A 72,089-nucleotide genomic window follows, 5' to 3' on the forward strand; every position below is an offset into this window, starting at 1 on the left:
TATATATATATATATATATATATATATATATATATATATATATAGGGCTGTTCGATATAACGATATATATCGGATGACGATATAAAACGCTCTATCGTTTCATTTTACGCTATCGTTTGTTTTCGTGGTGTCGCAAAATAAACTGTTTACGGCAATATTTTTTCATCATTTTGATGGTCACTGTAGCGGCTATATTAATTTCCTAAAGTTCTCTCTTTCTCTTATATTTAATATAACCACACTACAGAAGGACAAGCGCTTGTTTTTATGCGCTGTCGTTAGCAACAACGACGGTAAAACCACCTCGTGTCCGCTTGTTTATTTTCCACATAAACCTTTCACAATAAAGCTCAAGATCCTGTTGAGACTTTTCAAAATAAACTGAATCACGTGAAAGATGCAGAGTATTTACCGATGAGAAGCAAAAAGAGCCGCCAGGTGCTAAAAAATAAACCTTAGACTCAAACGTTAGAACAGGCTTTTCCCCGCAGCACGCTGTGTAATAAATACTCACAAAGAAAACGGCGGCCGTTACAACTTATGTCTAAAAATGTATCGTTTCATGCATCAGTTAAAACACGACTCCAGGTACGCGACGCCCAGCTGGAAACACTTCACGCAAGTCGAGCTGCCCGACATTCACAGAATTTACAGAAAATGTTACATTTTTGTGATTTATATCGTTATCGGACGATAGATGTCTTAATATCGGGATATGAGATGTTGGTCATATCGCACAGCCCTGTATATATATATATATATATATATATATATAAACCCTCTCGTCCCTCCAAGGCGGTCTGTGCAGTATCTTAGCTGTTCCTATGACTGCGCTCTTCTGGACAGATATCTCGGATGTTGTTCCTGGGATCTGCTGGAGCCACTCGCCTAGCTTGGGGGTCACTGCACCTAGTGCTCCGATTACAACTGGGACCACTGTTACCTTCACATTCTGATATCATTGCTGTATATCCTGGTGGTGTGGATCAGTGAATCAATGTCTCATTCACTCTTGGCATACAGCTTGATGTCATCAATGTACAGGAGTTGGCTGATGATTGCTCCCTTCCATAGTCAGTATTCGTAGCCAGTCTTGTCAATGATCTCACTGAGGGGGTTCAGGCCTCTGCAGAACAGCAGTGGGGACAGGGCATCTCCTTGGTAGATCCCGCACTTGATGGTGACTTGTGCTATGGGCTTGAAGTTGGCCTCCAGTGTTGTACGCCACATCCCCATTGAGTTCCTGATGAAGGCTCTTAGGGTCCTGTTGATCTTGTATAGTTCTAGGCATTCCAGGATCCAGGTGAGGGGCATCGAGTCATAGGCCTTCTTGTAATCAATCCAGGCAGTGCACAAAACCATGTCGGGGCCTGGTGCTGTCCAGCTCTTCATACTGGAGACCCTTTCTTGGATATCTGCCACTGTGATGGTTACTGGACCCTGTTCATGGAGGTTGCTGTTGTCTGCCCTTAGATCCACTAGCCACTGAGCGTTGCATCCTTCTCCCATATGCTCTCCCAGTATTGCTCCGTCTCCAGCCGTGGTGGTGCTGTTCTCATATTGTTCCCCTGCCACTGAGAGTACACCTTGGCTGGTTCTGTGGAGAACAGCTGGTTTATTCTCCTGCCTTCGATCTCTCTGGTGTTCCTCTTCAAGTGGCTGGCCAAGGATGTGAGTCGTTGCTTGGCAGTTTCCAAGGCCTCAGGTATGGACAGCTTCCTGTACTTCTTAGGCACCTTCTTCATTGCACCTTTCTGCAGCTCCAATAGTTGGCTAACCTCCCTCCGTGCTTCCTTGGTTTTTGGCCTCCTTGTCCATGGAGGGTAGTGCTCCTTATGGCTGTTCATCTTGTAGCCAAGCATCTCACTGATCACTGTTGCCGTGGTGTAGATGAGCTGGTTAGTCTTGGTAATGGTTGCAGGAGATGTCGTCCATAGTACTGCATTCACATCTCACGAATGACATTCAATCTCATTTATCAGTCTGTAGCTGTGAGAGCAGTTCCTTCTTCCGAATGTTGGAACACTGAGCTACTAGTTGTTTCACTGTCAATCTGGATGTTGGGTATCAAACATTCCATAGGTCTTTAATCCTATTCATGTAACCACTTCCATTTCGGTTACTTGCATAGTAACATTCCAACAGTGCCCTATTTTCATCTCTTGCCCACTTGTGCCTTCTTGTTCCTGTAGCATACTTCTCATCAGTGTGTCCTGGTTCCTCAACACATGATGTGAACCTTGTTAATCTGGGCGACGTCTAAGCCGAGCCGGTATGGCTTCATTTTTATATACTTTTATATAAACAATATAGGACGTCAAACAATCTGACATCCTAAAAATGGGCTGATGATTCTCAGCTCTAGGTCCTCTTGTTCCCATTGAGTATTGCAGTAATAAGGCATTTGTTACAGAGTACAATGCATGTGGGCCTACGTTTCATCAGCTTCATTTAACAAACATCATAACGATTACTCCTGACCTGATAAAGTACAGGCTGAACAGTTAAAGTTAAAATAAGCTGCCATGGTTGATCATCTATGGGGAAAATGAACTCTTGTGTTTCTATCACTCTCTCTCCTCCTCTGGTCTTACTCGGTTGCTCGTTCTGGGTATCTATAGGAAGACAGAGAGCATATTAACTATTGATAATCTGTGAAACAGCATCACACACAGACATAAAATTGCTGTCTAAATGTATTCAGAGACTGCTCGTAAAACTGTAATTATACACATTACTTTGAATATGAAATGCTGGATGACAGTTATTGTCGGAGGCTAATAAAATCCATGCATCTTCTAAGCTGCTGAGCGCAACACGCACAGAGCACCTTTAATATGTATTATGGTCTAACACACTATAAGGTCTTTCTCCTGAGCCTGGTCTCAGCCAGCCTATTGAAGCTTGAATCATATGGTGAGAAGCTCAAAAGGGCAAAGAGGAAGGAGACTACAAAAGAAACGAAACAAAAAAACCTGACAAAGCACATGGGAAGGCACGCAGGCTAAAGACGCACCAACTGAACTCCATCTGACAAGAACAACAGACAGGAAAAGAGAGAAAGGACAAAGTAAGCCACACAAGGAAATAATCTTTAAACTCTAACAGGAAGTTACTGACAAGAAGACATGAAACACACACACACACACACACACACACACACACACACACACACACACACACACACACACACACACACACACACACACACACACACACACACACACACACACACACACACACACACACACACACACACACACACACTCCTTTTGATAAAGCGTACAGTTAAAACTGGCTCAGGCAACACTCTGCATTTATTTATGAGTTATTATGTCATGAGCTGTGTGGGGATGAAGAAACTCAAACTAGACTAAACTTAAGACCAGTAATGAACCTAAAACACAAACCAGAACACAAAATTGACACAAGAACTGAAAACACCGGGTCAAATGACCCAGAAACACCCAGAAACATGACATATTATTAATCTCTGTCTCTCTTCCACAGCATGTCTTTATCCTGTCTTCCTTCTCTCACCCCAACTGGTCGCATCAGATGGTCCCGCCCCTCCCTGAGCCTTGTTCTGCCGGAGGTTTCTTCCTGTTAAAAGGGAGTTTTTCCTTCCCACTGTCGCTAAAGTGCTTATTTAAAGGGAGTTGTCTGATTGTTGGGGTTTCTCTGTATTATTGTAGGTATTTACCTTACAATATAAAGCACCTTGTGGCAACTGTTGATGTGATTTGGTGCTGTATAAATAAAACTAAATTAAGTTGAGTTAAGTTTTACCTTCAGGTCATGTCCCCAGTTGGTCTCAGCAGATGTCTGCCATGCCCTGAGTCTAGTTCTGCCTGAAGTCTGTTCCTTTTAAGGGGACATAGTGATCACTCATGGGGGATCATGTGATTGTTGGGGTTTCCCCTCTAATGTTGTGGGCTGTTTACCTTACAATAGCATGATCTTTCAGGTACGTTTCCTTATACAGACAGTATTTTGGTTTTCCTATCCTCCCAAATCATCACTCACTTTATCTTTGTCGGATAAAATGTGTGCGTGTGTGTGTGTGGGTGTGTGTGGGTGTGTAACAGAGAGAGAGAGAGAGGGAAAGCGACATCTGTTTCTTGTGGTTGGCTAGTGGCTAAAGGAAGAGAAAGCTAGCTGATGCCTGGAGGAGAGATAACTGAAAATCAAAGGAAGACCATATTAATTTGATTAGGCAGCGCTGGATTGCTCCAGATTAAATGAGATTTTATTATGACATGTAATTAAAAAGAACCTACTGATGAAGATGACTGGGGAGGGAGAAAGGAGATGTGACATAAGGTGGTTTAGTGGAGAGGAAAGGTGGAGGACAATTTTTTTTTAATACAAGATTTGATGTTCTAAAAAACAAAAACTTAAACTGTGACATGTTAAATTTATATATGAGTAAAAGAAAAAAGGTGGAAATAAACATGATAGGTCAAGAGTAGGGATTTGCACCACTAGTCGACAACATGACTAATCGTGATTACTGTCACCAGTCAGCACTAGACATATTAGTCATTTAATCTAATTGTTAACATTTGAATTGATGCCCATTGCCAATAAACTGCTGTATCCTAAATGTTCTGCAGCCATCTGTCACCAGCCGCCACGGCGCTGCAGCCCCGAGATCATTGGACAAATCCCATAACTCTGTTAATCTAGATCCAGTCTTTTTGTTAGTTACTTTGAAGGAATGAGACTGCAGATACAAGCAGTGAAAATGAGCTTTCTCCACAGGGTGGATGGGCTCTCTCTTTAGGGATAGGTGGAGGAGTTCAGTCATCTGAGCTCAGAGTAGATCTGTCACTTCTGCTGGTAATCGAAAGAAGCTGCGTAAAGGGAGCTCTGGGTGTCTCTAATTAGGCCACTTTTTTGTTGTTTTGTTATCATTTTAGATTTTAGCCTGTATGGAGATAATAGTTATGAATTGTGGAATAATGTGTAGTGTTCATGATGCAAGCACAATACTTTTTCAGATGTTATTTTGTCACATTTTATGTGATGATCTTTTGGAGTAATATATTTCCATGTCATATTTACCATACTTTTTAAGTGTTTTTTTTTTTATGTATTTTTTTTGGCCACAACACCAGAATGAGTGTAGGTGTCCAAAAGCTGCAGTTGTGGTTCTGGAGCTACAAAAGAGGAGCAAACATAAAGGGAATAATGTGTTTTTAGTGTCATCTAAATTCAAATGCAACGTTTCTATCAGCTCAGCAAACACACAAACTGTTTGTGTGCAGTTTGTCTCACAGTGTGTTGCAGCCAAAGGTCCAGCTGCTTATTTCACAGGGAGAGAAAACAGAGAGAGCTAACTTCACTCAGAGATGGAGAAAGATAAGAAAGAAGGACAGGAGAGTTTACATGTAAGTCTTCCTTTTTTTTAAATTAGATGGGTCGGTACATGGTACTTTATATTTTTTAAGCTAATGATGCTTAGGCTCAGTCACTGAATTTTACCTTTATACCAACTTTATATTCCATCCATCTTCTTATCTGGGGCCAGGTCGTGGGGGCAGCAGCCTTAGCAAAAAAGCACAGCCCTCCAGTTCCTCTACGTTGTCCATGGGAACACCAAAGGCCAGCCAAGAGATATGATCCCTACAGTGTGACCTGCGTCTGTCCCTGGGCCTCCTCCCAGTCGCACATGCCCAGAACACCTCACCCTATCTCTAAGAGAGAAGCCAGCCACCCTTCGGCGGAAGGGTGCTGCTTAAATGGACTGATGCATAAGAGAGCAACCTGGGGTTAGTATCGTGCCCAAGGATATGCAGACTGGGAGAAACAGGGACTGAACCACCAGCCTTCCAATCAGAAGATGACCTGCTCAGCAATATAGTGTATCTGCTATCCCTCGCCCACATGTCCAGTTCATCTCAGCCTCGTCCCTCTGATGGACATTTCTAATGTTGTCCATCACTCACAGTAAAAACCTGAATATGTTCAGCTCCTGTCTTTTTGTCAGAGCCACAGTCTCCAAACCACACACCATAGCAGGTCTCACTACCATCACGTAAACCTTCTCTTTCACTCATGCTGCTGTCCTGCTGTCACAGTCGAATCACCTTAGGCAAACTCTCTACCATCTTATCCATCTTTCTTCACAATTATTCTTTCTTCTGATATCCGTCTGAGAGGAATACATACCAAAAAGGTTCAACATCACTCCTTCTGTCTCCAGCTTCAAACTCCTGATCCTTTCTGGCACTCTTCCCCTCCACAGCGCTCCTACTCCATGGTGGAACAGTTTGAATCCCATCTGATGCTCCTGGCCTTGCTTCCCTTCCACCTGCTCTCCTGCACACACAATAAACCTTCCTTCTTTCCATCGTGTCAGCCAGCTCGCTCCCCTAATCAGTCACCTCCACACTATTTATTCAGACCTGGGACTTGCACTAGGAGGACAGTGACTTGAAGTTATAGTTGTGGCACATGCAGATAAGTTAAAAACACTGTATTAATCTACCTCCCCACACCTGGCTCCAGTGACTGATTGAATCACAATCACTGCATCAATCACACAATCACTGCTGAGGAGGACGAATGGATTATGGAGAACTGCACAACAGTATGTATGATATGTTCACTAATGATGAGTGAAGCTAAATCCTTTAGCACAGTCTAAACATCCCGAATGTGAATGTTCTTTATACCTGTGACTGTGTGATAAGAGGACGCAGGACATGGGAGGAAAGGAGAAAATATTCAGAAAGATTAAAGCAGAAAAAAGCGTTTAGTGTGACAGAAGAAAGAAAAGCTAGTTCTGTGACAGAAACGTGACCAACTGCCTGGAAACAAAATGTTCACACCAAGAAGCCCCTGATGTCCTGCAGTCCTGCTTCCTCTTGAATGAACATCGTTGAGAGAATTCATTAATTAATATGGCAAAGTATTAAAGTTAACAAACAATATAAAGAACATAAAGGGAGCGTTTAAAGAATGATTGTTGCAATGAGGACAAATTAATGAAAGCGTCTCTCAAGGTTATACATGAAATATCTAATGTTCCTCTTACACCATAACATTTCCCCACAGAACGTCTTTGTTTGTCATAGTTTGACCCCTGAGTATGAGAGCGAGAGATTTATAAAAGTCCATAAAAAGATAAAGGTCCACAGAGGAAAAATGCTAAAACAGGAAGCGAGCATTGTTTCATTGTTTGGATGCCTCTGAGAGAAATTTGGGGCTAATTATTTTCATCTAAATGGTCACATGCTAATATGCCTGGAACAGCGGCTCAAAAAGAAGCCAAAGACTTTGAAGTCTCTGTTTTATTGAATGTATTGTTAGGAACGTTATACTTCAAACTGTCCTTCAGGCAACTCTGAATAGTTCTCTCTGGTGAGTGTACGACAAACTGGAGCGAGCTGAAGAATCTGTAAACTCTGTTCCATTTCTAATCAAACCTACAAGACAAAATGATGCAGTGTTTGTTTAAGGTCACAGTGCTACAGCGTTAAACAAAAACTATTTCCTCAAAGCTCTTAACTGTTTTTTAGCTGACTGTTGATTATTTATGTAGCTGGGATGCAGCACGCCACCACTGGACTCTAGAGCAGCAGAGATGCTTTCTCTGGAGTGAAAAATCTGACAGTCCGACGGACGAGTCTGGGTTTTGGCAAACTGTGGACTGCCAGACTGTTCTCGTCTGTCCAGTGTATTCTGGGAGGGGAATTATGGCGTGACATTTTGGACACTTTCATGCTCCAAACTGTGCAGGACCAGTTTAGGGAAGGCCCCTTCCTGTTCAGACATGACTGCGCACCAGTGAACAAAAAGAGCTCCATAAAGACATGAATAAGCAGGTTTTGTGTAGAAGAACGTGACTGGGCTGCTCAGAGTCCTGATCCCAACTTTAGAGAACAGCTTTGGGACGCATTAGAGCGGAGAGTGCGAACAAGGACTTGTCATGCATCAGTGTCTGACGCTTTGGGAAGAATGGTCAAAAATTCAGAGACAGAGAGAGAAATACCAAGAAGAGGCACTATTTTGCTTTTGTACAAATGTGAACGTCTGTATAGTGTTTGTTTGTGCGTGTTGTGAAGAATAGAAATATTTTCCTGCTATTATTTGCTGCTATTTTTATAATCATCATTACCATTTCATGATTGAGAGTGATGTTGCATTCAGATGCATTCAGATGTTCAAATATATGGTTATAGTCTTTATTACAGGTCCAAGAAGAACCACTTTAAACTGTGGAGTTGAATCTATAATTTTAAATGTTTTTCAATGCTCCTATATAATAATCTTAAATGTTTCTGTGTAGACTGCAGGGACAGGAAGTACATGTTTTTGAAGTTACATGCTTTGGCAGAAGTGAAACCGAAAGCAGAGTGAGTGCAAGCCAAAGAGTAGGGTGTTTATTATGCATTTATCTTTGATTTAAGCTTTAAGTAGTTGTATTAGATTGAAACAGTTGTTTTATACATTTTACATAGAAGTTAAGATCATTACACACAGGATGGCCTTAGCCTGGTTGCCTAAGTTGAGGTCAACTAAGGTTCAGAAAGCAGATGCAAACTCTGTACGCACAGACAGACGTGACATACACATACAGACACAAATAGTGAGAGGTCATGACACGTACGCAGTACACAGCACGCACGCGCCCTCGCACGTGCACACACACACAGACTCATTTAGTAGGTAAGAATTTATAACTGCAAAGTTTGGGTGCGTACGTGGTAGTCCAGGAAGTGCACCAGATGTCCCAGAAGATAAGCGACAGCAAAGACGAGCTGAGGGGAAGCACCGACCCGAAGACAATGTTCTTTAAAACTATGTTAAAGGTTGTTGACAGAACATTTGTGGTTTTGAGTGACGTATGCTTTGTTTAAATCTGCCTAGCAACAGAAAAGGGGGCTGTACTATCTTAACCCTATAAAACCGTTGTCTGAATATGGTAAAGCAGTTCAATACTGATTGGGTTGTTGAACTCACACATGTGTAATTCATTAAAATGCCGTCTAAATTGCACCCGCCCGGATCTGTGCTTATTTATGGATTCCTCTCTCAACATTTGAACCTTAACATTTGGGGGCTCGTTCCGGTGAGAGAGAGGGAATGTTGGGGTAGACGGAGAGATCCGGGGTCCGTGGTAATTGGACGGGCAGACGGTAATCAGTGGTGAAAGTGAGCAGGCATTCCCCGGGGCATTTAAAGGTAAGACACTGCCTGTTGAAATATATTTCCAAAAGGTGTCACATTGGGCATGTCAAATTAAAAGCCTGGTCACTGTAATTACTGGTGAATGTCTGTTTTTTAATTTTGGTGAAGTTTTCATGAAGTTTACCGGTTGAAGTAATGATAATGAAGTATAAGTGACAGTACTGAGTAATGAGAATAAAGGAATGAAAAGAGAAAGCAGTTGGACTGCTAAGTGAACTCTTAGAATGATAGGGAATTTGGTCATTGTGTGGGTTCAAGTCCCGTTGGTCATTTGGTCTACGTGTGATGGTCATTTTCGTGGGTTAGAGTCCCCTATGTCCACAACAGGAGATCTGCCTCAATCTTAATCCTGTGTTGGGTGTAGATTGTTGTTTCAAATTATTCTAAATTTTTCTAGGACGACAGCGGCGTCTGTTAAGAAGCGCATTTTCTCGGAGGTAACGCTCCCTCCTGGATAAAGACGTTTATCCTTGACCTAGCGGCGACTAAATGGGATAGTACGGTACGACAAACCGGGGAGGACTGGGGAATCTCCAAAATTGCTAGGAGTTAGAGTCTCCTATTTTTGCGCTTATTGGGTATGCTGGCAAATTAAGTTAGGTTTAGAAATCTGGACAGGACAGTCTGGGACCGCCCTGGTGAATTGAGCACAAAAAGTCTGGGACTGATCGGTTGGAGCCGTTATGTTATATTTATCGAAATTACATAGGAGTTGAAAAGGCCTAAAAAATCTGTGCAGTTGTAATTGAAGACGTCTGTAATATAAAATATGAGATCTATGAGTAAGATCAGTCTCTGTGTCAGCAATGCACAGCTGGATGTGCACTGATGGTGTGTGTAAATGCAAATGAGGAGCGGTGACGCGCAGAGAGGGTGGTTTCAGTTTCGAGAGTATTGAGCTTTATAACTATTGTTTGCCAATTTTGCTAAATGCCTGTATATAAGAGGTTGGTTTTGCTTATTACGAGAGTATAAATACAGTTTGAATATATTAGTGTGGATGTATAGTAATTGACTGAATTTTGATAGATGTATATATCTTGAGCCATAAATGCTGGTGTGTTTTATTTTGTCAGTTATGTGTGTGTGGTGAGAAGCTGTGAGGATGATGAGAGGTTTCTTACTTTCTTCCCTTTCTCTCTTCCCATCGTCACCTTCACCAGTTGTGCCATCCATCTCTCCCACCAGGCTAATTGTGCAGAAACTCTGTGGGATACAGAGACTCATGTGGGGGTGGATGTGTATGAAATGGGACGAGAAAGAATCAAATAAAAGAAAAAAACTGCATTTCAAAGCTGGGAAAAGGCAACTTCAGTGGGATAAAAACAAAGGAGGAGCTGTTTTTGTTGGGAATTTATTCCGTTCAATGAAAAAACAGCTTCTGTCAACCAGCAGGACAGAGGACAGGAGCACCAGTCGAGGTACTGTTTTCAGACAGCAAGCAGGAGGCATCGTGAGTTTATTCACAGGATAAAGTCTATAAGAAAGAATCAACAATATCGCAAAAAGCAGGAAACCTCGGTTAAGATTTAAGACAACCTGACTTTAGCAGAAACTATTGTAAACAAAAAAACAACAAAAAACAGATCATCTTTGGAGAAAGACAAGATAAAAATATTAAAAGCCAAACTGCTGCATCATTACCTCTCAGTTAATTATCTATAAACCTTGATCAGATGAAGCTGCTCTCTCATATAAAGTTTTATGGAAAATAATCTTTCTTACTCCTGCGTAGGGCTGAAAACAGCGGAGCTATGTGCTTTGCCTAGATCTTGGTTATGCATGTTTTCCTCTTGTATATAGCAACTCTGAGAGCGATTTATCACAAAACCACAGGGTCTTGGCCAGGAGAATGGGATTATATTTCATACAGGCACTCTGTAGGGCAAAACTATTGTTCTACCGGTGCAGGGCCCCTTAAGACAGGCAGGACTGGTACAGTTTCTTGGTTGTGTACGTGTGTGTGTTTGTGAGAGAGAAGAGTTGAACCACCATAGTTGAAGAAGGACTGAGAACCAAATACAGACAAACTCAAAGAATGAACTAAAATGGAGCTTCGATGACTGATGGAGAAAAGACAAAAAATGGAAACAAATCCAAGATTTAAAATAAAACTAACAAAAAGTGAAAAAGGAAATAAACACCGACAGAGTACATGCTCGTAAACAGGATCAGAGATAAAGGAACAGAGACATAAACTTCGGGGCGCCTCCTATTCATACTTATAAATATTAACCAAACACGAGAGCAAATATTTACCATAGAATATAAAGTAACACAAGGACGGAGAGGCTCAGTACAAGAACAAAGAATTGTGTTTTACTACAATATTACAGAAAAAAGAACATGAATCCAAAAATTCAATAAACAAAAAAATCACTAGAACAATAAAACACTAAAAACCACAAACTAAGCATCTCTCTCTCCAAAAGTTGAATCTGTTCATCTGGACGTAGCGTTTTGTGGGAGAAACGTTTTGTCACTCATCCAAGTGACTTCTTCAGTCTCAGCTGACTGCAGGTTTCCCCAAACCTTATAAACAGTACATTTGCATAATGACTGAAACCAGCCCACTGAAGGAACAATGGGCTGTGAGGTCAGTTCCTTAATCATAATTATGCAAATTCCCATGACCATTGATCAACAATCACCGACCAAAACCCACTGATCAAAGAACACTGATCAATGGCCATGAGTACCATTCACAGAGAGTTGGGGAATGGCTGCAATCACAGCATTGTAAGATGGCGAAAGATGTACCCTTAGGCCCCTCCTCGATTCAGAGATGGTCTTTCCTTTTCACGTAAATGGCTCCTCCTTGACTCGCGCTCAAACCAGCGTTTTCCCTGTCCAGGATGTGTACATCCTCATCATTGAAAGAGTGTCCACTGGCCTGTAGGTGTAAATAAACTGCAGAGTCCTGGCCTGATGAGGTTGCTCTTCTGTGTTGTGCCATCCGCTTCGCTAGAGGTTGTTTGGTTTCCCCGATGTATAAATCCTGGCAATCCTCCTGGCACTTAACAGCGTACACTATGTTACTCTGTTTGTGTTGGGGGACCCGATCCTTAGGGTGGACCAGTTTTTGGCGCAGCATATTTTTGTCATGGAGAATTGAGTTAAAGGACTCAGGTGCAAGACTCCTTGCAGCGTGGCAGTGAATTTTATTCACAGTGAAAAATAAGGCAACAGTTCGAGTCTGTAATCCAAAAGGGCAGTGCAGTGATACGGTGACCTCTCCCCGTGGTGACAGTGCAGTGATAATCCAAAACAACTCCTTTTGTGCCCGCTCCTCCTCCGATCCCTGGATTCTGGTTTAGCTCAACGTTCCAGCGTTGGTTGTGACCCGACCGCACCATTAAATAGGTTTGCTTCAGATTAGTAGCAGCCGGCGAAATGATAAAGCACAGGTGCGGTGATTCCAGCTCAGGATTCTCCCCCCGGGTCAACTGCCGTTCCGTGCCACGGCTTCCGGAAGTCCGTGTTCTAGCATACAAACACACAGCACAGGATGGAGAGGAGAACACCACAAAGTACACACAAACACAACAAAAATTGGCAAGGCGACCGGTGAGGACCGTCTAGCCGTGACAATTTTGGGGTTTAAAGCATCTCTCTGTCTTTGTAATGACTGAGTGTGGCACATGGTACCGTTGACCTTCTTCCCCCGTTCCTTACTTTGCACTCAGCTGTTTTCCAAATCAGCAGGCTTTGCATACATAAAAATCCACCACCACACTATTTTATCTTCTTCTTCTCCAAGGCTGTGGGAAGTACCGTAGGGGTGCTGATGGTGCTGGACCCCCGGAAATCGTAAAGGATCTTCCTGTCTACCTACAACTAACTGAAAAGTCATTCATTTATTCAACTTAATTTATTTATTTAAATGAGATCGTAGGTTGATCTGGCTGAAACTGAAAGCACTCTGAATGCTCAGCTGGTGCTGTATAATTACCAGTAAATTTATTATTTACCAACAAGACATTTAACAGTAATAATAATTTTTGCACATCAGGTCATCTCACATATCAAAGCAGCATATTAAGCTCATAGCTCGTTTGCACATAAATCTATTTAACACTTCAATTTTTGTCTCCACTTATTTATTCCTGCTATTTGTATTTGATCCATTTGTACATAATAACCTGCATCTGCGTGTGGACAGCAAAGAAAGAATTTCATTGTACACAGAAATGCTTTTTCTTTGAACACATGACAACAAACGCTTTGAATCTTGAATCTTCAATATAAGCTTTACTTCTTGGTCCCAACTCTGGATAGTAACAATTTTGTATTAAATTTGGTCAGATTTCTAGAAACGAGAGCTCCTGAGGGACAAATAACCGGGACTAAGCTACTTTGGCCTGCCCGGGTTTGGCTAGTTACAGGATTATTTTCAGCAGTGCGAAGTTGGTCTGGGTCTCCAGTTCCTGAACCTGCTCTCCAAAGATACTAGCATGCTATATGTATTACAAATATAATTAGGAAGAGACATTCTTTGTAAATTCCTAACATAATCCAGATGTCAGTTAGACAAAGTGTGTCTCCCTTCTTTGTTGTGACTGGTCATGCCAACCAACATGAAGCCACACAATACAAAAGTACATCACAACAAAATGACAGAGTCTGAATATGTCATTTCGTTGATCTTCCAGATACACCAGGCTATCATCAGGACAGTTTAGCTTTATGCACGAGGCTGTAAATGCAGTCCATACAACATGGAAACAACTGCTATCTCAATGGCTTAATAGTAAGATAAACCAACAATCAAGTTACAGTTAAGACTAATGCTGTTTCAACTGCAGAAGTAACATAAAGTATTTATACTTTACAATGCCCACGATAGTGCATCTGCAAGGTTCACATTCATTGTTTTTCTCACACAAAAAGATCACTTCCTGGATCATAAAGCCTGAGTACAATGTGTTTCTCTTCTATTCTCCACAAATCTACCCCCACCATCCTTGTGTCTCCTCCATAATGAGGTAAAAATTTACAAGCCCCAAAAAAGGCTATTGATTTCACCAGGTGTTTTCTGTCTCCCCCTCCTTCTTAAACAGTGTGCAGTATCTTGAACTGGCTTTCTATTGCTATTCCACATCTTAATAGCACCACTATTAAGAGTCTGCTGATTGTATTAGCTCATAGAGTAGGGCTATTGACAGAGCATGAGCATCTTGCAATAGGTGCTGTGGGGATAACAAACCAGGTCCATGGACAACAGCAGCTGAGATAAGTGTCCTCCTCTGAGACTGTGCTGGCAATCAAGATGCTGATGTGGAGAGCAAGAGAGAGTGAAGAAGAGGAGGACAGACAGGTGGCAGAAGTCATGGAGAAAGGCTAGCATAAAGGCTAGTGTCAATAAATAGACGTCAATGACCATAGCTGAAACCTATGAGGACTCTAACTGTGGTTAGGATCAGACTTAAAACAACCATGCACTGTGCATCAGTGATTCAGGGATGTGTGGGTAGTGTCATGGTGTGTGCAGTATTTTATTGGCATTGTTTGGACCCTTATACCAAGTGAGCACCATGTCACACAGCTCACATCAAACAACTGAGACAGTTTGATGGCAAAACTGGATTCAGCAAGCAAGCTGGACCTAATATGGATTTATTGGGACCACGTAGCCAGTACTGGGTCGGAGCTACAGTTTCATGACAAAGCATAGAGTACCCATCATTAGGGATGGGTACCGGTGTCCGGTGCCATGATGGCACCGGTTCTGACATAAACGGTAGTAACCAGACCGAAAAGCAGCGCACATTTCGGTGCTTTATTTCGGTGCTTTTTTTTTTTCCTTAGCCAATTCTAGCCAATCATTTTACGTTTCCGAGGAAAGTAGGCGGGCTCAGGTACGTACGTTCTTTTAGAGCAGAGCTACACATTAAGAATGCCCAAGGCGAAGCGGTCAAAAGTCTGGCTGTACTTCACAGCAAAGCATGCAAACTCAGCTGCCTGCAACAAGTGCTTTAAGCTGATACTGTGATACTGTCAAAGGAGGTAACACCTCAAATCCGATGAAACACCTGGCGACGCATAGCGGTTTTTTTAAAGCCGAGAAATGCGCCGTGTTTAGCTTGATGCGAGACCTCACACCGTGCACATCTACTGCGGGTGCGGTGCCTGTTATCGGACCCGGAGTTAGCAACATCCCCCCTAAAACCCGAAGAGGAGAGTCCTGGCCCCTAGCCCTGCCAGTGTAGCAGAAATGATGACGGATGATGATGGCAGCAGCAGCCGTTCTTCTCTGCGTGAGTAGCTTAATGTTGTTCATGTGTAATTCACATTGAGTAGGCTAACCACATTATTACATTAATGCATGTAAGGTGAACTAGCAAACACTGTCGTAGTTACATGCAGCTGTCTTCTTGTTTGATGGCAGATACTCCCTTCACCCTGGCCAAAATAGCTAAAATGACCAAAGAAAAAGTGGAAAACATTTAAACATGAGAGGTTTTTGGACCAATTTTGTGTTTTTTCCATTGTTTAAGCACTGCTTCCAGCCAAGAGTGATACCATATATGCCCTACAGCTGCAGAAAAGGCTTACATTGTTATCTTTTTACAAAAAACAGCTAAACATATGAGGTTTTTGGACCAATTTTGTGTTCTCCATTCTTTAAGCACCGGTTTGAGCACCGTTTAAGCACCGGCACCGTTTCAAAAGTACCGGTTTGGCACCGGTATCGGATAAAACCTAAACGATACCCATCCCTACCCATCATGGGTACCCTGATGTGATTAAATGAGGGGCATGATTAGCAACAGTGCTTAGGTAGGATGTGCCATTTACTGTAAACAATGGCACTTTCTGTCAAGGATCACGGAGTGTACAGGTAACTGGACCCCAATAAGCAGACTCAATACACCACAACTCAGAACTATGTACAAATTTATTATTAAACTCACGAGTCGTTAACGAAGCCAGGGGAACGGAAAACTAAGGCTCACGCCGTGGGGGAAAACGAGGAGTGCGGAGCCCAGGAGCGCCATAATCGGGACCGTGGGGAAACTGCAACACAAAGGGGGGACACAATTAATAGCACCGTGGAGCTTTGAGGGGAGAGGTGTCCGTGGAGGGAATCCAAGGGAGGGAGGCAATCAGGCAGGAGGACAGCAGGCAACAGGCTTCCACGCCGAACGCTGATCACTAGTTGCACAAACACAAGATTAGACAGAATCCAAAACTTCACATGGAAAAGGCTAAGATTTAATGCAGGGCCTAGTTACCACTGAGGGGAGACTAACGGACTGACGAGGAGTAGCCGTCAGTGCTGGTTGAAGTAGTCCTCTGGTGATTGCCTCAAATGTGACGCAGGTGTGTTGAAGGCGGCCCAGCCGGGGGTGTGACCACCGCACTATCCCGTGGCTCCCCGGATGCAGAGCCACAGACCGTGACACTTTCATATGTGCCGGCTGGGAGGACAGCACCAGGACCAGGATCTGCTCCTTTGTACAGAAGGAACAAGAGGAGCACTGCTAAAGCCCTAAAAATGACCTTCAGCAGGATCCTGTTCATATTTCTGACTAAACACTCAAAAACAGACATGAGGGTCTGACATCCTTTAGTGCTTAGACCTCAGCACCTTGTAAAGTGATTGGCATTCGACTGAGAACAGCAGAGCTTGCAGGTCTTTGACTGCAGGTTTAAGTACATGTGACAGGCATGACAAAGCCTGGAGATAGTATGGTGAACAATGGTTCACCACAAAACAATGGTTTGTGTCTGCTGCCTGCGGCACCGTTTCTTTTTAGAGTGTTGTCTAGTTGCATCTGCAGTGCACCACTTGTTTCATTCATTTGGCCCAAAGCAGGTGAAACAGATTTACAGTAGTTTATGTGTCAGCGACTGATATCACACAGTTTGATGTCTTGTGTTATACTTTGGTCATCAAGTGCTCCCTTAGGTTAGTTGAGTAGAACACACATATTTTCAGTTACTGACACCTACACATTAAGACCTCCACACTTAAACCAAAACATTGTTGTAAGACTGATGTTTTCCAGGATTCCTGCTTTTCCTTCAATCTGGGATTTGCTTTTATCCCCCATGTTGGATTTCTCTATGCTTGTTCTGTAACTTGCATTATCTTAATCTGGCAGAGGATTGCACAAACAAATGCAGATAAAGTTAGTCTGAAAGCAAAAAACTGGAGAAACAAACAGAGCGCTGATCGTTGTATCTTTAGATACTCAGCATTTAAAAGGCGCAGACTTATTTTCTTCCAGCAGCTTTCCACTTAGTTCAGTTGGTTTCTTGAAGGCAAAGGGAAATTTGTAGTCCCAAAACAATTATGTTCAGCTCTCAAAACACAAATTACCTTAAAGCTGTAATTTCATAGTCACTACATGCATTATTCATAGTTCATATTTTTTTTCAATCAGCTAGAGCTCCAGATGGAAACTCTGCTTTCTGCACCTAAAAAAGATTTGATTTAGTTAATCTTTTCAGTGTTTTCTTGTTTTTTTCACTTTGCCGGTGTATTATAATTATTATGTGTCAGTGTATTTCCACTGTGAGCACGCTTAAGAAGACATGCAGTCAAATGCGAGCACGCTCCTAGGAACAATAACTACACACAGCTAAGTGCACTGAAAACAAACACATTTAAATATTGTGAGCATGCAACAGAGACTGCTGATGTGATCTCTGTCACTGGAAACACGATCGTAGAGCAACGAGGTAATGCTGGACAGTCCAACAGTCTCTGTCTCTGCTGCATTTCTGAGGGAACAAACTGTGTTCTTTTTTTCATCGTGCTGACGTGACCATGCGTGTGTGTGTGTGTGTGTGTGTGTGTGTGTGTGTGTGTGTGTGTGTGTGTGTGTGTGTGTGTGTGTGTGTGTGGTACATGCACAGATCTGTAAACCTCAATATGAAATAGAGGCTTGTGGCACAATTTCAAGACCTTCATTCATTTCAGATTCATTTTACTCTTAAACTGAAGTCAGAATCTCAAAATTCCAAATTGGACCAAATAAAATAATTTCAGAATAAATGATGTAAGATTTTAAGATAAGCGGATATAAGATAAGATATACTATATTTAAATACTAATGCATACATATAAAATAAGCTAATCATACATAAACAAACATATAACAAATAGAACTAGAAAGCGAAAATTTCAGAAGAAATTTTAAGTGTGCCTATACTGCCGCTAATCAGTGTAGTTTGCCAGGCATACGGCTACAGAGAGCAAAACTCAGCAGAGCAGCCATTCTCCACCATGAACTATGGTAAAACCAAACACCGCTCACACCTCACAGATGACAGCTTACAGTTTTGTGTAAAGATGAAGTTACTTCGTACAGCCCCGATTTGCAGACGCTGTGCACAGAGGTTCATGAGCAGATGTCCCATTTACCACGGCAGACCCAACAATGTTTGCATGAACACGCTGTTACGACCCGGCTCGTAATGACCGTAACGATGCGCAGGATGTCAAACAGACACAGCCACAGCGTTTGATTCTTAACAATAATTTATTTACACTAATGGCACAATGGGGGAGTATATACTTCGGAGTGAGCCAAGGCCAAAACAATAAACAAAACTCAACCTATGCTTCGGTTCCCCTCTAACCTATCCACGGAAAAGAAAACAAAGAAATAACACAGACTGACCTCTCTGGTCTAAAAACCACAGGAGAAAAGAAGGCATCTCAAAATAATCGGCAGCTCACCCCTACTTACTCCGCACCTCACACACATGCCCGACTTTATGCTAAAAGACTGTAGCTGCAGCCGCGCCGTCTGGACCAGAGGCAGGTGCATGGGAAGTCTGCCACACATCCCAACCAGCGCAGCTCTTCAGTCGCCCTTTTGTAGCTCACGGCCACCGCAGGAACCAGTCACATCAGGCCGGTCATTAGGTCCACCAATCACAGCCGAGCCCCTGCACAGGTGAATTTACATACGTCACACAACAGAGAAACCAACAGCACCCGTAACATTGAAGCATTACGTTATGGTACTGTGTGGATGCCATAACGCTGAAGCTGTCTGCTGAAAATAGCTGAAAAAGATGAAAAGTTGCAAAAAATTGTATGGCGGTGAAGAAACTGAAAATTCTGCTGAAAACAGGCAGAAATTTTTGCTGAAAAGTGGTGAAAAGCCAAAAATTCTACTGAAAGGGGTAAAGACGGAGAAATTTTTGCTGAAAAGTGGTGAAAAAAAATGTTGCCAGAAGTAGGATTTGAACCTGACCCTCCTGGTCTCAAGGCAGCTACTCATCTCACTGAGCCAAACTCATTCTTTCAAAGAATAGGTGGAGAGACTGGCAATTCTGCTGAAATGAGCAGAAGCTGCTGAGAATTGTGCTGATAAGATGTGAAAAGGCTGAACAGTTTGCAGAAGAGGTGAATAAGCAGAATTTGGGCTGAAAAGATGGAAAGAAGCAGAACGTTGCGCTGAAAAGAGGTGAATGAGCAGAATTTCTGCTGAAAAGAGTTGTTTTCTGAAAACAGCAGAAAAAACTGAAAATTTTGCTGAAAAGGGGTGAAAAAGCTGAAATTTGTGTTGAAAAGAGTTAAAAAAGTTTAACTGTTAACTGAAAGAAATGTTGCCATAAGCGGGATTTGAAGCCTCCCAGTCTGAGAACGGCTGCTCATCTCACTGAGCTAAAACACAGCTCAACCCGGCAAGGAAAATCAGTGACCCCACTGATAATGTGGAAGAAATGGGCAAAACATATTGCAAATAAAATTCAATATCTCAAAAAGTATAGAAGTTTTGAGCACCAAAAGTCATAGCCGGCATTAGCAGAAATAGCAGATTTTTTTAAAGTTTGAATGGCGAAAATCGGATAAAAACTGAGGGAGTAGTTAAGTGCCAAAAACGTACGGAAGCAACTAGAATAATATAGTGGAACAAGAAAAATTTGCATTTCCTGCGAAAATGCAGTGTGGATGCTGTAATGCTGAAGCTGTCTGCTGAAAACTGCTGAAAAAGCTGAAAATAGCTGACGAACCTAAAGTCAGTATCAGAAAAGTGGTTGAAATTGTAATAACTTTATAGATAAATAAAAACTGAGCCAAAATATAACAACTTTGCAGAAACCTAAGAAGAAACATAAAGCGTTTGCAAAAATGCTATATCAAAGGAGAATGTAGCGGACATGTTGTAACTTAGCAAAAAATTAGTGACTTGGCAGAAATAGTACAACATGGCAGAAGTGTTGTAATACAGCAGAAATGTTAATATGTAGAAAAACCTAAAAACTTGGAAAAATGTTGTAAGAGCACAACTTAATATACAGTAGTATAATAGTAACATGTAGTAAAAATGCAACATTGGAGCTGAAATAGTATAATTTAGCAGAAAAGTAATAACTTTAGCAGAAATATTGGACACGCAAAACGGCCAGCTTCAAAAAGCTGAAGTTTCCTCAAAAGATTAGTTGTTGTTCAACTGTGAAAAATTGGCAGAAACATTAAAAAAGTTACAAAGGAAATGCCAGCAGATACACAAAGCTAAGGCAAAAATGACATGCCTAGCAATATTTACAAATAGGGATACACACACTCACACAGAGACACATAACCCATGTTCAGAAAACAATGTGTACAAACAGAGATGCAAGCATAAACACAGACATACAAACATAAACACACAAGGGCAAACAGAGACAAAGAGAGCATGAAGTGTCCTGTATGTTTCCATGCCAGTCTGGTCAAGTTGAATCCACTGATTCACACACACACACACACACACACACACACACACACACACACACACACACACACACACACACACACACAGGGAGAGACAAGCAAGTTTCTAGGTCAGTCAAGCAGCCTGGGAGCTGCTAAATTTGAATCCACCAATCAGAGAGGCTGTGTACTTTTTCCCGCCAAAACAGGTGCACCTGCTTACACACACGCAGCACAGAGACAGACAGGATTTGTGCAGTCAATTTTCCATAGTGAGGACTCCCCTCAAACAAATGGCTATAATTCCCTAACCGTAGGGGCTAGAACGGTCATTCTTACACCGTTTTGCTCAGAAGAGATGGGGGAATCTTCAAGTGTTGACAATGTATCATTAAAATATGAATTATTGAAGATATTTGACTTCTAATGCACCATAACTGAGTAGAGGCAAAGCGAATACTGCCTCGACTTGCCCTCAAACAACGCTTTCTAACTCTAAATCTATTTGGAGTATGCCAGTCAACCAGTCTGAATATATTACATTTTTATCCAACAATGAGATGCTGCCCTAAAAAGGGTCTTTGTGTGACTTTCTTTCTCTCTCTCTTACACACACACACACACACATACACACACACACACACACACACACTCAGGCACACACACACACACACACACACAGCATCGGCAAGTGAACAGGGGCTGTTAACAGCATGTTTCTAGGTCAGTCAAACAGCTGTGAGATTCTCAATTTGAATCCACCAATCAGAGAGGCTGTGTGCTTTTTCCTGCCAAAACTGGTGCACCAAGTGCAGGCTTTTACAGCACAGAGGAGACAGGATTTTGCAGTCTATTTCTCATAGTGAGGACTCCCTCAATCAAACAGCCATAAATTCCTAACTGTAGGGGCTAAAGCGGTCATTCTTAGACCGTTGTGTTCAGAAGACATGGGAGAATCTTGAAATGTTGACCATTTAAAATAAAAATATGAAATATCATAGATATATGACATAGATGATTGGTTGTCTTAGAAGCCATGAATGCCCCAATATGCAAATTTGAATGTGCCAGGCCTCAGATAAGATTGGCTGGCTGGGAAGCCATGAAGGCAACAATATGCAAATTTGAATGTGCAAGACCTCGGATATGATTGGTTGTCTTTGAAGCCATATAAAAAGCAGCAAAACTGTACTATGATTTGGTAGAAAAACTATAATTAATCAAAAATACTATATTTGGCAGAAATACTATTTTTTAGCAGGAAAACTATATTTAGCACAAATCTTATGAAATAGCAGAAATAGTATGATTTAGCAGAAATGCTGTATTTAGCACAAATCTCATAAAATAGCAGATATAGTATGATTTAGCAGAAATGGTGTATTTAGCACAAATACTGGAAAGCAGCAGAAATGCTATGACTTAGCACAATAGTAATAACCTAAATAGAAAAATTGGAAAAGCAAAATGGACAGCTGAAAAAATCCTGAACATGCTAAGGGTCCCTCAAATGTAATTGTTAAATGAAAAAAAAATCAGCAAAAAAAAAGTATAACAGTCACACAATCACAAATATGTACACATATGGTAACACACATGCACAGACAGACACACACAGGATCAAATTCAGTCAACCAGTCTAAATATATTGAATTTAAATCACACACACACACACACACACACACACACACACACACACTCAGGCACACACACACACACACACACACACAGCAGCAGCAGCATCAACAAGTGAACAGGGGTTGTTAACAGCCTGTTTCTAGGTCAGTCAAGTAAGCCTGGGAGCTGCTAAATTTGAATCCACCAATCAGAGAGGCTGTGTAGTTTTTCCCGCCAAAACAGGTGCACCTCTTTTTACACACATGCAGCACAGAGACAGGATTTGTGCTGTCTATTTTTCATAGCCAGGATTCCCCTCAAACAAATGGCTATAATTTCCTAACCGTAGGGGCTAGAACAGTCATTCTTACACCGTTTTGTTCAGAAGAGATGGGGGAATCTTAAAGTATTGACAATTTATCATTAAAATATGAATTATTGAAGATATTTGACTTGTAATGCACCATAACTGAGTAGAGGCAAGCGAAAACTGCCTTGACTTGCCCTCAAACAACGCTTTCTAACTCTAAATCTATGTGGAGTATCGATATCATTCTTTCACCGTAAGAGACAGCAGGCTTTGGTGAACAGTCATGGAAATTTTCAGGTCTCTGTGGAAATCCAAAAAAAAGATATGACGAGAGAAAAAAGTGCCTCATTTCCAGAGTTTGAAATCTGAAGAAATCTGAGCGATGGACGAATTTCCTACCCTCAAACAAACCCAATTCATGGCCAAATGGTAATAGGTGAGAAAGAAATTCTTGAATTGTGAGCGTCAGGAGTGTCTGAAGATTGGCACAAGCCTCATGTCTTAACTTCGCTTAGTTCAGGAGATATGACGATTTGAAAATGCCTCTCATTACAGAAATCCAGCGGTGACTTTGAACAAACTCTCCATTGACTTTCTATGCAGTTTCCAGACTTTGTGTTGGTCTGAGGAGATTTGCCAAAATTCTATTATACAGAAATACTGCAATCAGCACATATACTGTAACATGACAGAAATTCCTCCACTTAGTAGTAATACTATAACATAACACAAATATTATGATTTGGCACAAAAACCATGATTTGGCAAAATACTATGATTGAGCAGAAGTACTAAGATGTAGTAAAAGTACTTTGATTTAACAGAAATACAATTATGGAGGAGTAATACTTTAAAATGGGAGAAATATTGATACACACACACATACACAGAGCCTAAAGGGAATAGTATTTGTGCCATGGAGTGTTAACAAGAATCTGAGGTCCATATTAGAAAAGCTGGTAAAATCATAAAAGTTTACAGAATACTATAAAAGGCTTTCTCTCTCTCTCTCTCTCTCTGTGTGTGTGTCTCACACACACACACACACACACACACACACACACACACACACACACGGCGAGAGAAGCAAGTTTCTAGGTCAGTCAAGCTGCCTGGGAGCTGCTAAATTTGAATCCACCAATCAGAGAGGCTGTGTAGTTTTTCCCGCCAAAACAGGTGCACACACGCAGCACAGAAACAGGATTTTTGTAGTCTATTTCTCATAGTGAGGACTCCCCTGAAACAAATGACCATAATTTCCTAACCGTAGGGGCTAGAATGGTCATTCTTACACCGTTTTGTTCAGAAGAGATGGAGGAATCTTCAAGTGTTGACAATTTATCATTAAAATATGGATTTTTAGAGATATATGACATGGATGACTTGTTGGATTAGAAGCCACGAAGGCCCCAATATGCAAATTTGAATGCCTCAACCCACATATATGATTGGCTGGCTGGGAAGCAGTCCAGGCCCTGATTTGTAAATTTGAATGTCTCATCCCTAAGATATGATTGGCTGGCTGAGAAGCCGTGCAGGCCCTGATATGTAAATTTGAATGTCTCAGGCCTCACAGAGGATTGGCTGCCTGGGGACCTGGCAGTAATATATAGAATTAGTATTATTAAGCATAAATACTACATTTAGTAGAAATACTATGTTTTAGCACAAATCCTATAAAAAGCAGAAATACTATATTTGGCAGAAATACTATATTTTGCACAAATCTTATAAAATAGCAGAAATAGTATGATTTAGCACAATAGTAAAAACTTAAACAGAAAAATTGGAAAAGCAAAATGGACAGCTGAAAAAATGCTGAACATGCTGAGGGTCCCTCAAATATACTTGTTAAATGAAAAAAATCAGCAAAAAAATATATAACAGCCACACAATCACAAATATGTACACATAAGGAAACACACATGCACAGAGAGACACGCACACAAGATCCAATTCAGTCAACCAGTCTAAATATATTGAATTTAAATCTTACAATGAGATCATCCCATTAAAAGGCTTTCTCTCTCTCTCTCTCTCTCTCTCTCTCTGTCACACACACACACACACACACACACACACACACACACACACACAGGGAGAGAGAAGTAAGTTTCTAGGTCAGTCAAGCAGCCTGGGAGCTGCTGAATTTGAATCCACCAATCAGAGAGGCTGTGTACTTTTTCCCGCCAAAACAGGTGCACGCAGCACAGAGAGACACAGGATTTTTGCAGTCTATTTCTCATAGTGACAACTCCCCTCAAACAAATGACCATAATTTCCTAACTGTAGGGGCTAGAATGGTCATTCTTACACCGTTTTGTTCAGAAGAGATGGGGGAATCTTGAACTGTTGACAATTTATCATTAAAATATGAATTATTAAAGATATTTGACTTCTAATGCATCATAACTGAGTAGAGGCGAAGCAAAAACTGCCTTGACCTGCCCTCAAACAAAGCTTTCTAACTCTAAATCTATTTGGAGTATCGATATCATTCTTTCACCGTAAGAGACAGCAGTCTTTGGTGAACAGTCATGGAAATTTTCAGGTCTCTGTGGAAATCCATTAAAAAGATATGACGAGAGAAAAAAGTGGTTCATTTCCAGAGTTTGAAATCTGAAGAAATCTGAGCGAAGGACGAATTTCCTACCCTCAAACAAGTCTAACTCATTTCAGAACGGTAATAGGTGAGAAAATAATTCTTGAATTGTGAGCGTCAGGAGTGTCTGAAGATATACTGGCACAAGCCTCATGTCTTAACTTCGCTGCGTTAAGGAGATATGACGATTTGAAAATGCCTCTCATTAGAGAAATCCAGCGGTGATTTTGAACAAGCTCTCCATTGACTTTCTATGCAGAGTTTCCAGACTTTGTGTTAGTCTGAGGAGATTTGCCAAAATTCTATTATACAGAAATACTGTAATCAGCACATATACTGTAACATGACAGAAATTCCTCCACTTAGTAGTAATACTATAACATAACACAAATATTATGATTTGGCACAAAAACCATGATTTGGCAAAATAGTATGATTGAGCAGAAGTACCAAGATGTAGTAAAAGTACTTTGATTTAACAGAAATACAATTATGGAAGAGTAATACTTTAAAATGGGAGAAATATTGATACACACACACACATACACAGAGCCTAAAGGGAACAGTATTTGTGCCATGGAGTGTTAACAAGAATCTGAGGTCCATATTAGAAAAGCTGGTAAAATCCTAAAAGTTTGCAGAATTGTAATAAATGATGAATATGAATTAGTGGTCTGTGATAGTGTAGTAAATTGTAGGTAAAAAAAACATGTTGCCCAAGGTGTAATTGCACCCACGACCTTTGGGCTGCAGACCTGTGTCATTACAAACTGTGCCACTGGGAAAGAGAACGAGCACCTGGAAAACAGGGTGATGAGCAGTCAGAATTAGATCACGGTGAGAGGCAAAGAGCGCCGTTTTTTGGAGTTACAAAACGTCGTGTAACTCAAAAACTAGGTGGACTAGAAGCATAATTCTTGTACTGGGCGAATCAGCGGACTTTGGTGTACTTTGACTGCGATTTTCATTGCTCTTTGTACATCCGTCGCTGAGATATGACGAGAGAAGAAAGGGCAGACCTCAGATATGATTGGCTGGCTGGGAAGCCGTGCAGGCCCTGATATGTAAATTTCAATGTATCAGTCCTCACAGAGGATTAGCTGCCTGGGGACCTGGCAGAAATATATAGAAATAGTATGATTAAGCATAAATACTATATTAAGCACAAATCCTATAAAAAACAGAAATACTATATTAAGCAATATAAATATCCTATAAAAATCCTATAAAAAGCAAAAATACTGTACTATGATTTGGTAGAAAAACTATAATTAATCAGAAATACTATATTTGGCAGAAATACTATATTTAGCACAAATCTTAGAAAATAGCAGAAATAGTATGATTTAGCACAATAGTAATAACTAACAGAAAAATTGGAAAAGCAAAATGGACAGCTGAAAAAATCCTGAACATGCTAAGGGTCCCTCAAATCTAATTGTTAAATGAAAAAAAAAAAAAATCAGCAAAAAAAAGTATAACAGTCCCGCAATCACAAATATGGACACATATGGAAACACACATGCACAGAGAGACACACACAGGATCAAATTCAGTCAACCAGTCTAAATATATTGAATTTAAATCATACAATAACATGCTCCCATAAAAAGGCTCACACACACACACACACACACACACACACACACACACACACACACACACACACACACACACACACAGGGAGAGAAAAGCAAGTTTCTAGGTCAGTCAAGCAGCCTGGGAGCTGCTAAATTTGAATCCACCAATCAGAGAGGCTGTGTACTTTTTCCCGCCAAAACAGGTGCACCTATTTTTACACACATGCACCACAGAGACATGATTTGTGCTGTCTATTTTTCATAGTCAGGATTCCCCTCAAACAAATGGCTATAATTTCCTAACCGTAGGGGCTAGAACAGTCATTCTTACACCGTTTTATTCAGAAGAGATGGGGGAATCTTATAGTGTTGACAATTTGTCATTAAAATATGAATTATTAAAGATATTTAACTTCTAATGCACCATAACTTAGTAGAGGGGAGCGAAAACTGCCTTGACTTGCCCTCAAACAATGCTTTCTAACTCTAAATCTGTTTGGAGTATCGATATCATTCTTTCACCGTAAGAGACAGCAGGCTTTGATGAACAGTCATGGAAATTTTCAGGTCTGTGTGGAAATCCATCAAAAAGATATGACGAGAGAAAAAAGTGCCTCAGTTCCAGAGGTTGAAATCTGAAGAAATCTGAGCGAGGGACAAATTTCCTACGCTCAAACAAACCCAATTCATGGCCAAATGGTAATAGGTGAGAAAAAAATTCTTGAATTGTGAGCGTCAGGACTGTCTGAAGATATATTGGCACAAGCCTCATGTCTTAACTTCGCTTCGTTCGGGAGATATGACGATTCGAAAATGCCTCTCATTACAGAAATCAAGCGGTGATTTTGAACAAGCTCTCCATTGACTTTCTATGGAGAGTTTTCAGACTTTGTGTTAGTCTGAGGAGAAAAAGCTGCTAAAATCATAAAAGTTTGCAGAATTGTAATAAATGATGAATATGAATTAGTGGTCTGTGATAGTGTATTAATTTGTAGGGAAAAAAAACATGTTGTCCAAGATGTAATTGAACCCACGACTTTTGGGTTGCAGACCTGTGCCATCACCAACGGCGCCACTGGGAAAGAGAATGAGCGCCTGGAAAACAGGGTGATGAGCAGTCAGAATTAGATTGCGGTGAGAGGCGAAAAACGCTGTTTTTTTGGAGTTACAAAACGTCGTGTAACTCAAAAACTAGGTGGACTAGAAGCATAATTCTTGTACTGGGTGAATCAGCGTACTTTCGTGTACTTTGACTGTGATTTGCATTGCTCTTTGTACATCTGTCGCTGAGATATGACGAGAGAAGAAAGGGCAGACCTCAGATATGATTGGCTGGCTGGGAAGCCGTGCAGGCCCTGATATGTAAATTTTATATGTATCAGTCCTCACAGAGGATTAGCTGCCTGGGGACCTGTTAGAAATATATACAAATAGTATGATTAAGCATAAATACTACATTTAGTAGAAATACTATGTTTTAGCACAAATACTATAAAATGGCAGAAATACTATAATTAAGCAGAAATACTATATTTGGCAGAAACACTATATTTAGTACAAATCTTATGAAATAGCAGAAATAGTATGATTTAGCAGAAATGCTGTATTTGGCACAAATCTCATAAAATAGCAGAAATGCTGTATTTAGCACAAATACTGAAAAGCAGCAGAAATGCTGTGACTTAGCACAACAGTAATAACTTATAGAAAAATTGGAAAAGCAAAATGGACAGCTGGAAAAATCCTGAACATGCTAAGGGTCCCTCAAATCTAATTGTTAATTGAAAAAAAAAATCAAAAAAAAAGTATAACAGTCACACAATCACAAATATGGGCACATATGGAAACACACATGCACAGAGAGACACACACAGGACCAAATTCAGTCAACCAGTCTAAATATATTGAATTTAAGTGATATAATAAGATGCTCCCATCAAAAGGCTCTCTCTCGCTCTCTCTCTCTCTCACACACACACACACACACACACACACACACACACACACACACACACACACACACACACACACAGAGCCTAAAGGGAACAGTATTTGTGCCATGGAGTGTTAACAAGAATCTGAGGTCCATATTAGAAAAGCTGCTAAAATCATAAAAGGTTGCAGAATTGTAATAAATGATGAATATGAATTAGTGGTCTGTGATAGTGTATTAATTTGTAGGGAAAAAACACATGTTGCCCAAGGTGTAATTGAACCCACGACCTTTGGGTTGCAGACCTGTGTCATTACCAACTGCGCCACTGGGAAAGAGAGCGAGCACCTGGAAAACAGGGTGATGAGCAGTCAGAATCAGATTGCGGTGAGAGGCGAAAAATGCCGTTTTGCAGTTACAAAACGTCGTGTAACTCAAAACTAGGTGGACTAGAAGCATAATTCTTGTACTGGGTGAATCAGCGTACTTTCGTGTACTTTGACTGTGATTTGCATTGCTCTTTGTACATCTGTCGCTGAGATATGACGAGAGAAGAAAGGGCAGACCCCAGATATGATTGGCTGGCTGGGAAGCCGTGCAGGCCCTGATATGTATTTGTATGTATCAGTCCTCACAGAGGATTAGCTGCCTGGGGACCTGGCAGAAATATATAGAAATAGTATGATTAAGCATAAATACTACATTTTTAGAAAAACTATATTAAGCACAAATCCTATAAAAAGCAGAAATACTATATTAAGCAATATAAATATCCTCTAAAAATCCTATAAAAAGCAGTAAAACTGTACTATGATTTGGTAGAAAAACCCTAATTAATCAAAAATACTAAATTTGGCAGAAATAGCAGAAACACTATATTTAGCACAAATCTTATGAAATAGCAGACATAGTATGATTTTGCAGAAATGCTGTATTTAGCACAAATACTGAAAAGCAGCAGAAATGCTATGACTTAGCACAATAGTAATAAGTTAAATAGAAAAATTGGAAAAGCAAAATGGACAGCTGAAAGAATCCTGAACATGCTAAGGGTCCCTCAAATGTAATTGTTAAATGAAAAAATCAGCAAAAAAAAGTATAACAGTGACACAATCACAAATATGGACACATATGGAAACACACATGCACAGAGAGACACACAGGATCAAATTCAGTCAACCAGTCTAAATATATTGAATTTAAATCATATAATAAGATGCTCCCATAAAACTCTCTCTCGCCCTCCCTTTCTCTCTCTCTGTCACACACACACACACACACACACACACACACACACACACACACACACACAGGGAGAGACAAGCAAGTTTCTAGGTCAGTCAAGCAGCCTGGGAGCTGCTAAATTTGAATCCACCAATCGGAGAGGCTGTGTACTTTTTCCCGCCAAAACAGGTGCAGCTGTTCTTACACACTCAGCACAGAGAGAGACAGGATTTCTGCAGTGTATTTCTCATAGTGAGGATTCCTCTCAAACAAATGGCCATAATTTCCTAACCGTAGGGGCTAGAATGGTCATTCTTACACCGTTTTGTTCAGAAGAGATGGGGGAATCTTCAAGTGTTAACAATTTATCATTAAAATATGAATTATTAAAGATATTTGACTTCTAATGCACCATAACTGAGTTGAGGCGAAGCAAAAACTGCCTTGACCTGCCCTCAAACAACGCTTTCTAACTCTAAATCTATTTGGAGTATCGATATCATTCTTTCACCGTAAGAGACAGCAGGCTTTGGTGAACAGTCATGGAAATTTTCAGGTCTTTGTGGAAATCTATCAAAAACATATGACGAGAGAAAAAAGTGGTTCATTTCCAGAGTTTGAAAGCTGAAGAAATCTGAGCGAAGGACGAATTTCCTACCCTCAAACAAGTCTAACTCATTTCAGAACGGTAATAGGTGAGAAAAAAATTCTTGAATTGTGAGCGTCAGGAGTGTCTGAAGATATACGGGGACAAGCCTCATGTTTTAACTTCGCTTCGTTAAGGAGATATGACGATTCGAATATGCCTCTCATTAGAGAAATCAAGCGATGATTTTGAACAAACTCTCCATTGACTTTCTATGGAGAGTTTTCTGACTTTGTGTTGGTCTGAGGAGATTTGCCAAAATTCTATAAATCTCACAACAATGATAGTGACATTTTCTGAAAGCCAGCAAAAATACCTACGTTTTGATGTATAATTTGTGTGGGTTGAGTGAAGTGGCACACTGAAAGCCAAGTGCATAGCAACCATAACAACGCATGTATTTTGTGAAAAATCACAAAAATGAAACTCAAAACTTAAAGAGGGATAAGATGAAAACGGTAACAGATATGAAAAAGCTGAATCATTCATGAATAGCCCAATAATTTGTGAACATTTTAAAATTTGAATGGTTGTTCTAGGCGAAAGTATGAGAAAGTAGTTAAGTTTCAAAAACAAGCAAGTTTTAGCAGAATTGCTGAAGTTTCCCATTCATTTCAATGGGACAAATTAAAGGAAAAAAGCTTAATATTTTAAAAAGTATAATAGTTACAAATACCAAAAGTCATAGCGCACATTAGCAGAAATAGCAGAATAGTTTAAAATTTGAACGGTGAAAATCGGCTGAAAATTGTGGAAGTAGTTAAGTGCCAAAAAAAGTACAAAAGTGGCAACTAGAACTAGAAAAATTTGCATTTCCTGCGAAAATGCTGTGTGGATGCCGGAACGCTGAAGCTGTCTGCTGCAAAAATTGTATGGCAGTAAAGAAACTGAAAAATTATGCTGAAAACAAGTGAAAAAACAGAAACTTTTGCTGAAAAGAGGTGAAAAGGCAAAGATTCTGCTTCAAAGGGGTACAGAAGTTCAAATTTGTACTGAAAAGAGGAGAGGTGAAAAGGTTTCCTCTGAAATGAGCAGAAGATACTGAGATTTGTATTGATAAGAGGTGAAAGGCTGAAAATTCTGCTTAAAATAGGTGAATCAGCAGAATTTCTACTGAAAAGAGGTAAAGAAGTAGAACGTTGCACTGAAAACAGGTGAATCAGCAGAATGTCTGCTAAAAAGAGATTTCTGTTGAAAACACCTGAAAAAGCTGGGATTTGTGCTGAAAAGGGTGAAAACACTCACAATTCTGCTGAAACGGGTGAAGAAGAGGTGTTGGGCTGTTGAGACGAGTTAAATAAGTTGAACTGATATGTTTGGGTACAAATACAATGATTTGGCAATAATACTGCGTTTTAGCACAAATCCTGAGATTTGATTGAAATACTATGATTTAGAAGAAATATTATGACTTTGTACAAATACAATATTTTGGCACAAATACTATGATTTGGTTCGAATGCTATGATTTGAAACAAATAATATGATCTGGCAGAAATACTATTATTTAGTAGAAATACTATGATTTACCAGAAGTACTATGTTTCTGCAAAATACTATGATTTTGCAGAAATACTATGCCTTAGTAGTAATACTATAACATAACAGATATATGATGATTTTGCAGACATTCTGGTTTTACACAAATACTATAATGTGGCAGTATACTATGTTTCAGCACAAATACTATGATTTGGCACATATACTATATTCAGCAGATATACTATAACAAAACAGAAAGTCTACGACTTAGTAGTAATACTATAACATAATAGATATACTATGATTTTGCAGAGAGTCTATCTATTATGTTATAGTATTACTACTAAGTCGAGACTTTCTGTTTTGTTATAGTATATCTGCTGAATATAGTATATGTGCCAAATCATAGTATTTGTGTTGAAACATAGTATACTGCCACATTATAGTATTTGTGTAAAACCAGAATGTCTGCAAAATCATCATATATCTGTTATGTTATAGTATTATTACTAAGGCATAGTATTTCTGCAAAATCATAGTTTTTTGCAGAAACATAGTACTCTGGTAAATCATAGTATTTTACTAAATAATAGTATTTCTGCCAGATCATATTATTTGTTTCAAATCATAACATTCGAACAAATCATAATACTGTGTAAATCATAATATTTCTGCCATATTGTGCTACTTGTGCAAAAACATATACTATGATTTTGCAGAGAGTCTATGTTTTTGCACAAGTAGCACAATATGGCAGAAATACTATGATTTGGCACAAGTACTATGATTTAGTACAAATACTCGTATTGGCAGAAATACTATGTTTCAGTACAAATATTACAATTTGGCAATAATACTGGGTTTTAGCACAACTACTGAGATTTGGGTGAAATACTATGATTTAGAAGAAATACTATGACTTCAGTACAAATACAATGTTTTGGGTCAAATAATATGATTTGCAAAAATACTATGATTTGACACAAGTACCATGATTTAGTACAAATACTAAAATTTCGCTCAAATACTATGGAATTGCAGTAATACTATGATTTTGAAGGAATACTATGATTTGGTAGAAATACTATGCCTTAGTAGTAATACTATAACATAGCAGATACACTGTGATTTTGCAGACATAGTATGTTTTGCACAAATACTACGATTTTGCTCAAATACTATGAAACTGCAGTAATACTATGATTTTGAAGGAATACTATGATTTGGCAATAATACTGCGTTTAAGCACAACTACTGAGATTTGAGTGAAATACTATGATTTAGAAGAAATACTATGATTTCGTACAAATACTACTATGTTTTGGTTCGAATACTATGATTTGCAAAACTACTATGATTTGGCACAAGTACCATGATTTAGTACAAATACTACGAATTGGCAGAAATACTGTGACTTAGTACTAATACTTTAACATAACAGATATACTGTGATTTAGCAGACATAGTATGTTTTTTTGCACAGATACTACGATTTCACTCAAATACTATGAAATTGCAGTAATACTATGATTTTGAAGGAATACTTTGATTTGGTAGAAATACTATGCCTTAGTAGTAATACTATAACATAACAGATATACTATGATTTTGCAGACATAGTATGTTTTTGCACAAATACTACAATTTGGCAAGAAATACTATGTTTGGGCACAAATACTATGATTTGCTATAAATACTATGATTTGGCACATATACTATAATCAGCAGATATACTATAACATAACAGAAATTCTACGACTTAGTAGTAATACTATAACATAACAGAAATTTTAATTGGGCAGAAATAACATGATTTGGCACAAATACCATGATTTGGCAAAAAAAATACCATGATTTGTCATAAATACAATGACATGGCAGAAATTCTATGATTGGGTACAAATACTATGATTTGGCACAAATACTATGATTTAGCAGAAATAGTATGTTTTAACATAAATAATATCTTTTGACAGAAATTTCTGCTAAAGGTACTATTTCTGCTTTTTAGCAGAAATACTGTAATTTTGCATAAATACTATGATTTGGGATAAATACTATGATTTCCCAGAATTACTATGATTGAGCAGAAGTACTAAGATGTAGTAGAAGTACTTTGATTTAGCAGAAATACTATTATGGAGGAGTTATACTTTAACATGGGAGAAATACTGAGACACACACACATACACAGAGCGCAAAGGGAACAGTGGCTGTTAAGAGTCTGGGCTTGGTATATCTAGGTCAGCTAAATTAGCTGCACCTGCTCTAATCAGCACTTACACACACAGACACAGAGAGAGCTCTGAGTTTTCTTTAGTGTATTTCTCACATTCAGGATTCCCCTCGAACAAATGGCCATAATTTCCTAACCGTAGGGGCTAGAACGCTCATTCTGACACCGTTTTGTTCAGAAGAGATGGGGAAATCTGCAGGTCTTCATAATTCAGAGATAAAATATAAATTATTAAAGCTATATGACTTGTAACACACTGCAACTGAGAAGAGGCGAAGCAAAACTGCCTTGACTTGCCCTCAAACAACGTTTTGTAACTCTAAATCTATATGGAGCATCAAAATCATTCTTTCACTGTAAGAAACAGCAGGCTTTGGTGAACAGTCATGGAAATTTTCAGGGCTCTGTTGAAATCCATCAAAAGATATGACGAGAAAAAAGTGCCTCATTTCCAGAGTTTGAAATCTGAAGAGATCTGAGCGAGAGACAAATTTCCTATCCTCAAACAAATGTAATTCATGGCCAAACGGTAATAGGTGAGGAAAATACTCTTGAATTGTGAGCATCAGGAGAGTCTGAAGATATATTGGCAGAAGCGTCATGTCTCAACTTTGTTTCGTTAAGGAGATATGACGATTTGAAAATGCCTCTCATTAGAAAAATTCAGTGGTGATTTTGAACAAGCTCTCCATTGACTTTCTATGGAGAGTTTTCAGACCCTGTGTTGCTCTGAGGAGATTTGCAAAAAATCTGTAAATCCCACAAGAATGATAGTGACATTTTCTGAAAGCCAGCAAAAATACCTACGTTTTGATGTATAATTTGTGGGGTTGAGTGGAAATTGAGCGAGTAGCAAGAAGTTGTTCAGACATGAAGAGAAAATTCGAACAGACCAGCCCTCACTCTGAGTTAATTGCATAGCAACCATAGCAACGCATGTATTTTCTGAAAAATCACAATTTTGCAACTGAAAACTTAAAGAGGCATAAAATTAAAACGGTAGAAGATCTGAAACAGCTGAATCACACAGGAATAGCCCAATAATCTGAGAACATTTTAAAGTTTGAATGGAGTTTCTAGGTGAAAGTATAAGGAAGTAGTTAAGTTTCAAAAACAAGCAAGTTTTAGCAGAATTGTGGAAGTTTCCCATTCATTTCAATGGGACAAATTAAAGGAAAAAGTGTAATATTTTAAAAAGTATAACAGTAATAAACACCAAAAGTCATAGCACCCATAAGCAGAAAGAGCAGAACAGTATAGAGTTTGAGCGGAGAAAATCGGCTGAAAACTGAGGGAGTAGATAAAGTCCAAAAACGTCACGGAAGCAACTTGAAAAAGAAAAATAAAGAATAAAGAGAAACAGGAACTCAATAGTGTGGAAGCCCTTTGAGGGCATCCACACAATAATAAAGTAGGATAATAATAAAGATAAAGAATAAAGAGAAACAGGAACTCAATAGTGTGGATGCCTTAAAGCATCCACACAATTTGCATTTCCTGCGAAAATGCTGTGTGGATGCCTTAACGCTGAAGCTGTCTGCTGAAAAGCTGAAAAAGATGAAAAGTTGCAAGGTGGTGAAAAAAAAATGTTGCCCTGAGCAGGATTCGAACCTGGCCCTACCAGACTCAAAGCAGCTACTCATCTCACTGACCCAAACACATTCTCACAGAGAAGAGGTGGACAGACTGACAATTCTGCTGAAATGAGCAGAAGCTGCTGAGAATTGTGCTGATAAGAGGTGAAAAGGCTTAAAATTTTGCAGAAAAGAGGTGAATCAGAACAATTTCTGCACAAAAGAGGCAAAGGAGCAGAAACGTGCGCTGAAAAGAGATGAATCAGCAGAGTTTCTGCTGAAAAGAGTTTTTTTTTCTGAAAACAGCCCCCAAAAATGGAATTTGTGCTGAAAAGGGGTGAAAAAAATGAAAATTTTGCTGAAAAGGGGTGAAGAAGGTAAAGTATACCAAATCAAAGTATTTGTGCCAAAACATAGTGTTTCTGCCATATTGTGGTATTTGTGCCACAAAAGTTACTACATTACAACATGAATACGGATTAAAGATGAAAGAAACTGGCAACAAATTCCTCCACTACAAACCAGTCTGATACCACTTCTTTGCAGTGTTCACGTTTACTAAGGCACTACCCAAAGGGCGCCACAAGAGGGCACTCCAACACAAGAGATGAGATGAATGAGCAGAATTTCTGCTGAAAAGAGGCAGAAGGTTCTGTATGTAGAAAAAGAAACACTGTTGAACCATGTGTGAAATAAATAAAGAAATGAAATGAAAGAACAACCTGGTTCTGCTCAAATTCACCAATCAGAGGTACTGCCTCTGTCTGCTTCATCAGGCTGTGTACTTCCCAGATAGCAAGACGACATTGAATCTATGTTTATTTTTCATCCGAACCGTCGTATATGGTCGGGGTTGAAATGCCAATGTTGTAACAACATTGAAATACTGTGGTAAACCGACGGTCTTACTATAGAGACGTTGTAACGATGTTGATTCACCGTTGTTTTTTTGTCATTGATATTTGATCTATTTATAGTCGACCAGGTGACAACAACAACGTCGAGAAAACGTCAATTTATAGTTGACGATCATTCGCTCGGTCACCATCAAAACCATCGATTTGTAGTTGAGCATTAAATTGCACTGCAACTGATCGGGTATAAAGTACCAGAGAAAGTAGATTTATTGTTCATTTGTTATCAATGACTTGGTCTAGTTCACCAGCTTTAAAAAATCGTGTCTACGTGCAATTTATGTATAGTTGACCGGGAAATTAAAGCAGCGATCACTTGGACTATTCCGCAGCACCCCTCTCACATTGGTAAATCCCCCCAGGTATTCATTGTCTTCTACAGGGAGTGCAGAATTATTAGGCAAATGAGTATTTTGTCCACATCATCCTCTTCATGCATGTTGTCTTACTCCAAGCTGTATAGGCTCGAAAGCCTACTACCAATTAAGCATATTAGGTGATGTGCATCTCTGTAATGAGAAGGGTGTGGTCTAATGACATCAACACCCTATATCAGGTGTGCATAATTATTAGGCAACTTCCTTTCCTTTGGCAAAATGGGTCAAAAGAAGGACTTGACAGGCTCAGAAAAGTCAAAAATAGTGAGATATCTTGCAGAGGGATGCAGCAGTCTTAAAATTGCAAAGCTTCTGAAGCGTGATCATCGAACAATCAAGCGTTTCATTCAAAATAGTCAACAGGGTCGCAAGAAGCGTGTGGAAAACCAAGGCGCAAAATAACTGCCCATGAACTGAGAAAAGTCAAGCGTGCAGCTACCAAGATGCCACTTGCCACCAGTTTGGCCATATTTCAGAGCTGCAACATCACTGGAGTGCCCAAAAGCACAAGGTGTGCAATACTCAGAGACACGGCCAAGGTAAGAAAGGCTGAAAGCGACCACCACTGAACAAGACACACAAGCTGAAACGTCAAGACTGGGCCAAGAAATATCTCAAGACTGATTTTTCTAAGGTTTTATGGACTGATGAAATGAGAGTGAGTCTTGATGGGCCAGATGGATGGGCCCGTGGCTGGATTGGTAAAGGGCAGAGAGCTCCAGTCCGACTCAGACGCCAGCAAGGTGGAGGTGGAGTACTGGTTTGGGCTGGTATCATCAAAGATGAGCTTGTGGGGCCTTTTCGGGTTGAGGATGGAGTCAAGCTCAACTCCCAGTCCTACTGCCAGTTTCTGGAAGACACCTTCTTCAAGCAGTGGTACAGGAAGAAGTCTGCATCCTTCAAGAAAACATGATTTTCATGCAGGACAATGCTCCATCTGCGCGTCCAAGTACTCCACAGCGTGGCTGGCAAGAAAGGGTATAAAAGAAGAAAAACTAATGACATGGCCTCCTTGTTCACCTGATCTGAACCCCATTGAGAACCTGTGGTCCATCATCAAATGTGAGATTTACAAGGAGGAAAACAGTACACCTCTCTGAACAGTGTCTGGGAGGCTGTGGTTGCTGCTGCACGCAATGTTGATGGTGAACAGATCAAAACACTGACAGAATCCATGGATGGCAGGCTTTTGAGTGTCCTTGCAAAGAAAGGTGGCTATATTGGTCGCTGATTTGTTTTTGTTTTGTTTTTGAATGTCAGAAATGTATATTTGTGAATGTGGAGATGTTATATTGGTTTCGCTGGTAAAATAAATAATTGAAATGGGTATATATTTGTTTTTGTTAAGTTGCCTAATAATTATGCACAGTAATAGTCACCTGCACACACAGATATCCCCTAAAATAGCTAAAACTAAAACAACTAAAAACTACTTCCAAAAACATTCAGCTTTGATATTAATGAGTTTTTGGGTTCATTGAAAACATGGTTGTTGTTCAATAATAAAATTATTCCTCAAAAATACAACTTGCCTAATAATTCTGCACTCCCTGTACAGTAGAGCGGGACATTTGATTTACTCTCAGCGGAATTGACCGGAGAAGGCATCAGTTCATGCACTGCACTGGCCTGCACCATGATTAGTATAAGGTAAGAATGAATGATTTTTTTTCCCTACTCATTATTTCCATGTTTGCATTTGAATAACAGTAAAAAACTCGTTAATGTTGTACATTAACGCGAGTTTTTTACTATTATTACGTTAACTCCCACAAAATGTGGGAGCCCGAATTGTGTCTACTTCTTGCAATCTGGCAACAAATAAATTGCACTGCGAACAAAGTATATCAACAAAGAAAACATTTTTGTTTCATAATTTCTTCGTTATATTCCCTTACAAAGCTAGCTTTAACGCTTCGAGGTTTCCTTTGTTCTTGCCGTCGCCTCGGCTCTTGACCCAGACTTTCGCTCTGTAGTTGCTTAGTACTACAAAAAATTATAAATCTGTGATATATGATTGATAAACGTAAAGGTAACTGTATAAACGTGTTCAATGACTTTGTTACTTTTGATGATGGAGAGCACCCGCTTCAATTCGCACACGAAAACTTTAGACTCAGTTTGAATGCTCACGCAGCATGCCCACGTGACTGTCACGTTGCACGCGTACACGACTTTCCGTTTGTGCCTTGAATAATGAATAAGGCTACGTCCACACGTACCAGCGTATTTTGAAACCGCTGATTTTTCTATGCGTTTGCACCTTTTGTCCACACGTAATGTATGTCTGGCCGTACATTGTGTTTGTATTTCAGGCACATTTCACGAAGCAGAACGCAGTCTTCAGAGATATCCACGTGAAGCGCTGTGATACGTCTGACCTTCAGTCCGAAGAAGAAACCCAGACCAGTCTTAAAAGAAAGCACAAGTAAAACCTTTTTATTCACAAACATATCTTTGATTGTTAAGAATTTATAATCTTGTCTTTTGTACATATCTATGGTGCTTGCATACTGCAATATCACCACATAATATAGTCCAAAAAGTGGAAGTTTGTAAACTTTTTAAAAATGCAAAGCAGTGTACACTTGTGCACTTCAAAAATTCATTGTATACTGTACCTTCTTGCACGTCTCTGTTTCCTGTGTGTGTTGTTAGAAATCAAACTAACTTTAGGAAACAATATGCCAAAAGCATATTTACAATTACTTAAGACTGTTTTAATTTCTTTTCTTTAGACCAAATCCCTGTACACATATACGGACTCAGAGGATGAGCAGCCTACAAAAAAACGGTTTCCCCAGGCCCCTCGGTGAAAATACCAGGTAATAAAATACTGTCTAGTGTCTGTGTACATATCTGTGTCTGACACGAGGAAACTTTTGACAAGTTGTCTGTATTCTTAAATACTTAAAAATTATCTTTTCTAAACAGCCCTCATCACTCCGCAGTCTGCCCCCAGCCCACTGATAGCAACCATCATAATGTCCCACCCAGCTTCCGGCACCTTTTCGCCACTCCGGCACAAACCGACACAGCTTTGCGATCTCGCCAGCATGCAGAGTCTGATGTCTTCCCTATAGATGGTATGCTTTTAAAAAGCTTTAAAGCTGCATCACAATGTCATTGTACTCTTATCTAAAAAAAAAAAAAAACAATTTATACTCCTGAATGTCATCTTGTTGTGATTTTTTTTTTTTCTGTAGATTCAGAGACTCTGTGAGGCCACTATTACAAGGCAAGTTTGAAAATCTTGGAATTTCACAGTTTACATGGTACAACAAATATATGTGACAGGCAAAAACTAGTAAACACTTTTAGCAGTTACAAGAACTAACAAATGAATATCCAACAAAAGGAATAGAAATACATTGTACTGCCAATACTTTGGTTTATTCTTTGTATGACTTGAAAATCAGGCTTTAGGGAAAACTAAATGACATGTTTCTATCATCAATTACATGAAGTAAACACACAAGCACTTGCATACACATTTAAGACATGAGACACGCTAATTCCATCTCATAAAATGTGTCTATAGGTGAGGCGCTTTGCGTTGATTGGTGCTGCTGGACCACACTGGAGGTGCGAGTCCGCCGTGTAATGGTTTATGCCATTACAAAGGAGCTGGCCTCTGTACTCAACTGGGCAGGGAAAAAAACCAAGGACCAGACAAAGCAAAAAGGGCATTTAAAGAGACAGCGCTGTGCAGATGCATATTTGGTAAGTTTTAACATTTATTGTAGTTTTATGAGCCTAAAGTGAACAATAAAGGGATCAATTGATGTGCTGGGTGCGTTTCACATTTCCTATGTCTGGTTTTTGCTATATTACTTTGTCTTTCTTAATAACAAGACTTTCGTGTCCGGTTAATCTGGAGATGGAGTCTTTGGTCTTGACTTGTTTTGTCCTCGGGTTGTACACTTTGTACAGCCCGAGGACCCCATGTTTTTTTTTTTTTTTTTTAAAGGATACACGGCACACCATGCTAAGACATATCACATTTTCAGCTTATAGCTCTTTGGGAATCAAATGCGGCAGTTTGCTGATTTCCGCCTGGTGACTTTCATGTTTATCAGCCTAGGAGTTTACATACTTTCTCCCTGCTGAAGACAGTTAACAAGAGCTTATTCATGTGCTCTAATTCCCTTTTTTTTTGTCTTTGTTTTTTTGTGTGTGTCTATTTTTGTCCTAGATGGCCTGGCGCAGCAGGTAGGGGCGAACTCTATTTCTGAGTTGGTCTTTGCTCAAGCAGTCCAGAAATGGCTCAGATATGCTCCAGATAAATGCGTGGTGGCGCAGGACGCACATCATCCATCCCCATCCCGGAGTAAATAATAAAAAGTGGCGTGAAACATAGAAATGTAAATAGGAAACTTTGTCTTTTAATAAAGTATTTTGCAAATGATACATGTCTATTGACCTTTTTTTTTTTTTTTTTTTCAATAAAAAGCAACTGTGCGAAAGAGGTGGAAAATCAATACCATAGCTCAACAGTGTTTCAATATCAGAATCTGACATTGTTTCAATGTCAACAGTGTTAGAAAATATAATGTAGAATCAATGTCAGGTTTCAACATTGATTCAACATCAAAACCTGACGTTGTTTCAACGTTAAAAATGGGTGCAAGAGTGATGTTGAGTCAACGTCACACTTCACCGTTGCTTCAATGACGTCGCCTGATATTGACTCAACATTATTTCAATGTTTCCTTGCTATCTGGGTTGTTTCTGCCATGGAGCGTTAACAAGAATCTGAGGTCCATATTAGAAAAGCTGCTAAAATCATAAAAGTTTGCAGAATTGTAATAAATTAGCAATATAAATTACAGGTCTGTGATAGTGTATTAATTTGTAGTGAAAAAAAAGAAACATGTGGACCAAGGTGGGATTGAACCCACGACCTTTGCGCTGCAGAGCCGTGTCATTACTGATTGCGCCACCTGGAAAGGGGGCGGCGGACTGAAAGACAGAGACTTGACCAGTCAGAATTAGATTGCGGTGAGAGGCGAAAAACGCCGTTTTTTTGGTGTTACAAAACATCGTGTAACTCAAAAACTATGTGGGATAGAAGCATAATTCTTGTACTGGGTGAATCAGCAGACTTTGGTGAACTTTCACTGTGATTTTCATAGCTCTTTGTACCTCCGTCGCGGAGATATGATTTCCGCCCCTCAAACAAACGTAATTCATTGCTCAACAGTAAGATAATTGTAAAAACTGCTTCCACTGTGAGTGTCAGCAGTGTCTGAAGATATATTGGCACAAGCCTCATGTCCTAACTTTGCTTTGTTAAGGAGATATAGTGATTTGAAAATGCCTCCCGTTACAGAATTTCAGCTCTGAATTTCAAAACCTCCCCATAGACTTTGAATGGGGAGTTGTCAGACCTTGTGTCACTTCGAGGCAAATTGCGAAAAAACGGTAAATCTCACAATAAAGATAGTGACATTGTCTGAAAGCCAGCAAAAATACCTACGTTTTGATGTATAATTTGTGGGGGTTGAGTGAAAATTGAGTGAGCAGCATGAAGTTGTTCGGACATGAAGTTTCAGAAAGGACCAGTGCTCACTGTGAGTTAATTGCATAGCAACCATAACAACGCATGTATTTTCTGAAAAATCACAAAGCTGCAACTGAAAACTTAAAGAGGCATTAAATTAAAACGGTAGAAGATCTGAAAAAGCTAAATCAGACAGGAATAGCCCAATAATTTGAGAACATTTTAAAGTTTGAATGGCGTTTCTAGGTGAAAGTATGAGGAAGTAGTTAAGTTTCAAAAACAAGCAAGTTTTAGCAGAGTTGTGGAAGTTTTCCATTCATTTCAATGGGACAAATTAAAGGAAAAAAGTGTAATATTTTAAAAAGTATAATAGCAATAAACACCAAAAGTCGTAGCTGCAATAAGCAGAAAGAGCAGAACAGTTTAGAGTTTGAACTGAGAAAATCGGCTGAAAACTGAGGGAGTACTTAAGGGCCAAAGAAACGGAGCAACTAGAATAATAAAGGATAAAGAATAAAGAGAAACAGGATCTCAATAGTGTGGATGCCTTTGAGGGCATCCACACAATAATAAAGAATAAAGAGAAACAGGAACTCAATAGTGTGGATGCTTCCAGCATCCACACAATAATAAAGTAGAACTAGAAAAATTTGCATTTCCTGCGAAAATGCAGTGTGGATGCCTTAACGCTGAAGCTGTCTGCTGAAAAGCTGAAAAAGATTAAAAGTTGCAAAAAGTCATATGGTGGTAAAGAAAAAATGACGCCCTGAGCAGGATTTGAACCTGGCCCCCCTGGTCTCAAGGTAGCTATTCATCTCACTGAGCTAAACTCATTCAAACAAAGAAGAGGTGGAGAGAATTCTGCTGAAATGAGCAGAAGCTGCTGAGAATTGTGCTGATAAGAGGTGAAAAGGCTGAAAATTCTGCTTAAAAGAGGTGAATCAGCAGAATTTCTGCTGAAAAGAGGTAAAGCAGAAAATTCTACTCAAAAGAGGTGAATCAGCAGAATTTCTGCTGAAAAGAGGTTTCTGCTGAAAACACCTGAAAAAGATGGGATTTGTGCTGAAAAGGGGTGAAAAAACTCACAATTCTGCTGAAAAGGGGTGAAGAATGAGCAGTATTTCTGCAGAAAAGACGGAAAGAAGCAGAACATTGTGCTGAAAAGAGGTGAATGAGCAGAATTTCTGCTGAAAAGAGGGTTTTTTTCTGAAAACAGCAGAAAAAACTGAAAATTTTGCTGAAAGGGGGTGAAGATGCTCAAATTTGTGTTGAAAACAGTTAAAAACAAATTTAACTGTGAACTAAAAAAATTGTTGCCATAATTGGGATTTGAACCCGGGCCTCCCTCACTGAGCTAAAACACAGCTCAGCCCAGCGAGCAGAAATAACTGACCACATTGATAATATGTTCCATTCATTTCAATGGGCAAAAATATTGCAAAAAATATTCAATATCTCAAAAAGTATAGAAGTTATGAGCACCAAAAGTCATAGCAGTCGTTAGCAGAAAGAGCAGAATTTTTTAGAGTTTGAACGGAGAAAATCGGCTGAAAACTGAGGGAGTAGTTAAGTGCCAAAAAACGGAGCAACTAGAAGAACTAGAAAAATTTGCATTTCCTGCGAAAATGCAGTGTGGATGCTATAAAGCTGAAGCTGTCAGCTGAAACTAGCTGAAAAAGCTGAAAAGTTGCAGAAATTGTAAAACCTTTGCAAAAAATTGTAATAACTTTGCAGAAGCATAAGAACTTAGCAAAAATGTAATTACTTAGCAGAACTGCAATAATGTAAAGAAAACATAATACTTGGCAGAAATACAATAACATAGCAGAACTTAGCAGCAGAAATTAGAATAAATATTGTAACTTAGCAGAAACAAGATAACTTTTCAGAAATATAGGATTTTAGCAACCATGGTACCAGATTACATAGATACTTTATTTAAACAAAAATACCTAAACATTGCACAAATACTGTGATTTAGGACAAATACTACAACATAGCAGAAATGCTGTAATTCAGCAAATATACTATGCTATGGCACAAATAGAAAGAATATGCTCAAATACTATGATTTTGCTCAAATAATATAATTAAGCAATAATACTAAGATTTAGCAGAAATACTGTATTTAGCACAAATACCGAAAAGTAGCAGAAATACTATAATTTAGCATAATAGTAATAACTTGCACAATTACAAATATGGACATGGTAAATGGCCTGTATTTATATAAGCGCTTTTATGGTCCCTAAGGACCCCAAAGTGCTTTACATATCCAGTCATTCACCCATTCACACACTGGTGATGGCAAACTACGTTGTAGCCACAGCCACCCTGGGGCGCACTGACAGAGGTGAGGCTGCTGGACACTGGCGCCACCGGGCCCTCTGACCACCACCAGTAGGCACACAATAAGATACACCCATAAAACGCTCTCTCTCTCTCTCTCTCTCTCTCTCTCTCTCTGTCACACACACACACACACACACACACACACACACACACACACACACACACACACACACACACACACACACACACACACAGCAGCAGCAGCAGCAGAAGCAAGTGAACAAATAGGGGCTGTACATACAGTGTTTCCTGTATGTTTCTAGGTAGGTCAAAAAGCCTGGAGCTGCTTAATTTTAATCCACCAATCAGAAAGGCTATGTACTTTTTCCCCGCCAAAACAGGTGCACCTGTTTTTACACACACGCAACACAGAGACAGGATTTGTTCAGTCTATTTTCATAGTGAGGACTCCTCTCAAACAAATGGCTATAATTTCCTAACCGTAGGGTCTAGAACAGTCATTCTTACACTGTTTTGTTCAGAAGAGATGGGGGATTGTCAAGTGTTGTGTGTTTAAAGTAAAAATATGAATTTGTAGAGATACATGACATGGATGAGTGGTTGACTTACAACCCATGAAAGCCCCAATATGGAAATTTGAATGTCTCAGCCGTCAGATGTGATGGGCTGGTTGGGAAGTCATGCATGACTTGATATGTCAATTTGAAAATTACAGTACTCACAGAGGATTGGCTCCCTGAGGAGCTGGCAGGAATACATAGAAATACTATGATTACCCAGAAATACTGCGTTTAGTAGAAATATTATGTTTTAGCACAAATACTATAAAATGGCTGAAATAGTATGATTTAGCACAAATGCTGTATTTAGCACAAATACTGAAAAGCAGCAGAAATGCTATGACTTAGCACAATAGTAATAACTGAAATAGAAAAATTGGAAAAGCAAAATGAACAGCTGAAAAAATGCTGAACATTCTAAGGCTCCCTCAAATGTAATTGTTGAATGAAAAAAAATCAGCAAAAAAAAGTATAACAGTCACACAATCAAAAATATGGACACATATGGAAACACACATGCACAGAGAGACACAGGATCAAATTCAGTCAACCAGTCTAAATATATTGAATTTAAATCATACAATAAGATGCTCCCATAAAAGCGCTCTCGCCTCTCTTCTCTCTCTCTCTCACACACACACACACACACACACACACACACACACACACACACACACACACACACACACACAGCACTAGCAGCAGCCAAATAGCCTGGGAGCTGCTGAATTTGAATCCACCAATCAGAGAGGCTGTATACTTTTTCCCGCCAAAACAGGTGCAGCTGTTTTTACACACATGCAGCACAGAGACAGGATTTGTGCTGTCTATTTTTCATAGTGAGGATTCCCCTCAAACAAATGGCTATAATTTCCTAACCGTAGGGGCTAGAACAGTCATTCTTACACCGTTTTGTTCAGAAGAGATGGGGATCTTAACGTATTGACAATTTATCATTACAATATGAATTATTGAAGATATTTGACTTCTAATGTACCATAACTGAGTAGAGGCAAAGCGAAAACTGCCTTGACATGCCCTCAAACAATGCTTTCTAACTCTAAATCTATTTGGAGTATCGATATCATTCTTTCACCGTAAGAGACAGCAGGCTTTGGTGAACAATCATGGAAATTTTCAGGTCTGTGTGGAAATCCATCAAAAAGATATGACGAGAAAAAAAGTGCCTCATTTCCAGAGTTTGAAATCTGAAGAAATCTGAGCGAGGGATGAATTTCCTACCCTCAAACAAACCCAATTCATGGCCAAATGGTAATAGGTGAGAAAGAAATTCTTGAATTGTGAGCGTCAGGAGTGTCTGAAGATATATTGGCACAAGCCTCATGTCTTAACTTTGCTGCGTTGAGATATGACGATTTGAAAATGCCTCTCATTAGAGAAATCCAGCGGTGATTTTGAACAAGCTCTCCATTGACTTTCTATGCAGTTTTCAGACTTTGTGTTGGTGTGAGGAGATTTGCCAAAATTCTATTATATAGAAATACTGTAATCAGCACATATACTGTAACATTTTAGAAATTCCTCCACTTAGTAGTAATACTATAACATAACACAAATGTTATGATGAGTTGAGCGGCTGGTACTCTGGTGCAGTCAGCACAATCTGGAGCTGAACACTCTTAAAACTGTAGAGATGACAGTGGACTTCAGGAGACATCCCTCAACTCTGCCACCCCTCATCATATCAGACAGCCCTGTGTCGACTGTGGAGATCTTCAAGTTGCTGGGTACCACCATCTCCCAGGACCTGAAGTGGGAGACCAACATCACCTCCATCCTCAAAAAGACCCAGCAGAGGATGTACTTCCTGAGACAACTGGGGAAGTACAGTCTTCCACAGGAACTGCTGATCCAGTTCTACACTGCAGTCATTGAGTCTGTCCTGTGCTCCTCCATCACAGTCTGGTATGGTGCAGCCACTAAACAGGACAGGTGCAGACTGCAGCGGACTGTCTGGGCAGCAGAAAGGATCATCGGCGGCCCCCTGCCCTCCATCCAGGATCTGTACCTCTCAAGAACCAGGAAACGGGCAGGGAAAATCATCTGACCCCTCACACCCTGGACACAGACTTTTTGATCTGCTGCCCTCTGGCAGACGGTACAGAAGCCTGCAGACCAGGACCACCCGACACAGGAACAGTTTCTTTCCCTCGCCATCTCCCTTCTAAACAGTTGAACTGTCACACTGCTCCCCACTGCCAGACTGCAACTGCACCTTATGTACATTCTGTAGTATTCATTCCACCTCATTTCATTTCTGTATTTTATGTATATACGTTTAGATTAGTTATTTATAGTTGGTTTACACAGCTTTGTGTATGTATGTGTATGCATGTGTAATGTATATATAGATACGTGTGTGTGTGTGTGTGTGTGTGTGTGTGTGTGTGTGAGATTTACATTGCTGTGCTCGAGAGCCACCATCTACCGGAACGAAATTCCTTGTATTTGTCTGCACATATACTTGGCCAATAAACACGATTCTGATGATTTGGCACAAAAACCATGATTTGGCAAAAATACTATGATTGAGCAGAAATACTATGATTGAGCAGAAGTACTAAGATGTAGTAAAAGTACTTTGATTTAAGAGAAATCAATTATGGAGGAGTAATACTTTAAAATGGGAGAAATATTGATACACACACATATTCACAGAGCCTAAAGGGAAGAGTATTTGTGCCATGGAGTGTTAAGAAGAATCTGAGGTCCATATTAGAAAAGCTGGTAAAAGTTTGCAGAATTGTAATAAATGATGAATATGAATTAGTGGTCTGTGATAGTGTATTAATTTGTAGGGCAAAAACATATTGTCCAAGGTGGAGTTGAACCCCGACCTTTGTGTTGCAGACCTGTGTCATTACCAGCTGCGCCACTGGGAAAGACAGTGGGCTCTTGGGAAACAGGGTGATGAGCAGTCAGAATTAGATCGCAGTGAGAGGCAAAGAGCGCCGTTTTTGGAGTTACAAAACGTCGTGTAACTCAAAAACTAGGTGGACTAGAAGCATAATTCTTGTACTGGGTGAATCAGCGGACTTTGGTGTACTTTGACTGCGATTTTCATTGCTCTTTGTACATCCGTCGCTGAGATATGACGAGAAGAAAGCGGCAGACCTCAGATATGATTGGCTGGGGAGCTGGCAGAAATATATAGTAATAGTGTGATTAAGCATAAATACTACATTTAGCAGAAATACTATATTAAGCACAAATCCTATAAAAGCAGAAATACTATATTAAGCACAAATCCTATAAAAAGCAGAAATACTATATTAAGCAATATAAATATCCTATAAAATCCTATAAAAAGCAAAAATACTGTAATATGATTTGGTAGAAAAACTATAATTAATCAGAAATACTATATTGGGCAGAAATACTATATTTAGCACAAATCTTATAAAATAGCAGAAATAGTATGATTCAGCACAATAGTAATAACTTAAACAGAAAAATTGGAAAAGCAAAATGGACAGCTGAAAAATGCTGAACATGCTAAGGGTCCTTCAAATGTACTTGTTAAATGAAAAAAAAAACTCAGAAAAAAAGTGTAACAGTCACACAATCACAAATATGGACACATATGGAAACACACATGCACAGAGAGACACACACAGGATCAAATTCAGTCAACCAGTCTAAATATATTGAATTTAAATCATACAATAAGATGCTCCCATAAAAACTCTGTCTCGCCCTCTCTTTCTCTCTCTGTCACACACACACACACACACACACACACACACACACACACACACACACACAGGGAGAGAGGAGCAAGTTTCTAGGTCATTCAAGCAGCCTGGGAGCTGCTAAATTTGAATCCACCAATCAGAGAGGCTGTGTACTTTTTCCCGCCAAAACAGGTGCAGCCGTTTTACACACACTCAGAACAGAGAGAGGCAGGATTTTTGCAGTCTATTTCTCATAGTGAGGATTCCTCTCAAACAAATGGCCATAATTTCCTAACCGTAGGGGGTAGAACGGTCATTCTTACACCGTTTTGTTCAGAAGAGATGGGGAATCTTCAAGTGTTGACAATTTATCATTAAAATATGAATTATTGAAGATATTTGACTTGTAATGCACCATAACTGAGTAGAGGCAAGCGAAAACTGCCTTGACTTGCCCTCAAACAACGCTTTCTAACTCTAAATCTATTTGGAGTATCGATATCATTCTTTCACCGTAAGAGACAGCAGGCTTTGGTGAACAGTCATGGAAATTTTCAGGTCTCTGTGGAAATCCAAAAAAAAGATATGACGAGAGAAAAAGTTGTTCATTTCAGAGTTTGAAATCTGAAGAAATCTGAGCGAAGGACGAATTTCCTACCCTCAAACAAGTCTAACTCATTTCAGAACGGTAATAGGTGAGAAAAAAATTCTTGAATTGTGAGCGTCAGGAGTGTCTGAAGATATACGGGGACAAGCCTCATGTTTTAACTCGCTTCGTTAAGGAGATATGACGATTCGAATATGCCTGTCATTACAGAAATCAAGCGATGATTTTGAACAAACTCTCCATTGACTTTCTATGGAGAGTTTTCCGACTTTGTGTTGGTCTGAGGAGATTTGCCAAAATTCTATAAATCTCACAACAATGATGGTGACATTTTCTGAAAGCCAGCAAAAATACCTACGTTTTGATGTATAATTTGTGGAAGTTGAGTGAAAATTGAGCAAGTAGCAAGAAGTTGTTCGGACATGAAGAGAAGACTCACGAAACCTACAGTGGCACACTGGAAGCCAAGTGCATAGCAACCATAACAACGCATGTATTTTGTGAAAAATCACACAAAATGAAACTCAAAACTTAAAGAGGGATAAGATGAAAACGGTAACAGATATGAAAAAGCTGAATCATTCATGAATAGCCCAATAATTTGTGAACATTTTAAAATTTGAATGGTTGTTCTAGGCGAAAGTATGAGAATGTAGTTAAGTTTCAAAAATAAGCAAGTTTTAGCAGAATTGTGGAAGTTTCCCATTCATTTCAATGGGACAAATTAAAGGAAAAAGCTTAATATTTTAAAAAGTATAATAGCATAAAATACCAAAAGTCATAGCCATCATTAGCAGAAATAGCAGAATAGTTTAAAATTTGAACGGTGAAAATCGGCTGAAAATTGTTAAAGTAGTTAAGTGCCAAAAAACGTACAAAAAGTGGCAACTAGAACTAGAAAAATTTGCATTTCCTGCGAAAATGCAGTGTGGATGCTGGAATGCTGAAGCTGTCAGCTGAAACTAGCTGAAAAAGCTGAAAAGTTGCAGAAATTGTAAAAACTTTGCAGAAGCAAAGGAACGTTGCTAAAATGAAGTAACTTAGCAGAACTGCAATATCTTAGAGGAAACATAATACTTGGCAGAAATACAATAGCATAGCAGAACTTAGCAGAAATATTGTAACTTACCAGAAACACGATAACTTCCCAAAAATACAAGAATTTCGGAGAAATAGTATAAGATAACAGAAAGAATATATTTAGCCAAACATTCTTAAACATTACAGAAATACTACTCTATAGCAGAAATGATATATTTAGAAAGAAAAATATAATATAGTAGAAACACTATGATTTAGCAGAAATCCTACAATATAGCTCAATAACAATGATTTAGAACAGATACTATGATTGAGCAGAATAGTAATAACTTAAGTGAAAATATTGGAAAGGTAAAATGACAAGCTGAATAAAAAGGAACATGGTTAAGTTTGCTCAAAACTAATTTTGTTCACCTGTGAAAAAATAAAATAAAAATACATTTAGAAATACAAATAAGAACAGCCAACAGATACACACAAAATTAAATATGGATACACAAATCAACAAATACACACAAAATCAAATATGGATACACAAATGTACAGAGAGAGACACACACACAGGGTCTATGCCAGTCAACCAGTCTGAATATATTATATTTTTATCCAACAATGAGATGCTGCCCTAAAAAGGGCTTTGTGTGTCTTTCTTTCTCTCTCTCTCTCTCTCTCACACACACACACACACACACTCAAACACTCACACCCACACTCAGGCTCACACACACACACGCGCACACACACACACACATAGCATCAGCAAGTGAACAGGGGCTGTTAACAGCATGTTTCTAGGTCAGTCAAACAGCTGTGAGATTCTCAATTTGAATCCACCAATCAGAGGGCTGTGTGCTTTTTCCTGCCAAAACTGGTGCACCAAGTGCAGGCTTTTACAGCACAGAGAGAGACAGGATTTTGCAGTCTATTTCTCATAGTGAGGACTCCCCTCAAACAAACAGCCATAAATTCCTAACCGTGAGGGGCTAAAAGCGGTCATTCTTAGACCGTTGTGTTCAGAAGACATGGGAGAATCTTGAAATGTTGACCATTTAAAATAAAAATATGAAATATCATAGATATATGACATAGATGATTGGTTGTCTTAGAAGCCATGATTGCCCCAATATGCAAATTTGAATGTGCAAGGCCTAAGATATGATTGGCTGGCTGGGAAGCCATGAAGGCAACAATATGCAAATTTGAATGTGCAAGCCCTCGGATATGATTGGTTGTCTTAGAAGCCATATAAAAAGCAGTGAAACTGTACTATGATTTGGTAGAAAAAATATAATTAATCAAAAATACTATATTTGGCAGAAATACTATTTTGTAGCAGAAACACTATATTTAGCACAAATCTGATGAAATAGAAGAAATAGTATGATTTAGCAGAAATGCTGTATTTAGCACAAATACTGGAAAGCAGCAGAAATGCTATGACTTAGCACAATAGTAATAACCTAAATAGAAAAATTGGAAAAGAAAAATGGACAGCTGAAAAAATCCTGAACATGCTAAGGGTCCCTCAAATGTAATTGTTAAATGAAAAAAAAAAAACAGCAAAAAAAAGTATAACAGTCACACAACCACAAATATGTACAAATATGGTAACACACATGCACAGACAGACACACACAGGATCAAATTCAGTCAACCAGTCTAAATATATTGAATTTAAAACACACACACACACACACACACACACACACACACACACACACACACAAGATCCAATTCAGTCAACCAGTCTAAATATATTGAATTTGAATCTTACAATGAGATCATCCCATAAAAAGGCTTTCTCTCCCCCTCTCTCTCTCTCTCTCCCTCTCTCTCTCTGTCACACACACACACATACACACACACAAGATCCAATTCAGTCAACCAGTCTAAATATATTGAATTTAAATCTTACAATGAGATCATCCCATAAAAAGCCTTGTCTGTCTCTCTCTCTCTCTCTCTCTGTCACACACACACACACACACACAAGATCCAATTCAGTCAACCAGCCTAAATATATTGATTTTGAATCTTACAATGAGATCATCCCATAAAAAGGCTCTCTCTCTCTCTCTCGCTCTCTCTGTCACACACACACACACACACACACACACACACACAAGATCCAATTCAGTCAACCAGTCAAAATATATTGAATTTGAATCTTACAATGAGATCATCCCATAAAAAGGCTCTCTCTCTTTCTCTCTCTCTCTGTCACACACACACACACACACACACACACACACACACACACACACACACAGGGAGAGAGAAGTAAGTTTCTAGCGCAGTCAAGCAGCCTGGGAGCTGCTGAATTTGAATCCACCAATCAGAGAGCCTGTGCCCTTTTTCCCGCCAAAACAGGTGCACGCAGCACAGAGAGACACAGGATTTTTGCAGTCTATTTCTCATAATGACGACTCCCCTCAAACAAATGACCATAATTTCCTAACCGTAGGGGCTAGAACGGTCATTCTTACACCGTTTTGTTCAGAAGAGATGGGGGAATCTTAAAGTGTTGACAATTTATCATTAAAATATGAATTATTAAAGATATTTGACTTCTAATGCACCATAACTGAGTAGAGCAAAGCAAAAACTGCCTTAAATTGCCCTCAAACAACGCTTTCTAACTCTAAATCTATTTGGAGTATCAATATCATTCTTTCACCGTAAGAGACAGCAGGCTTTGGTGAACAATCATGGAAGTTTTCAGGTCTCTGTGGAAATCCATTAAAAAGATATGACGAGAGAAAAAAGTGGTTCATTTCCAGAGTTTGAAATCTGAAGAAATCTGAGCGAGGGACGAATTTCCTACCCTCAAACAAGTCTAACTCATTTCAGAACGGTAATAGGTGAGAAAGAAATTCTTGAATTGTGAGCGTCAGGAGTGCCTGAAGATATACTGGGACAAGCCTCATGTTTTAACTTCGCTTCGTTAAGGAGATATGACGATTCGAATATGCCTCTCATTGCAGAAATCAGCGGTGATTTTAAACAAACTCTCCATTGACTTTCTATGGAGAGTTTTCAGACTTTGTGTTGGTCTGAGGAGATTTGCCAAAATTCTATAAATCCCACAACAATGATAGTGACATTTTCGGAAAGCCAGCAAAAATACCTACGTTTTGATGTATAATTTGTGGAAGTTGAGTGAAAATTGAGCAAGTAGCAAGAAGTTGATTGGACATGAAGAGAAGACTGCGAAACCTACAGTGGCACACTGGAAGCCAAGTGCATAGCAACCATAACAACGCATGTATTTTGTGAAAAATCACAAAAATGAAACTCAAAACTTAAAGAGGGATAAGATGAAAACGGTAACAGATATGAAAAAGCTGAATCATTCATGAATAGCCCAATAGTTTGTGAACATTTTAAAATTTGAATGGTTGTTCTAGGCGAAAGTATGAGAATGTAGTTAAGTTTCAAAAACAAGCAAGTTTTAGCAGAATTGTGGAAGTTTCCCATTCATTTCAATGGGACAAATTAAAGAAAAAAGCTTAATATTTTAAAAAGTATAATAGCATAAAAATACAAAAAGTCATAGCCATCATTAGCAGAAATAGCAGAATAGTTTAAAATTTGAATGGTGAAAATCGGCTGAAAATTGTTAAAGTAGTTAAGTGAATAAAAAAACGTACAAAAAGTGGCAACTAGAATAATAAAGTATAAAGAATAAAGAGAAACAGGAACTCAATAGTGTGGATGCATAAAGCATCCACACAACTAGAAAGGGAAAATTTCAGAAGAAATTTTATGTGTGCCTATGCCGCTGGTAATCAGTGTAGTTTGCCATTCATACAGCTACAGAGAGCAAAAATCAGCAGAGCAGCCATTCTCCACCATGAATTATGATAAAACAAACACCGCTCGCGCCTCACAGATGACAGCTTACAGTTTTGGGTAAAGATGAAGTGACTTTGTACAGCCCGATTTGCAGGCGCTGTGCACACAGGTTCATGAGCAGAAGTCCCATTGTACCACGGCAGACCCAACAATGTTTGCATGAACACGCTTTGAAGCATTATGTTATGGACCACTTTTCACACATGGTTGGTGTACCCACACAGGCAGCTGTAGCTTTTCAACTCATAGCCCAACACACACCCAAAAACAGCCAAGAGAGCACAGACTTTACACCCGTGGGTCCACCTCCCCTGCAGCGGCACTGCAGACCACGCCCGCCACACACATCAAACACATAAAATAAATATATATGCACTTTTGCATTCACTTTTGTTTTTGTTATTTTTACACAGTGTTCTGAATGATGAACAATGGTCTACAGCCAACCTTGTGTATTATTATACAAACTTTGGTTGTAAGATTCGGATAAGCATTTAATAAAAGCTAAATATTTTATATGAGAGTAAGAAAGAAAAGTATATCTTTGTGTCCACCTTTCTCTGTTAATGCCCTACCTGGCCCCTGGCAAAAGCTTTGCTAGATCCGCCCCTGCACAGTTACCAGCTGTCAGCTACACAAAAAAGGAGCTTGGTGTTTACAGGAGTGCAGAATTATTAGGCAAATGAGTATTTTGTCCACATCATCCTCTTCATGCATGTTGTCTTACTCCAAGCTGTATAGGCTCGAAAGCCTACTACCAATTAAGCATATTAGGTGATGTGCATCTCTGTAATGAGAAGGGTGTGGTCTAATGACATCAACACCCTATATCAGGTGTGCATAATTATTAGGCAACTTCCTTTCCTTTGGCAAAATGGGTCAAAAGAAGGACTTGACAGGCTCAGAAAAGTCAAAAATAGTGAGATATCTTGCAGAGGGATGCAGCAGTCTTAAAATTGCAAAGCTTCTGAAGCGTGATCATCGAACAATCAAGCGTTTCATTCAAAATAGTCAACAGGGTCGCAAGAAGCGTGTGGAAAACCAAGGCGCAAAATAACTGCCCATGAACTGAGAAAAGTCAAGCGTGCAGCTGCCAAGATGCCACTTGCCACCAGTTTGGCCATATTTCAGAGCTGCAACATCACTGGAGTGCCCAAAAGCACAAGGTGTGCAATACTCAGAGACATGGCCAAGGTAAGAAAGGCTGAAAGACGACCACCACTGAACAAGACACACAAGCTGAAACGTCAAGACTGGGCCAAGAAATATCTCAAGACTGATTTTTCTAAGGTTTTATGGACTGATGAAATGAGAGTGAGTCTTGATGGGCCAGATGGATGGGCCCGTGGCTGGATTGGTAAAGGGCAGAGAGCTCCAGTCCGACTCAGGCGCCAGCAAGGTGGAGGTGGAGTACTGGTTTGGGCTGGTATCATCAAAGATGAGCTTGTGGGGCCTTTTCGGGTTGAGGATGGAGTCAAGCTCAACTCACAATGCTACTGCCAGTTTCTGGAAGACACCTTCTTCAAGCAGTGGTACAGGAAGAAGTCTGCATCCTTCAAGAAAAACATGATTTTCATGCAGGACAATGCTCCATCACACGCGTCCAAGTACTCCACAGCGTGGCTGGCAAGAAAGGGTATAAAAGAAGAAAAACTAATGACATGGCCTCCTTGTTCACCCTGATCTGAACCCATTGAGAACCTGTGGTCCATCATCAAATGTGAGATTTACAAGGAGGGAAAACAGTACACCTCTCTGAACAGTGTCTGGGAGGCTGTGGTTGCTGCTGCACGCAATGTTGATGGTGAACAGATCAAAACACTGACAGAATCCATGGATGGCAGGCTTTTGAGTGTCCTTGCAAAGAAAGGTGGCTATATTGGTCGCTGATTTGCTTTGGTTTTGTTTTTGAATGTCAGAAATGTATATTTGTGAATGTGGAGATGTTATATTGGTTTCACTGGTAAAAATAAATAATTGAAATGGGTATATATTTGTTTTTGTTAAGTTGCCTAATAATTATGCACAGTAATAGTCACCTGCACACACAGATATCCCCCCTAAAATAGCTAAAACTAAAAACTACTTCCAAAAACTTTCAGCTTTCATATTAATGAGTTTTTGGGTTCATTTAGAACATGGTTGTTGTTCAATAATAAAATTATTCCTCAAAAATACAACTTGCCTAATAATTCTGCACTCCCTGTATTTGTCTGTCAAAAATAGTTCATAACTTCCTTCAACTTATTCATGTCACCTAAAGAGTAAACCTGTTTCTCCATCACCAGTTCAGCTCTGATGATTCAGTAAGGACATCTGCCGTTTTTACAGCTGTAGCTCCAGCAAACATCAGCTGATACCAGAAATTAAAAGCAAATGAATTCTAACAACAGCTGATCAAGCTTAAACGTGCTGCTGTTGTTTTGCGCGATAAACAAACAAGAGAGAAACGCCGATCATTGATCAGTTTCATGACTGAAGTTTCAACAGGCGAGAGAATGACAGGGAGGCTGTCATAAAGTTCAACATGCGCACACAGCTGTATAGAAACTCCGTCGTGCTAGCTAGAGCGCGAGTACGAGTTATTGTAAGTGATTGAAAAAGTCAGCACAACGAAAATAAACTACACCTAAACTCGGTTTATATCTGACCGAAATAGAGTGCAGTTCATAACTTCTTACCTGAAATTCAGTTCACCTCACGCTCCTGCCTTCGCTTTCCCTGATCCATGATTGACCACCGCGTTAGCAATCGCCTGCCCGGCCTCGTATGTCTCGTTGGCGGCATGTCCTTTCTGTCACACACCGGTGGATAGCTGCCCTCTGTTGTAGCTCCACCACCAAACAACTCAGTTATTTTTTCCACATCGACCAGCATCATCGGCCCATATAAGCGAAAAATAAGTCCAGCTAAGACACAGACCCTTGCCGGCGATCGGGCGATTAAACAAATTTTAGCCACCTGACTATCAGCCAAGCCTGGGTGGTTTTTCACACGAAGGGTCGCTAGCGCGCTAGCTAGCTAAGCTAGCGGCGCTAGCTAGCTAGCCAGCCGGCTATCAGCAACACGTAAGAGAACTGTTGCTAAATAAACTACACCTAAACTCGGTTTATATCTGACCCAAATAGAGTGCAGGTCATAACTTCTTACCTGAAATTCAGTTCACCTCACGCTCCTGCCTTCGCTTTCCCTGATCCACGATTGACCTCTGCGTTAGCAAACACCGGTCGCCTGCCTCGTATGTCTCATTCGCGGCATATCCTTTCTGTCATACACCGGTGGATAGCTGCCCACTGTTGTAGCTCCGGCGTTATAGCACCACCAAACAACTCAGTTATTTTTCCACATCCAGCTGTAACTCCGATTCTATGCGAGCATTTGCGAGAGACCGGGAGGTGAAACTACAGAGAGAGTCCCTCGCTATCCATTTGCAGCCAAGTGCGGCAGCTAGCTAGGTAGCCGGCTAGCTGTCAGGCAGGACCGGCGTAGTCAGAGCACTGTCGCTAAATATGGGATGTCTTGATAAAACGAGCAGATATTTGAAGTTTACACACCTACATTCTCGCCTGAAAATATCTTAAAAGCTTATTTTGTGACCTAGAAACACGAATAAAAGACATATAAAACAAAGTGGTGGCCGCCATTGTTCACTCTGTAGAGGCGTGCTATGAATTGTGGGATATGGAGTTTTCAACACAAGGATAAATCTTTTCGGCTGTACTACTCCCGGTATACCACTAGAGAGAGCCAAGACACCACAAATGAAGTCTGTTTATTTGGCGCCAAAAGATGAATTGGCCTAAATTTGCACTAAAATATTAATATTTAAAAAACTATAAAAGTTATAAACACCAAAAGTGTATACCATAGTAGTCCAGCTCCAGCCGCACAAAATGATCTAACATATATAACCCTATTGTCAAAACTGTTCGGCAGAGGAGCGCGGGAAAATTTTCACTAAAATATTAATATTTAAAAAACTATAAGAGTCATAAACACCAAAAGTCATAGCACACCATTCCAGATCCAGCCGCACAAAATGAGGTAACATATATGAAGCTTGTCTCAAAACTGCGGGGCGAGTTTCGCTGCAAAATTTCAGGCGGAAACTGGAGAATAATAATAATAATAACTAGAAAAATTTGCATTTCCTGCGAAAATGCTGTGTGGATGCCATAACGCTGAAGCTGTCTGCTGAAAATGACTGAAAAAGATGAAAAGCTGCAAAAAATTGTATGGCAGTAAAGAAACTGAAAAATTCTGCTGAAAACAGGTGAAGAAGCAGAATCTTTTGCTGAAAAAGAGTTGAAAAGGCAAAGATTCTGCTTAAAAGGGGTAAGAAGGTTCAAATTTGTACTGAAGAGGTGAAAAGTTTCTTCTGAAATGAGCAGAAGATACTGAGATTTGTACTGATAACAGATGAAAGGCTGAAAATTGTGCTTAAAATAGGTGAATCAGCAGAATTTCTACTGAAAAGAGAGGAAAGTTGTAGAACGTTGCACTGAAAACAGGTGAATCAGTAGAATTTCCGCTAAAAAGAGATTTCTGCTAAAAACAACCGAAAAAGCTGGTATTTGTGCTGAAAAGTGATGAAAAAACTCACAATTCTGCTGAAACGGGATGAAGAAGAGGTGTTGGGGTCTTGAGAAGAGTTAAATAAGTTGAACTGATATGGTTGGGTACAAATACTATGATTTGGCAATAATACTGCGTTTTAGCACAACTACTGAGATTTGATTGAAATACTATGATTTAGAAGAAATATTATGACTTTGTGCAAATACAATGTTTTGGCACAAATACTATGATTTGGTTGGAATGCTATGATTTGAAACAAATACTATGATTTGGCAGAAATACTATTATTTGGTAGAAATGCTATGATTTACCAGAAATACTATGTTTCTCCAAAAATACTATGATTTTGCAGAAATACTATGCCTTAGTAGTAATACTTTAACATAACAGATATATGATGATTTTGCAGACATTCTGGTTTTACACAAATACTATAATGTGGCAGAAATACTATCTTTTAGCACAAATACTATAATTTGGCACAAGTACTATGATTTAGTACAAATACTCTTATTGGCACAAATACTATGTTTCAGTACAAATACTACGATTTGGCAATAATACTGGGTTTTAGCACAACTACTGAGATTTGGGTGAAATACTATGATTTAGAAGAAATACTATGACTTCGTACAAATACAATGTTTTGGTTCAAATAATATGATTTGCAAAAATACTATGATTTGGCACAAGTACCATGATTTAGTACAAATACTACAATTTCGCTGAAATACTATGAAATTGCAGTGATACTATGATTTTGAAGGAATACTATGATTTGGTAGAAATACTATGCCTTAGTAGTAATACTATAACATAGCAGATATAATGTGATTTTGCAGACATAGTATGTTTTTGCACAAATACTACGATTTCGCTCAAATACTATGGAATTGCAGTAATACTATGATTTGGAATACTATGATTTGGTAGGAATACTATGCCTTAGTAGTAATACTATAACATAACAGATATACTATGATTTTTGCGAAATTCTATGTTTTTGCACAAATACTACAATTTGGCAGAAATACTATGTTTGGGCAGTAATACTATGATTTGCTATAAATACTATTATTTGGCACATATACTATAATCAGCAGATATACTATAACATAACAGAAATTCTACGACTTAGTAGTAACACTATAATATAACAGAAATTTTAACTGGGCACAAATAACATGATTTGGCACAAATACCATGATTTGGCAAAAGATACCATGATTTGGCACAAATACGATCATATTGCAGAAATACTATGATTGGGTACAAATACTATGATTTGGCACAAGTACTATGAATAAGTACAAATACTATGATTTGGCAGAAATACTATGATTTAGCAGAAATACTATGTTTTAACATAAATAATATCTTTTGACACTAATTTCTGCTAAAGGTACTATTTCTGCTTTTTTAGCAGAAATACTGTAATTTTGCACAAATACTATGATTTGGGATAAATACTATGATTTGGCAGATATACTATATTCAGCAAATATACTATAACATAACACACATTCCTCCACTTAGTAGTAATACTATAACATAAAATAAATATTATGGTTTTGCCCCAAAACCATGATTTGGCACTAAACACCATGATTTTTCAAAAATACTATGATTTAGCAGAAATACTATGATTGAGCAGAAGTACTAAGATGTAGTAGAAGTGCTTTGATTTAGCACAAATACTATTATGGAGGAGTAATACTTTAACATGGGAGAAATATTGATACTCACACACACATACACAGAGAGCAAAGTGTACAGGGGCTGTTGAGAGTCTGGGCTTGGTATATCTAGGTCAGCTAAATTAGCTGCACCTGCTGTAATCAGCACTTACACACACAGACACAGAGAGAGCTATGGGTTTTCTTCAGTGTATTTCTCACATTAAGGTTTCCCCTCGAACAAATGGCCATAATTTCCTAACCGTAGGAGCTAGAACGGTCATTCTGACACCGTTTTGTTCAGAAGAGATGGGGAATCTGCAGGTCTTCATAATTCAGAGATAAAATATAAATTATTGAAGATATATGACTTGTAACACACTGTAACTGAGTAGAGGCAAAGCAAAACTGCCTTGACTTGCCCTCAAACAACGTTTTGTAACTCTAAATCTATATGGAGCATCAAAATCATTCTTTCACCGTAAGAAACAGCAGGCTTTGGTGAACAGTCATGGAAATTTTCAGGTCTCTGTTGAAATCCATCAAAAAGATATGACGAGAGAAAAAAGTGCCTCATTTCCAGAGTTTGAAATCTGAAGAGATCTGAGCAAGGCACGAATTTCCTACCCTCAAACAAGTGTAACTCATCTCAAAACGGTAATAGGTGGAAAAAAATTCTTGAATTGTGAGCATCAGGGATGTCTGAAGATATATGGGCACAAGCCTCATGTCTCAACTTTGTTTCGTTAAGGAGATATGACGATTTGAAAATGCCTCTCATTAGAGAATTCCAGCGCTGATTTTGAAGAAACTCTCCATTGAGTTTCTATGGAGAGTTTTGAGACTTTATGTTACTCTGAGGAGATTTGCAAAAAATCTATAAGTCCCACGACAATGATAGTGACATTTTCTGGAAGCCAGCAAAAATACCTACGTTTTGATGTATAATTTGTAGGGGTTGAGTGGAAATTGAGCGAGTAGCAAGAAGTCGTTCAGACATGAAGAAAATTCAGAAAGGACGAGTGCACACTCTGAGTTAATTGCATAGCAACCATAACAACGCATGTATTTTCTGAAAAATCACAATTTTGCAACTGAAAACTTAAAGAGGTATAAAATTAAAATGGTAGAAGATCTGAAAAAGCTGAATCATTCAGGAATAGCCCAATAGTCTGAGAACATTTTAAAGTTTGAATGGAGTTTCTAGGTGAAAGTATGACAAAGTAGTTAAGTTTCAAAAACAAGCAAGTTTTAGCAGAATTGTGGAAGTTTTCCATTCATTTCAATGGGACAAATTAAAGGAAAAAAGTGTAATATTTTAAAAAGTATAAGAGTAATAAACACCAAAAGTCATAGCACACATTAGCAGAAAGAGCAGAACAGTATAGAGTTTGAGCGGAGAAAATCGGCTGAAAACTGAGGCAGTAGATGAGCGGCAAAAAACGTCACGGAAGTCCTAAGAATAATAAAGAATAAAGAGAAACAGGAACTCAATAGTGTGGAAGCCCTTTGAGGGCATCCACACAACTAGAAAAATTTGCATTTCCTGCGAAAATGCTGTGTGGATGCCTTAATGCTGAAGTTGCCTGCTGAAAATGACTGAAAAAGATGAAAAGCTGCAAAAATTGTATGGCGGTAAAGAAACTGAAAAATTATGCTGAAAACAAGTGAAAAAACAGAAACTTTTGCTGAAAAGAGGTGAAAAGGCAAAGATTCTGCTTCAAAGGGGTACAGAAGTTCAAATTTCTACTGAAAAGAGGTGAAATGGTTTCCTCTGAAATGAGCAGAAGATACTGAGATTTGTATTGATAAGAGGTGAAAGGCTGAAAATTCTGCTTAAAATAGGTGAATCAGCAGAATTTCTACTGAAAAGAGGTAAAGAAGTAGAACGTTGCACTGAAAACAGGTGAATCAGCAGAATGTCTGCTAAAAAGAGATTTCTGTTGAAAACACCTGAAAAAGCTGGGATTTGTGCTGAAAAGGGTGAAAACACTCACAATTCTGCTGAAACAGGGGTGAAGAAGAGGTGTTGGGCTGTTGAGAAGAGTTAAATAAGTTGAACTGATATGTTTGAGTACAAATACTATGATTTGGCAATAATACTGCGTTTTAGCACAACTCCTGAGATTTGATTGAAATACTATGATTTAGAAGAAATATTATGACTTTGTACAAATACAATGTTTTGGCACAAATACTATGATTTGGCACAAATACTATTATTTACCAGAAGTACAAGGTTTCTGCAAAAATACTATGATTTTGCAGAAATACTATGCATTAGTAGTAATACTATAACATCACAGATATATGATGATTTTGCAGACATTCTGGTTTTACACAAATACTATAATGTGGCAGTATACTATGTTTTAGCACAAATACTATGATTTGCTATAAATACTATGATTTGGCACATATACTATATTCAGGAGATATACTATAACAAAACAGAAAGTCTATGACTTAGTAGTAATGCTATAACATAATAGATATACTATGATTTTGCAGACAGTCTATTTTTTCCACAACTAGCACAATATGGCAGAAATACTATGATTTGGCACAAGTACTATGATTTAGTACAAATACCATGATTTGGCAATAATACTGGGTTTTAGCACAACTACTGAGATTTGGGTGAAATACAATGATTTAGAAGAAATACTATGACTTCATTACAAATACAATGTTTTGGTTCGAATAATATGATTTGCAAAAAATTCTACGATTTCGCTCAAATACTATGAAATTGCAGAAATACTATGATTTTGAAGGAATACTATGATTTTGAAGAATTACTATGCCTTAGTAGTAATACTATACCATAACAGATATACTGTGATTTTGCAGACATAGTATGTTTTTGCACAAATACTACGATTTTGCTGAAATACTATGAAATTGCAGTAATACTATGATTTTGAAGGAATACTATGATTTGGTAGAAGTACAATGCCTTAGTAGTAATAGTATAGCAGAGCAGATATACTGTGATTTTGAAGACATAGTATGTTTTGCACAAATACTACGATTTTGCTCAAATACTATGAAATTGCAGTAATACTATGATTTTGAAGGAATTCTATGATTTGTTAGAAATACTATGCATTAGTAGTAATACTATAACATAACAGATATATGATGATTTTGCAGACATTCTGGTTTTACACAAATACTATAATGTGGCAGTATACTATGTGTTAGCACAAATACTATGATTTGCTATAAATACTATGATTTGGCACATATACTATATTCAGCAGAGATACTATAACAAAACAGAAAGTCTACGACTTAGTAGTAATACTATAACATAATAGATATACTATGATTTTGCAGACAGTCTATGTTTTTGCACAACTAGCACAATGTGGCTGAAATACTGTGATTTGGCACAACTACTATGATTTAATACAAATACTCTTATTGGCGGAAATACTATGCCTTAGTAGTAATACTATAACATAACAGATATACTGTGATTTTGCAGACATAGTATGTTTTTTCACAAATACTACGATTTCGCTCAAATACTATGAAATTGCAGTAATACTATGATTTTGAAGAAATGCTATGATTTGGTAGAAATGCTATGGCTTAGTAGTAATACTATAACATAACAGAAATTTTAATTGGGCACAAATACTCTAATTTGGCACAAATACCATGATTTGGCAAAAATATACCATGATTTGGCACAAATACGATGATATGGCAGAAATACTATGATTGGGTACAAATACTATGAATAGGCACAAGCACTATGATTTAGCAGAAATACTATGTTTTAACATAACTAATATCTTTTGACAGAAATTTCTGCTAAAGGTACTAGTTCTGCTTTTTTTAGCAGAAATACTGTAAAATACTATGATTCGGGATAAATACTATGATTTGGCAGATATACTGTAATCAGCACATATACTATAACATGACAGAAATTCCTCCACTTATTAGTAATACTATAGCATAACAGAAATGTTATGTTTTGGCACAAAACCATGATTTGGCAAAAATACTATGATTTAGCAGAAATACTATGATTGAGCAGAAGTACTAAGATGTAGTAGAAGTACTTTGATTTAACAGAAATACTATTATGGAGTAGTAATACTTTCTGCAATCAGAGGTACTGCTTCTGTCTGCTTCATCAGGCTGTGTACTTGTATGTATTTCTGCCATGGGCGTTAACAAGAATCTGAGGTCCGTATTAGACAAACTGCTAACATCATAAAACTTTGCAGAATTGTAATAAATTAGCAATATAAATTACAGGTCTGTGATAGTGTATAAATTTGTAGTGAAAAAAAAACCATGTGGACCAAGGTGGAATTGAACCCACGACCTTTGGGCTGCAGACCTGTGTCATTACCAAATGCGCCACCGGCAAAGAGAGCCAGTGCCTGGAAAACAGGGAGATGAGCAGTCAGAATTAGATCGCGGTGAGAGGCGTAAAAGCGCCGTTTTCTGGAGTTACAAAATGTCGTGTAACTCAAAAACTAGGTGAGATAGAAGCACAATTCCTTTACTGGGTGAATCAGCAGAATTTCATGAACTTTGACTGCGATAGCTCTTTGTACCTCCGTCAGCGGAGATATGACGAGAGAAGAAAGCGGCTTCATTTTAAGAGTTTGAAAACAAACATAATTTATGGCTCAAGAGTTTGAAAACAAACGTAATTTATGGCTCAACAGTAAGATGACAGTAAAACTGCTCCAACCGTGAGTGTCAGCAGTGTCTGAAGATGAATTGGCACAAGCCTCTCATCTTAACTTTGCTTTATTAAAATTATTGTGGCATGCAGATGAATCTTGCAAAGAGGCTCACAGAGAGATTGAGCCTGTATTTCCACCCCAAGCTGGTAGGGGGAGTTTTTATTGAACCTACTTGCTTGTGCCACAATGTGCTTCAAGGGTCAATCAACAGCATAACAGAACTCACTTATGGTACTGCATTCTTCCTATAAAACAATAACTGTCAGTGACTTTGTACCGTAGTATAAACACAACATTCAAGACAACAGTTAAAAGTAACGTAACCATAAACAATGAAACAAGAACATCTAAAATGCAGCACATGTCCCAAGGCATGATGGGAGAGAACTAGCTGTTCCCCAACACGCCACATTATTTATGATTTATGATTTGGCAGAAACACTGGGACTTGGTATAAATACTATGATTTACATGAAATACTTTGACTTAGCAGAAATTCTGTAATCTAGCAAAAAGCACTTCAGCATAGCAGAAATTCTATGATTGAGCAGAATTACTAGGATTTAGCACAAACACTATGATTTGTCTAAAAAAAAAACCCTTTATTTTGCAGTTATATTGTGATTTGGCAGAAATACTATGCTTTGGAACAAATACCAAGATTTGGCAGAAATACTATGAGCAGTAATAATATAACATAGCAGAAATACTGTTATTTTGTGGAAATACTATGCTTTGGCACAAATACCATGATTTGGCCAAAATACTATGATTTAGCAGAAATACTAAGATGTAGTAGAAGTACTTTGATTTAACAGAAATACTATTATGGAGGAGTAATACTTTAACATGGGAGAAATATTGATACAGACACACAAGCATACACATACACAGAGCCTAAAGGGAACAGTGGCTGTTAAGAGTCTGGGCTTGGTATATCTAGGTCAGTTAAATTAGCTGCACCTGCTGTAATCAGCCCTTACACACACAGACACAGAGAGAGGTATAAGTTTTCTGCAGTGTATTTCTTACATTCACATTCAGGATTCCCCTCGAACCTCCTGGTCTCAAGGCAGCTACTCATCTCACTGAGCTAAACTCATTCTCTCAAGAAGAGATAGATAGACTGACAATTGTGCTGAAATTATCAGAAGCTGCTGAGAACTGTGCTGATAAGAGGCAAAAGGATGAAAATTTTGCAGAAAAGAGGTGAATCAGCAGAATTTCTGCAGAAAAGAGGCAAAGAAGCAGAACGTTGCGCTGAAAAGAGGTGAATCAGCAGAGTTTCTGCTGAAAAGAGTTTTTTTCTGAAAACCGCCAAAAAGCTGGAATTTGTGCTGAAAAGGGGTGAAAAAATGAAGATTTTGCTGAAAAGGGTGAAGAAGCTAAAGTATACCAAATCAAAGTATTTGTGCCAAAACATGGTATTTCTGCCATATTGTGGTATTTGCGCCACAAAGGTTACTACATTACAACATGAATACGGATTAAAGATGAAAGAAACTGGCAACAAATTCCTCCACTACAAACCAGTCTGATACACAGTGTTCACGTTTACTAAGGCACTACCCAAAAGGCACCACAAGAGGGCACTCCAACACAAGAGATGACCTATGTATACTGATGCACTTAGTAACAGTCAGCCTCCTACTTAGCCACTACAGTGTACAAATTCACATAAATTTGCAGGGGGAAAAAACAAAGCAGGAACAACCCCAAAACAATCAAATAACTGTGCTGCCATAGCTATCGCTAACTAGCACATACACTAAAGGTAACTAAAACCAATACACACAAGTAGCAGGGTAAACATCTTAAGCATGGAACATTAACTCACGTTTATGTGACACACACCATCTAACAAATACAGGATGGGCTATTTGCTCCCCTTCCCAGCAGCTCTCTCCTCAATCGTTAGCCCAGGAACGAAGGAAGACCATCTAGCTCAGAAGTCCCATGAATTCCCTCACTGCTCAGAGGCTGCTGGGTAATGTAGCTCACACTAACACAGGTTTTTCTACAAGCACAAATACTATAACATAGCAGAAATACTGTGATTTTGTTGAAATACTATGCTTTAGGACAAATACTATGATTTGGCAGAAATACTATGTTTTAGGACATATACTATGATTTGGCTCAAATTCTATGATATAGCAGCAATACTATGTTTTGGTACAAATGCTGCGCTTAGGCACAAATATTATAAATAGCAGATTTGGCAGACACTATGATTTAGCAGAGATAATATGATTTGGCAGAAATACTAAACTTTGGCACAAATACTATAATTGAGTACTTTAAGATGAGAGAAATACTATGATTTTGCAGAAATACAATGTTTTTGCAGAAACACTGTAATTTCACTCAAATACTTTGAAATAAGCCGTAATACTATGATTTGGCAGAACATAACAGAAATTCTACGACTTAGTAGTAATACTATAACATAACAGAAATATTAATTGGGCACAAATACTATAATTTGGCACAAGTACCATGTTTTGGCAAAATCCCATAATTTGGCATAAATACTATGATTTGGCAGACACTATGATTTAGCAGAGATAATATGATTTGGCAGAAATACTAAACTTTGGCACAAATACAATAATTGAGTACTTTAAGATGAGAGAAATACTATGATTTTGCAGAAATACAATGTTTTTGCAGAAACACTGTAATTTCACTCAAATACTATGACTTAGAAGTAATACTATGATTTGGCAGAAATACTATGTTTCAGTACAAATACTATGACAAAGCAGAAATACTATGACTTAGAAGTAATACTATAACAAAAGGGATTCCTCAAAATACTATGAAATTGCAGTAATTCTATGATTTGGCAGAAATACTGTACTTCATTACAAATACAATGCTTTGGTACAAATACTATATTTTGATTTCAATACTATGATTTGGCACGAGTAGTATGATTTAGTACAAATACTACGAATTGGCAGAAATACTGTGACTTAGTAGTAATACTATAACATAACAGATATACTATGATTTTGCAGACAGTCTATGTTTTTGCACAAATACTACAACAACTACTACTACAAATACTACAAGAAATACTATGTTTGGGCAGTAATACTATTATTTGCTATAAATACAATTTTTTGGCACATATACCATAATCAGCAGATATACTATAACATAACAGAAATTCTATGACTTAGTAGTAACACTAATATAACAGAAATTTTAACTGGTACAAATAACATGATTTGGCACAAATACCATGATTTGGCACAAATACGATCATATTGCAGAAATACTATGATTGGGTACAAATACTATGATTTGGCACAAGTACTATGAATAAGTACAAATACTATGATTTGGCAGAAATACTATGATTTAGCAGAAATACTATGTTTTAACATAAATAATATCTTTTCACAGAAATTTCTGCTAAAGGTACTATTTCTGCTTTTTAGCAGAAATACTGTAATTTTGCATAAATACTATGATTTGGGATAAATACTATGATTTGGGAGATATACTATATTCAGCACATAAACTATAACATAACAGACATTCCTGCACTTAGTAGTAATCTCATAACATAAAATTAATATTATGGTTCTGCCCCAAACCATGATTTGGCACAAATACCATGATTTTTCAAAAATACTATGATTTAGCAGAAATACTATGATTGAGCAGAAGTACTAAGATGTAGTAGAAGTACTTTGATTTAGCACAAATACTATTATGGAGGAGTAATACTTTAACATGGGAGAAATATTGATATACACACACACATACACATAGAGCAAAGTGTACAGGGGCTGTTAAGAGTCTGGGCTTGGTATATCTAGGTCAGCTAAATTGGCTGCACCTGCTGTAATCAGCACTTACACACACAGACACAGAGACAGCTATGAGTTTTCTGCAGTGTATTTCTCACATTCAGGATTCCCCTCGAACAAATGGCCATAATTTCCTAACCGTAGGGGCTAGAACGCTCATTCTGACACCGATTTGTTCAGAAGAGATGGGGAAAACTTCAGGCCTTCATAATTCAGAGATAAAATATAAATTATTGAAGATATATGACTTGTAATACACTGTAACTGAGTAGAGGCGAAGCAAAACTGCCTTGACTTGCCCTCAAACAACGTTTTGTAACTCTAAATCTATATGGAGCATCAAAATCATTCTTTCACCGTAAGAAACAGCAGGCTTTGGTGAACAGTCATGGAAATTTTCAGGTCTCTGTTGAAATCAATCAAAAGATATGACGAGAGAAAAAAAAGTGCCTCATTTCCAGAGTTTGAAATCTGAAGAAATCTGAGCGAGGGAAAAATTTCCTACCCTCAAACAAGTGTAATTCATGGCCAAACGGTAATAGGTGAGGAAAAAATTCTTGAATTGTGAGCATCAGGGATGTCTGAAGATATATTGGCACAAGCGTCATTTCTCAACTTTGTTTCGTTAAGGAGAATTGACGATTTGAAAATGCCTCTCATTAGAGAATTCCAGCGCTGATTTTGAAGAAACTCTCCACTGAGTTTCTATGGAGAGTTTTGAGACTTTATGTTACTCTGAGGAGATTTGCAAAAAATCTATAAGTCCCACAACAATGATAGTGACATTTTCTGAAAGCCAGCAAAAATACCTACGTTTTGATGTATAATTTGTGGGGGTTGAGTGGAAATTGAGCGAGTAGCAAGAAGCTGTTCAGACATGAAGAGAAAATTCAGAAAGGACGAGTGCACACTCTGAGTTAATTGCATAGCAACCATAACAACGCATGTATTTTCTGAAAAATCACAATTTTGCAACTGAAAACTTAAAGAGGTATAAAATTAAAATGGTAGAAGATCTGAAAAAGCTGAATCATTCAGGAATAGCCCAATAGTCTGAGAACATTTTAAAGTTTGAATGGAGTTTCTAGGTGAAAGTATGACAAAGTAGTTAAGTTTCAAAAACAAGCAAGTTTTAGCAGAATTGTGGAAGTTTTCCATTCATTTCAATGGGACAAATTAAAGGAAAAAGTGTAATATTTTAAAAGTATAATAGTAATAAACACCAAAAGTCATAGCACACATTAGCAGAAAGAGCAGAACAGTATAGAGTTTGAGCGGAGAAAATCGGCTGAAAACTGAGGCAGTAGATAGACGGCAAAAAATGTACGGAAGTCCTAAGAATAATAAAGAATAAAGAGAAACAGGAACTCAATAGTGTGGAAGCCCTTTGAGGGCATCCACACAACTAGAAAGCGAAAATTTCAGAAGAAATTTTATGTGTGCCTATGCCGCTGCTAATCACTGTAGTTTGCCATTCATACGGCTACAGAGAGCAAAACTCAGAAGAGCAGCCATTCTCCACCATGAACTATGGTAAAACAAACACCGCTCACGCTTCACAGATGACAGCTTACAGTTTTGTGTAAAGATGAAGTTACTTGCCGTACAGCGCCGATTTGCAGGCGCTGTGCACACAGGTTCATGAGCAGAAGTCCCATTGTACCACGGCAGACCCGACAATGTTTGCATGAACACACTTTGAAGCATTACATTATAGACCACTTTTCACACATGCATTCACTTTTTGTTTTTGTTATTTTTACACAGTGTTCTGAATTATGAACAATGGTCTACAGCCAATCCTGTGTATTATTATACAAACTTTGGTTGTGAGATTCAGATAACTATTTAATAAAAGCTAAATATTTTATATGAGAGTAAGAAAGAAAAGTATATCTTTGTGTCCACCTTTCTCTGTTAATGCCCTAGCTTCCCCCCTAAAAGCTTTGCTAGATCCGCCCCTGCACAGTTACCAGCTGTCAGCTACACAAAAAAGGAGCTTGGTCTTTGTCTCTCAGAAACAACTCATAACTTCCCTTCAACTCATTCATGTCACCTAAAGTGTAAACCTGTTTCTCCATCACCAGTTCAGCTCTGATGATTCAGTAAGGACATCTCCTGATTTCATCTTCATGCTCCAGCAAACATCAGCTGATACTAGAAATTAAAATCAAAAGAATTCTAACAACAGCTGATCAAGCTTAAACGTGCTGCTGTTGTTTAGCGCGATAAATAAGAGCGAACAGCCGATCATTGATCAGTTTCATGATTGACGTTTCAACACGCGAGAGAATGACAGGGGAGGCTTCGTAACGACAGAATAAATCATAATGTTTTCTCTGAATGTGGGACGATTCCGTTTGTACG

The 72,089-nt window shown here is 38.7% G+C and overlaps 1 long non-coding RNA gene across 1 annotated transcript; it reads right to left on the reverse strand.

Annotated features, from left to right (window-relative positions):
- Positions 1-12,250: 12,250 nt before the first annotated feature.
- Positions 12,251-16,648, reverse strand: LOC120441539. Its single transcript, XR_005614155.1, has 3 exons — positions 16,434-16,648; positions 16,113-16,353; positions 12,251-12,681 (listed from the first exon to the last, which is right to left on the reverse strand). It is a non-coding gene; the product is annotated as an uncharacterized LOC120441539 (long non-coding RNA).
- Positions 16,649-72,089: the final 55,441 nt, after the last annotated feature.

This window comes from Oreochromis aureus, linkage group 8 (genome assembly GCF_013358895.1).
Source record: "Oreochromis aureus strain Israel breed Guangdong linkage group 8, ZZ_aureus, whole genome shotgun sequence".
In the NCBI taxonomy this organism is placed as follows: Eukaryota; Metazoa; Chordata; class Actinopteri; order Cichliformes; family Cichlidae; genus Oreochromis; species Oreochromis aureus.